The sequence below is a fragment of the Chamaea fasciata genome, unplaced genomic scaffold, assembly GCF_029207755.1.
Source record: "Chamaea fasciata isolate MVZ Bird 193981 ecotype frontalis unplaced genomic scaffold, bChaFas1.0.hap1 SCAF_3, whole genome shotgun sequence".
Taxonomy (NCBI): Eukaryota; Metazoa; Chordata; class Aves; order Passeriformes; family Sylviidae; genus Chamaea; species Chamaea fasciata.
Window position 1 is genome coordinate 57,385,472 of NW_027094088.1, and position 59,781 is coordinate 57,445,252.

The window sequence follows — 59,781 nt, forward strand, 5'->3', positions numbered from 1 at the left end:
CATGGATACCCACGGTCAAGGCTGTAGGTAACCAAAATCAAAGGATTGCAGGAGACATCTCTGATAGATACTGTCTCTCTTTGATAGATGCTCCTTCTCCCAAGAGAATACAGTTGCCATGGACCTTATGACCCTGAGGTTCAAGAAATCCCACTATTGAATCTCTGATTTGATTCATGGTGTTCTGCACAAAATATGCTCACATGCACACAAAATGCACCCTGGTCCTGGCTCCCTCTTCCCTTCCCCCTCTTCCTCAAACAGCTGAGTAGAAAAGTGACATAAGTTGTTTCCCATTCATTTTTGGGAAAGAAACACTGTCATTTCCCTTTAAAGTATTTGATTTTGTGGAACTAAATTTAACAAGGTCATATAAAAGCCTTGGTGAACAGGTAGATCAAACTTTCAGAAAAAACCCTTGGATTTTGGTCTGTTGCAGTTTGTGACCCTCACTTTATTTATGCTACAGAAGGAAAAGGCCCATGCGAATTAGGTATGCACAGATGCTGAAGTAGTGCTTTGGAGAAGTAATTAAACTTTGCCAGAGTATCAATTTCTATCTGTGGAAGGAAAGACTACAGGTCTTTTGAAACAACTTCCTTTCTGCCCCTGCCGTCCTGCAGAGAGCCTGCATCACCCACTGATGCTTTTTGCAGCAGCTCCTGTGTGCTTTCTCATTTAAGCCTGCTTTACCCTCGCACCTATTAATTTATGGCAGCCGCTGCGGGAGCTGGCCTTTGCGGCTCGCCCGTCCCGAAGGAGTTAACCCGGTTTATTACATAAGCAGTTTAACATTCGGGATGAATAGAAAACACACGCCCCTCCTCTCCTACAATGTGTTTGCTCACTTCAGCTCGCACTCCTCCCGGCCGTGTGCAAGCCCGGCGCCGCTTGCCCTGCCCTGAGCCTCCCGGTGTGTGCCCGGCTCTGTGCCGGGTGTGCTCCTGCATGTCCGCCCGCAGCCGTGCCCCGCTCCGGCTCCGCTCATGCCACCGGCGGCATCGCTCGCCTGTCCCCGAGTCCGTCTGTCTGTCTGTCTGCGTGTCTGTGTGTGCACATGAGGAGAGAGGAGCGAGCGGAGGCGAGACCGTCCTGTCTGTAGGAAGTGCGGGCAGCCGATGCGAAGAGTGAACGAAAACTCCGCCGTCTCTCGGGCTGCTGCAAGTGGACAGACCACCTCACATAATGCCATCTTTCGATGAGGTTTTGAAGGAGGCTGGGGAATTTGGAAGATTTCAAAAGAGGGTCTTTTTCCTCCTTAGCCAGACAGGCATAACTTTTTCTTCCCTGTTCGCCAGCGTAGTTTTCCTTGGGCGAGCACCAGACAACTTCTGGTGCAGGATCCCTGGGGCAGCTGAATTAAGTGACCGATGTGGCTGGACACTGGAAGAGGAACGAAACTTCACGGTAGTGCCCCTGCACCTGGGGAACGAGTCCGCCAGCGGGGAGTGCCAGAGGCTGGATGTCACCTGGGACACCTCTGCTGGCTGCACCAGCCCGCTCGTCCGCTACGGCAATCACAGCACGGGCAGCCTGCCGCTCGCCCCTTGCCACGATAGCTGGGTCTATGAACAGCCCCACTCATCCATTGTCAGCGAGGTAAGGAAAACACCCACCCTCCAATCAGCGGTGTCTGCCCTGGTGTGGGATTGCAGCAGTAAAATGGGATTGACAGTCCAAGGGTTGTTGCTTTGCTGGCTTGCTTTCCTTTCCAGATTTATTTAATTTTGAGTCACAGGCAAATCCAGACAATAAGCATGATCAAGTGCCGGCACCGAGCTTTTAGAGAAAGGTGAGCTGATATGAAAGGTGGCTGTTCAAAGCCAAGTGACCACACAAAGTTGGATACCCTGCAGAGTTATTGCTCTGTCTGCAGAGGAATGTTAGATTAAAACAAAGATTTAGTGTCTTTCCAGCTGAGGCTTCTGGTGCTCAGGTGTTGGCCAGCAACTTTGGTGGTGTAAATTCCAAGTGCATTCTATGACCAAGATCAATGTAGATTATCTCTTCTCTGTATTTCCAGTACTGAATATGTAAGTTTGCAGGTAATAAAAAACAACAGGTGGCAGACTGCCTATCTGAGATCTGACAGGAGTCAGCAGAAGTGATTGTGCTTACTAAAGGGGAAAAAAAAAAAAAGGCAAACATACATTTTTGTCCAAAGCTAACATTCAGCTTTTCCTAAATATCGGTGTCAGAGAACGGCAGGCTGTTATCACTAGTGGTAAGCACTGGCAAATGCAGTGATTTTTTAATGAGGCTGAAAAAGGCCAGTGAACATGCTTTCTTAGAAGGTCTGTTATGGTGCTGGGGGTGTGCTCTGGTCTGGCTCCAAAATACAGTTTGCACACTAGGAGTGTGAATTTTAGGGTCATTCTGACAACAATTGTCACTCATGGAGTGATGAAAAATACGAAGTGTGCTTAGAGGGATTGGCTCAGAAACAATCAAGGTGCACTGCAAAACGTGTCAGCACAGTCAAGGGCTCTGGTTCCTCTCTGTCTCATGAGCCTCCTGCTGTGCTTTTTAATTCGGTGCTAGCACTGGAACTGCGTCCTCCAAAACAGGGAGCAGGACACAGCAGTCAAAGCCCTGAGCAAACACTGACAAGGTATGCTTTTCCCATCCTTCCAATTCACCATCCTTCTCCCATCCAGCTGGGACTGCTGTATCCACTCGCAGGCCTCGGGCTGTCCAGAGCAGCAACTTTGTTCCCTGAGTACCACATGCAACCTGAGCAGCTTTAGCCAGGGTCTATGCTCAGGAGAAGGGAAATCAGAGCACATGACTGGCCCTCGAGCGAAGGTTCAGATCTGGCTTTCGTGTGTGATTGGTGAAATCAAGGCTGCTCAGAGGGCTGCGAACAACATGCAGAGAGTTTGTGTCAAACTTTGATCCCTAATAAGGGTGTACCTCTGCCCATGCTGGCAGTGGAAGGCAGGGCTAGGTGGGCAGGGTGGGAGGACAAATGGTGTCTGGGTGCTGCAGCCTGGCTCTGGAGCAATCCATAGGATATGAACATGGTGGGAAGTTTATACTGCTGTCTCCAAGGTACTTCTGCTGGGGGACTACGAGAGGTTAGACTTTAAAAATAAAAATACAGAGTTTCTTTTTCTGTTTTTGTCCCTTTTCTTCCCCCTTCAGCCTTGCTATAGGTGAAAGCATGTAGGCTGTGTCCATAAGATCGTGCTCAGAGTCTGTTTATGGCAGCCTTTTGTGTATCTAACAGCCACTGTGATTCTCCAGCAGCAACGGGTACAGCTATGGGAAAAGGAAACCAGTATTTGTCTTGCACCAATAAATGGGAGTGAAATGTTCTCAGGAAAATACCTTATCCATCTTCACTTTCTTGCTCTTCTCTGCTGGGGAGACTCTTTAGGGCCAGGGAAGGGAGGAGGGACGAAGGGATGATTGGGCAAGCACTCCCACCTGTGCTCCCAAAGGTGCTTATTGGGAAAACTATGGAGTAACAGTCTGCAAGGATGGGACTGTCTCTGCCCTGTGCCAGAGTAGCAGGTCACACCATTGGTGTCACTGTGACTGCTAGAGGCTCTCTTGTTGGCCAGGCCCACCTCGGATGGAGGCTGCTGGGCTGTGACCTGTGCCACTTGGAACCTTTTCCCAGTTTTGCAACATTTTCTGGATAAATCATATCCCACGAGGCTCAATTTCTTAATCTGAAGAGGAGGCTTGTGGCATGCATGTCCTGACTCAATTGCTCTGAGATCAGCAACTAAAAGGGGCTTGATATCTTATTAATGAGTTATATATCCAGCAAAGACAATTTATATCCCAGATTTAATTTAGTCTCTTTTCGCCCAACTGAGTCTCTAACAAACCATGACTCAATTTAGGCTCTGTTTAATTAGCTCACCAAAGACATTTTCTTACCCATCTACTTGCAACTGCTTCATTTTGTCCACATGTACAGAAATATTCCTTTCAGCTAAAGATTTCTGGCATGTCTTGTTGAATCAGCCGTGGAAGTGACCACAGAGACATAGTTGACAAATGGATGAGTTACTAAACAGTCTCAGGATGCCTGTTCAAGGAGAAAGAGACAGGAGCAGGGGAAAAAGTCAGTGTACTGAAGGAGTTCTTCCAGGCCTATGGCAAGCAAGGTCTAGTGTGGATTTGCAGCGTGACAGGGGATTCAGAGAGCAAAAGCAGGCATATAAAGCCTTTTCTGTGAATAGATGTCATATCACGCAGGAGGTCTGGCAGCCAAAGCACAGGCTATTGCAATAACTTCTGAGCACTCTTCAGAAGCTAAACCATGTGGCTGATTTGTAAGAAGTTGTGAAATGAATGGCATTGTGGTACCTGACTTCACTTCTCATGTTGCTCACTGGCCATTCTCTCATCTTAGACAGTTGTCTTATGCAAAAGTGTTCACAATAGCATGAGCATGAGTGGATTGATACAAAGCACACACTTCTTTTTAAGTACTGCTTGGGATGCCTGCTGCATCACCTGCTGCTGCAGGACTCCCAAGTCTCAGTGTTGGGGTCCAGTGAAGTTCTAGAAGAATGTACATGAGTTTCTTCCTTCAGAATTTGAGGAGAAGAGAAAATTGTATTAAGAAATCATCACAGGAGCAACACATGGCAAAGCCAGTTACCATGTTCTAGTGATGGGCAACATGGTATTGCTAAAGATTCCCTCTTAAGGTCTTTTGGTGTCCAATGAGCTCTGACAATAGGTCCTTACTTCTTCAGTGATGTGGCCACGAGTCCCTGTGCTCTATTGCTTTGGGTCAGGCTTTTCTGTGAGGGCAATCCAGATTTGAGATAGTTGCCACTGATGCTGCACACACAAACCTGCACTGTGCTAGAGTTGAGCAAACAAGACCTGGGTTGACATAAAGGTTTCAAGATACCATTTTGAGACATAGCTGTGTTGAGGTGGTGGAGCTGTGCAGGGGACCTTGGCCCAGTGCAATCAGCTCTTGTTTAATTGAACATGTCTTGCATATCTCCCTGTGAATCTGCGTCAGCAGCAGGATGGGAATGCAGTGGCTTCTCAGACTTTTCCTGGAGAGGGAAGCTGACAGGGAAATTATCAAGACAAATCAATTCCTGACCCATGACAGCTGGTGCCATCTGAAGTGATGCTGGTCCCAGCAGGTGGCTGGCACTGCTCAGGTGGGAGGGCTGGTGACAGCAGCAGTGTCTTCTGACGGACACGAAAAGAAGGACACTCACACCATTCAGTTGTGAAAACGAGAAAGAAGGAAGTTTATTTTTTGGGATCAGGGTTTAAATAGCTTTTGGGTTTTGATCAGGGATTGGGGGACGAGGTTAGCACCTCTCTGACCCCACTGGTCAAACCAGAAGTCCATCATTTTGCCTTTCCCCCTGGAAGGAATGCATGATTTATGAAACATCATTCTTTGTTTATGTTACAAACATTAAAACTCCAGTACAAAAATATAAAACATCAGAAGGCTGAAAAAAAATCAAAATGACACAGCAGCTCCTCAGAGGGAGGAGGGAAGGGAAGGACTGTGTTTCTGTGCAGCAGATGGAGATGGAGAAACAACAGTTTGTGATGGGAGGCTGCAGTAGACTGGGGGCCACAACCTCTTGCCTTGGCCCAGGGGTCTGCAGGGGAGCCCAAGTCACCCCTGAGATCTGTAGCACTTGAAACAGAAAGTGTTTTGCCTGCTAAGTCCTGCTAGGTGAGCTTTGTGAAGGACCCATGTATCCAGGACATACCAAAGTCAATAAACCTAACTTTTCCAGGAAACTGTGCTGAAGATGGGGTCACTGATCTTTAAGACTGCTGGGCTTTGGCACTATGTGCTATTATCCCTGAGAGACAAATCTGGCTCTTTGTGACCGGGCAGCTGGAAATAGTGTGCAAAGGGAGCAGCATTTTCTTCAGACATGTTTGTCATTGGTGACTCCTCAAGGCATGGGCATGAGTTACAACTGCAACTGCAGTGAAATGGCCTGAGGTGGTGGAGGAAAGGAAGAGGGAGGTCTATGTGGTCATCAGCAGCTACAGCACAGATGGGCATATTTTAGGCAGCATTTATTTCAGCCTTTGTCGGCAGGAGTTGAGCAGAAGGGACAGATTTCGGTATGCCCTCTCTGCAACAAATCTTCACCCTGTGTATGACACAATTGGGAGACCAAACGATACTTTGTTGCCGAAGTGTGAGATCTGAGGTGGACAAATGGTCGAAGGCTATTGCACCTGCTGGGAATCAATATTCTTACTTCTCTGCTCACCAGCCATCTCAGAAAATACCAGTCAACATTTGCAGAGAAACCTGGAAGGAAACAAATAATGTTTGTCTCGTGGTTTTTACAGTCCCTCAGAGAAGGAGATAACATGTCAGTCAAACTCAGGGTGGAAAAAGCACAGCTGGTCTTTCTGCTATCCTCCTCCAAAGGAATAAACAACTCAATTTACCCTCAAACTGTTGATCTAATGTGACTGTTGTTATTGGCATGGGAGTATATCCTGTCTTATTTTCACTGTCATGGTGGGGTTAATATTAATTAGGGGAGGAGAAAGGGCATACAGAGAGCAGAGGGAGGAGCAACTCCTGGATTTCTTATGAAACTCTGACTAAGATTTCTCTATATGAGGGGCTGGAGCTGTTGCTTGCAGGGGTTGTGCCAGTGTGGCTGTGCTTCTTCCACTGCCATGAATCCCACTGGTACTAGCGGAGGGTTCAATTTTTTTCTTACTATTTTGAAGACAGCTGCTGCCTTTCCCCTGTTAGGAGATGAAGAGTTGCTCTACCTCCCTCTTGCTTTAGCCCTGAAGAGACAGGGAAAAAGGATAAGTACAGAACAGGCCTTTTGTGCCAGGACACTCAACGAATGGGGTGATCCCAGTGGCAGGGACACAAAGTTCATGGATCTACAGTCATGCACACGAGGGAAACTTAGAAAGCTTTCAAAACTAACCTGTCCCTCAGGCTCTGAGCCCCAGTGCCCTGGCAGCAGGGTAGTGACTGACTTCTCTTGTCCTGGTAAGTGCCCAACTTGAAACAAGTCCCGGAGAAGGATAGCTGCTTCATCCCTTAGCCTTCTGCCAGAAGCTTTAACAGAAAGCAAAAAAGAATATAATTTCTCCCTTTCCACTGCATGCACTTGCAGAGGTATTTGTTGCAGTGAGGGTGTGGGAAAGATAGCAGTTTGAAAGGCCAGTGGACAAGAGGAGAACTGCTCAGCAACATATAAGGAACATGCAGCAACAGTCGCCATCTCCCCAGGTTTCCTTAAACTGTGAATATCTCACTGAACCATTTGTCACTGAGAGTGAAAGGGTAAACCAAACTCTTTTTGGTCACTTGTATGAATGCCATTTAAAATGTGTGTCTGAGCTCTGGACATGCTGCTGCAATTGGGCTGGGGAATCACTGTAAAATTCTTTATTGACCACAGAGTTTAATCCATTGTCTTGTAATTTAATTGGAACAGGCAGTAAAGTTCTTCAAAACTCCTCCCCAAGGCTGCTACATTTTGAGGAGTTTTAATGGTATGTTGTGATTTAAAACAATATATTTCTACAGGGATCTAGGTGTGCTGAAGTGAAAAAAGGTCTCTCAAGTACCAGAAATTACAAGTTTGTGGTTAGTCTGTAGGGTCAAACAGAAATGGAAAATGTCTGCCTTGTTCCAAAGTCATGAAGAAAAGAGAAGTTGCCACAGTCCCATATTTCCCAGTCATTAGTCATGTACAAGCTCATCCAGTTGCCACTCCTTACAGTGATTACACCACTAATGAGCTACAGGGAGCCAGTGCAAAGCCTCTTCCTTCTCCCAGAGAGATCTCACTTAGCTGGTTTGCTGCTCCTTTATGGCTCAGTGAAGCATCCAGTGCCGTTCCTTGCAGTCTCACCACTGCTCCTGTAAATCTGAACACCTCATTGGTGTCCAAGCCTCAGCACATATGCAGAAAATTGTGACAGGGATGTATTTTCAACCAGCAGTGGATGGCTGCACGGATTGGAAGGCTGGCAGGGAGGACAGAGCTGATTTTCCCATCAGTCAAGGACACCACAGAGGAATGTCCAGACGGAGCTGTTCCTGCTGCCTGTCTGTTATGGCAGCAGCTCATTTCTGCTTACAATGGCAGCTCATTGTCAAGGCTAAGAGAAAAGCGGTGAGGAAGTGGATTTTTTTTCCCAGTCTGGGCAGTTTTTTAGTCAGCTCCCTAAACAGGAAGGGTCTGTGTTCAGGTGTACAGTGGTTTGTGTCCTACAGTGGATAGAAATCCTGCAGTTGGGGGCAGGACTGAATGCAGAGGTGAGATGCAGGGCTGTGCTGGGTGCCTGCAATAGTACGGTGAAGGACTTGGCTGAGAGCACAGCAAAGCCGGGAAGAGGATGTGCCCTAACTGGAGCTGGCCAGCTGAGCTAGGTCACCTGTTTGGTGATTACAGTGAGGAGCCAGCTCGCTGTGTTCCAACAGGGTCTGTTAGGGTGTAGCCAGCGCTGTACAGAACAACAAATAGGCTTAAGATCAGGGGAAGAAAACCCAAAGACTTGACTTTACTTTTCCATATCCTTCCCCCCACCCTCTGGCACTGCAGTAAATGCTTTAGCGTTTTTAGGGGTGTAAACATCAGCCCGTGCATGGACAGGTGTATGAATGTTCAGAAACAGAGAGGGGGCACCATGCCACTGCCTTGTGTGGAGGCTGCTAGTGAGGAACGCGGCAGGTGTTTGGAAGAGGTGTCGTACAGGGGGCCTAAGGACTAACTGGAGGCAGTCTGAAAACGTGGGTAAACTGTTGCAGATGATTTTCATCCAAGGGATGCATATAGGGATAACTTCCATGCACAACCAAACCAGGTCACAGCTGAACAGTGAAGTGGGTCTGACAGGCGGCTTGGATAAAGAAAAGGTCTCTGCCAGAGTGTTCAAGCCTCTTTTAAAGGTTACATTCCCCTCTAAAGGTTATGTTTGCAAATGAAAAACAAGAAATTAGCAGCGTGATGACTTCAATGCTAGGTGCTACGTCAAACAAACAGAAGTGCTTATCTATATCAGAATTTATTTAAATACTTAGAAAATGACAAACAGCAGGACTAACGTAGGAGAACACTTAGTGCATTTTCACTAATCTTCAGGAAGAGCCCATAGCTCCTTAGAAGTTTCCTGTATGTTATTATTTCCCAGAATATGTACAATATTTGACTATATTGTTAGTGTAGAGATAGTTCCAGCTGCTGCATAAATCATAGGAAATTGCTGTACAGACGAAAGAATCCTCCCTGATAAAGACACTTTCCCCTTTCCTTCTGGCATGCATTTTTTCTCCTGCTTTCTCTCATGATAGTTTTTTCCTTGCTTGTTTACAGTAGAGAGAGATAAAATAATTTAAAAATAAATATAATTTTTGAAAAGGGGTCAAGGAGAGTCCCAACCTCTGGCATCAGCACAGCCAATTGCATTGTGATTTTAAAAATCTTCTTTTAATGGTCATTCTCATAAATCCCCACTGTTTTCCAAAGAAATATCTTTTGATACTATTTGCTAGCATTGTCATAGCTTCAAAAAGCAAGAGGTTAAGCAGCATTTGAAATCTGAAAGTGCTGCTCCATGTTCAATCTATTTTAGGAAAGCATAGCAATTGTCCTTGAGTATGACAGCTGAGAGCAGGTTTTATTCCTCTCAGAGGTCTCTGCAGCTCTTGCTCAAGATTTACAGAAGTAGAAGCTAGGTGCTCATAGCTTGACTTGGCTGAATGGTGGCCAGTGAGGCTCCCTGGAGTAATAGGGTCGACTGCAAAACCATGAATCTGTTTAAAGTCAGCAGAGGTGGGATATTTATCAGGTTGGAGACCTGTGAGGTGTCCCTTGTATGTCCTGTTTAGGTACCTTTGAGATCTCAGGCCCAGATAATACTCTGGGCATTAATTACAGCATGCAAATTGTCTGGGTTGCAGCTCGGGCACACGACACAAACTTTTAGGGTCTGGAGAACTGTGAATGGCCAAAGAGGCTGCTATCTCTCTAGCCCAGCCTGTGGCCACTCTGTTCAAGCAGTGCTTGAGCATTGGTGTTGCCATGTGCTGGTGTGCACAGATTGGTGTGCTTCAGCAACCAGCACCTTGTTGACAATTAAAAATTTCTTATAGTTCACATCTGAAAGCAAAAGGGTCTCTCTAGGTAAATGGTGGTAGCTGCTGTTGTCTGTAGCTTCCTTTGGTCCTGAGGTCTCAGTGTTGCAAAGATTACCCCAGGTATGGATTAAAACCTCCCAAATCCCATATGGTCTGCGGTGGTAAAATTTCTTTATTCTCCAGGAACCTCTAAAGTAATTTCACATGCCACACTGTCTATAGAATTACTTCAGTTTTAGTTTCATTCTAGTTTCAGTTCCTAGTCCCTTCCTCTCAACCACTTTTCCCTTCCCTTTGCCTCCTCTCATTCCCCCATCCCTGCTAGGGAGTTATGGATGCTGCAGTATAAGGAATAGAAAGGTCTGGGAAAGCTACACCAAGAGAATATATATTCAGTCTGAAATTGACCTGACATCTGTTTTCAATTTCCTCAGAGATGACATGTTTTTGCTTTTATCTAGAAGGCACTACGAAGCATAACTAAACCATTTCTATAAGATGCTGCTTTCACTGGCAATAGCTGTGGACCCTTATTCGGCACCAAACAAAGTCAGGACTTTGCCTTGGCACCATTTTTAACAGCATTGTTTGCAGAGGAGTGATTTACTTTCCAAATCTGGAAATAATAATAATTGATGTATGAAAGGCAGCATCCTCTTGGCAAGGAGGAGCTCTCCCTGTTCATGACCACTTTAAGAGTGCTTGCTATGGGCCCACTGGTGCTTGTTATTGAGCAAGCAAATTTGAGCTTCCCCTTCCCCTTCCCCTTCCCCTTCCCCTTCCCCTTCCCCTTCCCCTTCCCCTTCCCCTTCCCCTTCCCCTTCCCCTTCTGTGGACCTAAGCAGTTGTGTAATGTTTTGCCCTGGGGGTGTCAAATGACCCACCTGGGTGTTTGTGCCTCTCCCTTGTTCCCACAGTATGATCTTGTGTGTGGCAATGCCTGGATGCTGGATCTCACACAGGCCATCCTCAATCTGGGGTTCCTGGTTGGAGCATTCATCTTGGGCTATGCTGCTGACAGGTACAGTATAAGCTCTGCTGTCCTTTGGTTTGTTGGGAGATGAAACCACTCTCAGTATCACCTGCAATAGACATGCGTCAACCTTTTGCAGGTTTAATTCTTTTGGGATAAATATCCCCAAACTGAGTTTACAAAACCCAGCCAATGTAATCTTTGCTTTGATTTGGGCTGGAAACTTTATGCAATTGTACTTACTGGTCCTATTTGGACATTAAAATACTATGAAATGAGTTTTTCCAATGTTTTCTGTGCACATCTGGACCCAGGAAGGGCGGAAGGGCAGAAGGACACAGAAACAAAAAAGAAGCATTCAGAGGAGCTTTCTGACTGGTGTTTACTGAGGGATGTTTAATAGGCACCATTGACGAAGAAAGCTGCTACCTGAAGAAAGAAGGAAGGAGTTCAGTGTGGTAACTCTCTGCATTCACAGGCTGGACTCATGCTTACTTCTGAGGTCACAGCTCCTGCCAACCAGTCCTCAGCTCCATGAGAACTGGATGAAACCAAGGAAAAGTCCCTCTCAACCTTACCTATTCTGTGATTTTGTGAAAAGGTGATCAAGCGATATTCAGGCTTGAGTAGCTAACCTGCTCCAGAGTGGGGAGCTCCCACAAGCTCTACCTTGCTCTGAAAGTAAAGAAGGGAGCCTAGTTTGTGCTTGGTGCTGCTATTAAACAGTAGCCAATCTGTACATTGGCTGAGAGCACCACTGCTGGTTTCAATGACAGAGCATTTTTCTTCAGTTTGCAAATTATTTTCTTCCTGTTTTTTTTGTTTTGTTTTGTTTGTTGTTTTTTTTTTTGTTGTTTTTTTTTTTTTTGTTTTTTTTTTTTTTTTGGCACTGTAGCAATAATAAAAACCGAGAGTATGATTTCTTCATAGGCAAACTTACCTGTAATGGCATCTCAGATAGAAAATTTTGAATTAGCAAACAAAAGTAATTTCAAGGAAAACCTCATCTTTCCAAGGATTATAGTAATAAGGGAAAAAAGAGGCCATGGTACAGACTAACTTAAGATATCTCTTGTCAGTTTCTGGCTAGGCAATTGTGATACTAGCACCACAAAACTGTGAAAGAGCAGAGATATTACAGCCAATTATCAAAATAAAATAATATGTCTAGGAGTTCTTGTGTAGTAAGCCTTATGAAACTACTGTATATTGACAGAACTGGGGGAATGTGCTGCAGCCAGATAATTTCACTCCTTTTTCCTTGACAGCGCTCAAAATAATGGATCTGGTTGAAAATTGCCTGGGTTTTGTCCTACATTAATTGTTTTCATGAAACCCTTTGAACAAAATGAACAAATACTGTTGCAAATACTTTATGGTAATATAAAGAGCTACATCATTTTTCACGGTTTCTTCTTAAAACAACAACAATGGAGAAACAATCTAGTTGTGCTCTAAAGACACAATTCCATAAAACTACAGGAACTTTTTTTTTTTTTTTTAAATTATGGCTTACCTTGGGCACATAATTATGCTTCTTGCTACAGAGTGAAACTCCAGAATACATTAGGCACATTTTGAAAAGATGAGATTTAAACCTAAACTGAACCTAGAAAATCACATAGAGAAGTTAAAGCAGAAATGACTATCACAGAACTGGCTGTAATTATTATTAGAAGAATAATTTGTGAAAACCAAAATTCCCAGCAAAAATTGCCCTTGCCAAAAACCTGATCAGATCAAAGACCTGAACTGCAACATATGGGCCATAGTTTAGGTACAAAAAGACAGTTTTCTAAAACAAAATGGGGGCTGGTGAGGACATCTCAAGTTTTGAAATAAGTGATGTAAGGACAGTGATAACTACAACAGGGAAGAAAGTTCCATATCCCAAGGACCAATACTACAAAGTTTCAGAGAGCCACCTTTTGGAAAAAGTCTGGTCTCAAAAAGGCACTGTCAAATCTGGCATTAAAATGAAATGTTGGGAGAAAAAGAAAAATCTTTGTGTCTTTTCATGATTTCCACTTTCTTTTCCTTTTTCAACAGATATGGCAGAATCCTCATCTACCTGCTCTCCTGCCTTGGGGTTGGGATATGTGGTATCATAGTGGCATTTTCACCAAATTTTACTGTATTTTTGATCTTCCGTTTTCTCCAAGGCATGTTCGGCAAGGGAACCTGGATGACATGCTATGTGATTGGTGAGAGCTGTTACCTTCTTTTTTTCTTGGTTAGGGTAAGTTAGGGATTTTTGGAGGACAAAGACTCCATCTGCTGACTGACTGTATCTGCTTGTCCTAATACTTTTTTCTTGGGAACAAAGCACTGGCTCTGGAGTCAGCAGAGAAAGAGTAACTCATGTCCATCCTAGTTGATGCATTTGTCTCCCAATGATTAAGAGGTGAGGGAATGGATTATTCACATATAAAGGTTTTTTATTACATAGATTACCAGGATGATAAAAATCTACAGAGCAAGCCCCAAATAAACCGGATATACAACCAGGGAGATGGTTTATTTTGGCAGAGTTGGAATGTCTTCCACAGGTGCTCAGAAGAGTTAGCTGCCTCTCCTCACTGGGAGGACAGCTTGGCTGGCTGCTTTCATTCTTTAGCTGGAAGACTTTGCTTAGTGTCAGGCTGGACACCAAGGTCCACATTAGGATTATTGTTTTCCTGAAAAGGGAAAAGAAAGGGAAGCTTTGTTATAAATAGCATCAAAACAGCAGAGATACAGAATCTTTGGTAGATTACAATTTATCAGTCTTTAGGCTATAGCAGTGAGGCTCCTTGCATAGCAAGCTTCCTTTTGACAAGGAAAGAATATTGTTGTGGTGTCTTGAATGACTGCCAGGTTCAGTAAGGCAGTCATAAAGCATGAAAAATGAAAAATAATGAGGAAAGCATCCTGCAAGAGATGGGATGCCAGATATACTTAAAACCAGCTATTTGGTGATCAACTGTTATAGAACAAAACATAGTGATAATGTATTATAGGGCAAAAGCTTGTATCATTGCTGTTGTCTATGAGGCCTGTCACAAGTGTTTAAAATTCCTAGTGGAATTTAGATGAATGAGAGCAGAATTGCAACCAGACATAAACACAGTGAGACCTGGGAGCACTGTGGTGATGTATGTGCAAACATACCAGTCGAGCCCTTTTAGCATCTAAAGCCCAGAAGAACCTTGTTTTTCTGGGCCAAGTTACACTGCTGAGCAGCTCCTGTCCAAGATCCAGTAAAAGGACCAGAAGCTGCTTTTCCTCTTACTTCCATGCACATGGCTTAATTTTAAACTGAGATCTTATCTTGAAACTTTGGCAAGTGCTCTAATCAGCAATATGTTTTATGACAGATCCATGGCTTCCTTAAAATGGCCAAGCTTTAACAGAAAGGAATGTTTTACAATGCTCAGATCAGGCTGCCTGACTTTAGGGAGAGATTCAGAGATCCTGAGAACCTCAGGTACACTGTATTGCTGCAGACCTAAGCAAGGTGCCTAACTCTTGGATAGAGTGATTCCTTCCAAACCCCTTCAGTGATCAACTCATATCTCCTGGGATCACCCAGAGTATTTGCCAACCTAACATCTTTGAAGAAACAGGTACAGATCATAGGTTTGTTTGCACCAGGAGGGTGGTTGCTATTAACACATTCCCAGAGCTCTTGATGGGTACTTCAGGCTGCCCCAACAACCTCCCTTTGCTTTTACATACAATCCAGCTCCTTTGGGGGCAGTGCTAATCAGCTATCTTTAGGCAACTGAGTTGCCCCTGAGCTATGCAGGTGTGATGGATAGTCAATAAAAACGGTCATGCTGTCATATCTCTCTGTATTAACAGCCAAAAAACCCCATTGTTACTTGTAAATTTGTGCCTCCTTTAGCTAAATAAATAATAAATAAATTTAAAATGAAGTGCTTTCTGTGTGTTGCAAACTAAAGTAAAACCCTCTGCTTTTACTCTGAAGGTGTTTTAGTGGAGACAGTTTTAGAACAAACAGGAGATGCTTTTTCATGCATTGTTCACCTCAGTTAAGGAAGTCATGGCCATGGGATATTGCCTGAAAAATGAGCATAGATTTCAGAGCTATTAGACACATCCACAAAATAAAAAATCCACCAAATGATTAAAAAAAAAACAAACCCAAAGAACAAAAGCTAAAACTTTCCTAATAAATAAACAAACCGGACTGAATCATACCTTACCCTCAGAGCAACCAGCATGATATGGGTAAAGTCTCTTCCCCACAGACGCCTTGTTCATATTACCTGCTGGGAGCAGCCTCTGCCTGAAGGATCCCCTTGTCTGGGGCAAAACTGCATCAGGGAGAGTGCCAAGGATTTCCCACCAAGCATGGTCATGATGCAATCTCAAACCCCTGTTGTGGTGCTATGTGACCCAGTAGCAAACATGCAGTCAGAAACCCCTCTGGCTGAAGAAGGATGGCTGAGTTGATGAGGAGGTGTCACCCTTGTGTTTGCCCCAGACAGCCTCAGTGACAAGCCTACACTGCTGAACACAAGATTCTGGGTTAGACAGACTGTGGCCTGACATGGCATAGCCTTCCTTATATTTCACCTCTAATAATTTTTATTTTTTAATTTGGATTTGTTTCTGTGTTACTTATTTTGGCTTTGTCTCTGCTCAGTGACAGAGATCGTTGGTTCTGATCAGCGGATTGTTGGAATCGTGATTCAGATATTCTTTACCCTGGGAATAATAATTCTCCCTGGAATTGCATACTTGATTCCCACTTGGCAGGGGATCCAGCTGGCCATTTCACTGCCCAACTTCCTCTTCCTGCTCTACTATTGGTAATGTTGCAGTCATTACTCTTGTCATTATTGCTATTACTATTTAAGCACCTTGAGAGTCCTGCTGTGGCTCCAAGTCTCCAGAGTGGAAGATGTAGGTTAGGAAGAAGATCTTTGCATATTGTGGACCTTGTAATTTGTAATTCCTTTTTAGTGAATCACAGACATCCATTACTTCAGTTCTTCTGCCCATAGTTTGCCTCTCTGATCAGCCACAACTGGCCTTTCACAGAACCCTACTCTGTTTATAAGGTTAACTTGATCAAAGTTTGTTTTTCCCATCAGCCATGAGACCCCACTTCTGCCTCCCATTATCTACTTAGTTAAAGTCTGACCTTGCCCTCAGGTCCCCTGAGCTGGGCAGTACAGCTGATGAGAAAGCAGAGCTCTAAGCCATGGTAATCACCTGTCTCAGTGCAGCCATTCTGTGGGATGGATCCAAAGAGACTAACCCATAGAGCCTCCTCTTGAACATTGCTTCCTGAAATGCTGCCTGCTGTGAACTTTAACACAATGAATCATCTTAACCCTGGGCTAGCAGAAACTGAAACACCCAACAGTGGTATTGCTTTGTGTTCAGTTTATAAAAGAAGTATGTGCAGATGCAACAGTTAGATTTCTGATATTCAGCTTTGCAGAGTATTGACGTAGTTTATTTTCTTCTTTCTTGCCCACTAGTATCAAACGTTTTACAGAAAGCTGAGTGGAAAAGCAGTCCTTAAAAGAGTTTTTTTGACTGAAAAAGACTGAAAAAAAATCTGTGTTTTGTGTTAACACAGGGTAAAGGATAAAAGGCTTTGGTTTACTTACGATGTTACAGAGTAAAAGCCTTATTTATGACTTTTGTGTTCTTACAGGGTGGTTCCTGAATCTCCACGTTGGCTCCTGACACGCAAAAAGGGAGAGAAGGCATTAAAAATCATGCGCAACATTGCAAAACACAATGGCAAATTTCTCTCACCACATTACTCAGAGGTACAATCATATGTTTGAGCTAGAGGTTTTTTCTAAGCTTTCTTAAGAAAGCTTATAACCTTCCTTGGAAGGTTCAGTGGTGTTAAAATGTATTCTCTTTAAGGGATGGACAACACTCTTGCAGAGTCACACCAGAGCAGTTTGTTGTCAGTCACACAGATACTTCGTTAATTGCAAAATGGGAAAAGTGAACTGGCTGGAAATATACAGCTGAAAAAAAATAACTTTGTAAAGCAAGGAATCAGGTCTTTCTTTTGTAACACTCCTATTTTAAATAGGAGTGTTACAAAACACGAGCAACTAACCTGAGGGGCAATGTTATTTCATAGCAGCTACCATTTTATCTGACAGAGCAAGTGGAGATAGCAGGATCCACTTTCCTGGCCCCTTTTCTAGAAGTTCCTTTTACAACTCTAAGAGAAAAGGAAAATAGATTTTAAGGATGAATTTGCTTCCATCCCAACAGGGAGAAAATACACTGCAAAGTTCACAACCGAGGAAACTCTGTCTGAGATCACTGTTCACAAAGTAGGCTGATATATTAGAGTTACAGTCCTTTGGCCAGTGGTCATGACAGACCTTGATAGGACTGATGCATTTCAAATAATGCTGTTGTGACATTGCAGCATTTGGCTTGTTCTGTGTTGGTAGCAAGTGTCTGGCTCTCAGACGATGATTACTGCAGCATTGGACTTCCAGTTCAGTGAGAACAGATGTGGTTAACTGGAGTGGTCATTAAGGTCCTTTTCAACCCCAAACATTCTATGATTCCTGTGCTGGGGACCCCAGAGCTGGATGCAGCACTCCAGGCGTGGTCTCACAAGGGCGAAGCAGAGGTGCAGGATCCCCTCCCTTGCCCTGCTGGCCATGCTACTTTGGATGCAGCCCAGGATACAATTGGCTCTCTGGGATCCAGGTGCCCATTCCTGGGTCATGTCCAGCCTCTCATCCACCAGAGATCCAAGTCCCTTCTGGGCACATCTGCTCTCGGTCTGTTCATTCCCAGCCTGTGTTGATACCAGGGGTTGCCTGGGCCCAGGTGCAGAACCTCGTTAAACCTCTTGTTAAACCTCATGAGATTACAAAAGGACATAGACCTGTTGAAGTGAGTCCTGAGGAGGGCCATGAAATGACTACGGGGCTGGAGCACCTCTCCTGTGAGGAAAGGCTGAGAGAGCTGGGGTTGTTCAGCCCAGAGAAGTGAAGTTTCCAGGGAGACCTTAGAGCTGCCTTCCAGTACCTAAAGGGGACCTACAACAGAGCTGGAAAAGGACTTTTGTCAAGGGCATGACGGAACAGAACGAGGGGGAATGGCTTCAGTCTGAAAGAGGGCAGTTTTAGATTAGATATTAAGAAGAAAATCTTCACTGTGAGAGTGATGAGGCACTGGAACAGATTTCCCAGAGAAGCTGTAAATGCCCCAATACTGGACACTGTTCAAGACCAGGCTGGGTAAGGCTTTGAGCAACCTGGCCTAGTATACAGTGTCCCTGCTCATGCCAAGGGAACTGGAACTAGATGAAATTTAGTGCCCCTTCCAACCCAAACCATTCTATGGCTCTACGAATTACTGTCTTTTGCTGGGGCATGTACACCAGTGTGATTTCCACATCCAGGTCAAAATTATGCAGTGCCAACTGTTTCCCAAGTGATGTAGCAGGAAGTTTGTGCTGCTGCAGCTTCCTCTCCATGTTCAGCCTTGCATTCCTACTCCCACTTCCCCTCTAAACAACAGCGTATCAAAGCATCATGTCGGAAAGACATGTCTTTCCTTGCTTTTTGTTTAAAATTGTATTTTTTTTTTGTTTTCCCAAAGTATCCATGCTTATGACTTTAAGCCACTCACAGCTGCAACAGATTAACCTCCACACATCTAGATTTGTGCTGGATCTGTTCCTGGGACCTTTTTAATATAGAATCTCTGTCATCCTTTGTGCTGTGCCCAGAGGAAAGAGAGCATCTCCAGGAAGTGCATGGGTAATGGATCAAGGGTATTTCTCACATTAACTGATATCAGACTTCTCTTTCATGAAGCAGCTCCAGAATTTCAGGCTTAGTGCTGCAGGTGTGGAGACTCAGGGGCAAGTGAGAGGCATTATCCCTCAATGCACTTGGGCTCAGATTTTCCAGGATGTCTGTATCAATTTCATCAGCCAAGTCCCTTACACAGCTCCGGATGTTGCAGCTTTGGGTTTTTGTTGGCATGCAGAAACCACAGATGACCTTTACATGAAAAAGGATAAACATTTGCTGCTTTTGCTTTGTGAGTTATGACACTGGTATAGGTCAACACCAGCCAGAACTCATCAAATTAACTGTAAATTATGAACCCTTTTTTCCCAGTTGCTCATATTTATCCTACCATGGAGAGTTTTTTCAAACTAATTTTCTAATTTTTGGTCTCTGTCCAAAACCAGAATGAAATGCAACCCTCTGAGTAGGAGCTGCTTCTTAAGAGAATTTTGCATCAAAACTTGTCCCTTTATCTATAGATTTTTTCCTACCCTATAGAACATATCTAGACTTTCTTGCATACATTAATTTACATATGTAAATGTTATATATATCCATGTACATATAAACCTGCATGGCCTATGAAGAATTGAGCATGCATAGAAACTATACACATAAAAATAATTGTGGGAAAACTGATATGTAATTTTGCTGGAACATGAAAATATGAGGGAAATATGAGGGAAGTTATAAAACTTCATGCAGGGTTTTCAGGTTGGGGTATCTTTGGAGACATGGCCTCTGTCACTGAATTCCTGACTGTTTTGGTGTGAATAGCAAACCTCTCCTTGACTTCAAAGAACAAAAAGAGGATTTTTTTCCCCTGCAAAGCATTAACTCTCCATAATGCTTTTTTCCTTCACCTATAAAAAAAGCGCTCAGTCATGCTTGGGGTTATTTTGACTTTATTAAGACATAAAAATACAAGTGGCAGTTGTGCTGAATTTATCTTTAGTCCTCTGGAAATCTAAAACCATATTTGCACAAAGTCACAACTGATGGCTGGCAGCCTGTTCTTATAAACAAGAGACATGGCAGCTTTATAACCATATTATGAGAGAGTCCAAGAGCAGTGCAGAAACCCAGCAACCTCAGCCTGCCTCACTAAGGACTCTGGCATGCAGCACAAGTGGCAGTGCTTTGAAGAAAACTTTTGGCTCTGGTTACAGAAGAAAAGTGAGAGGGAGTAGAAAGGAAGTTCAAACAAATGTGGGGTTTCTCTGTCTTACTTACAAAGCTTTGTGTCAGTCAGTTATGAAGAGTCATGTGTAAATACATCCAGCTAAATCTCACCAAAAAGCAGCTGTGCTATCATATGATATAATAAAACAAATAAAGGGTGAAAGCTTTTGAGCTGATGAGACCCCTAGGGCAATGCCTTTGGCCTTACCTGTGTTCTCATCACGGATCTCCACGTTACCTCGAGCTTCTCTGACTTTTCACTCCTGTCTCCCCTCTGACCTGGCCTCCTGCGCCCATGTGAGCAGCAGGTGCTGTGGTAAAAGAGGCCTCTTAGGCCTCCTCTCAGGAAGGGTCAATAATGGAGAGTTAAAGCAGCAAGGCTGCCTAAAATCCTTCTAAAACTGGCACAGCTGGTTTAACCCCATGCTCCCCACAGCTGATTTGAGAGCTGATAGCAATTCCAGCTGTGGCTGCCAGTTCTTGGGCAGTATCATAGCTGGCCCCTGCCTAAAACTGCCTCTCCCTTATCTTCCTTGTGTCTTCCTCACCTGCCACATGACCTTATGAACAAAGGGTTGCCACCTGGCTTGGACAGCAGGGTTAAAAACCGCTGGCCAGAGTTAAAAACAACCTAGATCAATGTAACTAATCCCTTTTTGGCCCTGCTACTATTCTGGCCCTGTAGCATCTACAACAATGAGTTTTAATGGGTAAACACGGGACTGTGTGAAATCCTGCTCTTTTCTGTTAGGGCTAAACCTTCTAACCAGTAATTTCATTGAGTGTCTCATTGTGATTGTATTGGAGGCAGCTGAGAACAGATTTATTGTACTTTGTAGGCAGTATGAGGACCATCAATTCATACTTAGCAGGTCATTTTTTTCAGGGTAAAAGCCATGTTCGGCACAGTGCATGTGTATTTTAAAATCCTCTGAACTTCACTGGTAGAATATTTTGTAGCACCCAAGCACTTTCACAGATCTGCTCTTTCTCTCACTCCCCTTTTCTTCTTGCTGCCCACCTGTGCTGCCAGTGATGTTCCCAAGCCCACTTCTTGCTGTTTAGCCCCTCTCCCCCTTCTTCCCTCAGCCCATTGCTTTGCCCTGTCTCCTCCTCTCTGCCACTCCTGGCAGAAGGCAATTCCGTGCCCAGTGGCCCTGATGTGACAATGACTGCTTATGACCTTCCAAGAAAACCCAGGTCAACAAGGAGGAAATAATTTTTCCACTCTCAAGTTAAGATTGGAGATTTTTTAATCGATTTTTGCCCAGTCACCATTAAGGAAAGCTCACAGCCGTATCCAGTTATTAGCTGTTCCAACACCTGTGCACTGCTCTGGAGTGCTATGAGCAGCAAACTGGCTTGTCAGCCCTTTGCTTGCTGGACTGGAATATTGCCAATCACTGTATTTACACAGAGACTCTGTCCCAGTGCCTGCCTGACTCCTGACAGCTGACTACTGCTCGCTTGTCTCCTCAGATCACCATTAGCAATGAGGAGGTGAGCAACCCGTCCTTTCTCGACCTAGTGAGGACTCCCCAGATGAGAAGGAACACACTCATCCTGATGTACGCCTGGTGAGTGCCCATGTCAGTCCAACTTGTTACCTGGGTGGAGGGTTTTGAGGAAGGATTTCCTTGTTACTTTTAGGGTCTCTCCGGCTGCTTGCAATCATTCGTTTGCCTCTCAACACTTTTTTCCCCTTTGCTGTTTAGGTTCACAAGTGCCCTTATCTACCAAGGGCTTGTCATGCGCCTGGGAATTATAGGAGGAAACCTCTACCTGGACTTCTTCATCTCAGGAGCTGTGGAGCTGCCCGCCGCTATCCTGATTATAGTGACAATCGATCGCATTGGCCGGCGCCTCCCCTTCGCCATGAGCAACATAGTGGCCAGCGTCGCCTGTCTCATCACTGCCTTCCTGCCAGAAGGTAATTCCCTTCCCTGTGTCGGGCTCCTCAGGTCAATGGCTTCTCTCTGGCACCCCCTGAGTGAGGGCAGTGAGAAACACAAAACTGCAGCTAAAAGTAAAAGCATCTGGTGACACAAGCAGCGCACGTTATTTGCATATAGACGGCCCCGGGCGTGGAATAGCCGAATCTTTGATGGTTTATGAACAACAGCTGGGCGTAGTCTTAGAGAAAAGGTATGTAAAGGTCCTGTACTTTCTTTAAAGGCAAATGTAAGGGAAGAATATACAAACATAATGGGAAAATGCATTCCCTGACGTGGAACACACTTAGCGATGTAAGAAATCAGTGATTTTGGTGAGTCATCTTGGTAGTCTTTTTCTTTACAAAGAAAACAATGCGAACCACAACACAATGTAGGGGCTGTGGTAGGCATCACAGAGATTGTTGCCTTGCCCTCACTCTCCCAGGTGTTTGGACAATGCTAAGAGGCTGGGAGAAAGATATGTCTTTTGATTAAGCTATTCTTATCTGGTTTCAAGGACAGCTAAAAGGTCTGATATTGCGCAAGGGCTTCCCAGCACTTCTTTCTTTAAATTGTTTCCCTGCCATGGTTTGGTGTGGTTTGGTTTTTTTGGTGTTTTGTTGTTTTTTTTTTTTTTTTTGGGGGGGGGAGGGGGGTGTTTGGGATTTTTTCTATCCCTAGGGAGGCTTTGGAGGTGCTTTGAATTGTATATAACCATAGGATTATGCTCTGTTTTACTGTAGCTGGAGACCAGCAGCTCAATGGACTTGAGAAAGGCTTATTCCTCCCCAGAACTGTTCCTATCAAAGGGGGGGACAGTCCCGGCCATCCTAAGAGGTTTTAGTTTCTCAAGGTATATCGTAGGGCTGCCAACAGCCTCCTCTCAGTAGGAGAGGACAGCCTTGGGATTAAGATACTTGCAGATTGGACACTAAAGGTCCAAGTCCTGCTTTGAAGAAGTCTATTTATACAGATGGAAAAAACTGCAGCTTTCAGCTGTGAGCCCCATCACACTGTGTTGCTCACACAGTTCGAGTCCCCTGGCGGAGGGAGGATCCTCATGGACGTCACCATCACCTTGGGACTCTGATGGACTGAAGGGGTGCCATGGAGATGATGTGGATTTGTTTTATTCTTTCCAGCATTTGTTTTTCTTCTATGTTTTTGAAAACAGAATTCTTCAGGGCAAAAGCAGTGTCTTGCAACACGGGATGAAGTTTGATGGTGGTTTGTTTGGTTGTTTTGGAAGGGAAATAAACCCAAGTGTCTCATTTTTGGTTCAGAGAAAACTGAAATGTTTTCTTGTTCTTCCACTGAAGGTTTGAAAAAACACAATCATTGCCAGAGCCCTCTCCAGTGGCAGAGCTCCCCTTTGTGCCAAGTTCAGGCTTGTTGTTTCACTTGCCTCCCTGTCTGCCTAGACATGGTTAGACAATGCAGGAGACTGTCCTCTCCCAAGAGCGTGACCGTGCTTGTCACATTCCTTGTGATGCACTTGCAGAGGGCATCAGCTCTCCGGAGAGGGGCTGCTCACAAAGAGAGGGGCAGCTCTGTCCTGCCACGTGTGGGTGACCACCACATCCCTGCTGATGTACAAGGGCTTCCCACTGATGTATTCAGGGCAGTGGCTGCTCACCAGAGCTGGAGTGGGGCTGGGGGAGCTAGGCAGAGCCAACGGGGCAGTGTCAGGTAGAGCCTGTGCCAGGTATGATGGAAAGAGAAGGGAGGATGATGAGGAGCAGCCTAATTGGGAATGTGTCTAATGTTCAGCGGCTAGAAAAATTACAAAGGGTAGGTGGACTGCTCTAGGGAGAATTATTTTGCTGCAGCCTTCCTGGAGGTTTTTAAGAGATGTGTAGATGTGGCACTTAGGGACATGATTTAGTGGTGGAGTGGTAGGGTTGGGTTAACAGTAGGATTCAATGGTCTTAAAAGCCTTTTCCAACCTAAATGATTCTGTGATTCTATGCAGCATTAGAGATACCTTCCTTGTGGTCAGAAGGCTTTGGGAGGTGACTCAACAGTGTTTCTTACAGCATAACATGCCTATAAAGAAAAATACTCCTTTCTGGAGCACAATTTGGATGTGATCGTGGAAGCTTATGATGGTTATTCTCCCGCCCATGCTGTTATGCCCCACCAGCATTTTGAATCAACCAACTCTAGTGATTTTTAATTCTCCAAAGCAGCCTCACATAATATTTGAAATCAATAAATGCCAGTATAGATTGATAAGTACAGCAGTGGCCTTTCAGTCTGATATACAGTGTTCCTGTGGTAGAATTTCTGCTGACAGGGCCTGGGGCTCTCAGAAATGCTCTGCTGGTGTGGCAGAGCACATTTCACACAGAAGTGTTTCTTTTTGTATGGACAGATATCCCATGGCTCAAAACAACAGTTGCCACGCTGGGAAGACTGAGCATCACAATAGCTTTTGAAGTTGTCTATCTAGTGAACAGTGAATTGTACCCTACAACACTGAGGTATGTCAAAAGCTCCCAGGAATCTTTCAACTTTTTTCCTGGGCTTTTCTCCATTTCCTGTTTCACTGTCCTTTAGTTAAACTTGGTTTTCTCCAGAGTTTCCCAGCTGAATAGCCACTGCCTAATGTGGATGGCATATACTGAAGAGATAATTTTGGAGCTAAGTCTACATTCTGCTTCTTAAACTGCTGGTTATTCTGTTTGGTAGCACCTCTCTAATATCTGGTACTTTTTGTCTTTTGCAGAAACTTTGGTGTTTCCCTGTGTTCAAGTCTGTGTGATCTTGGTGGAATCATAGCCCCATTCCTGCTTTTCCGATTAGCAGCCATTTGGTTGGAGCTACCTCTAATTATTTTCAGTAAGATTTAATTTACACTATACTTTTGGTTTAAATATCCTTCTCCTAACAGAGCTTTTCTTTTGGGGTTAAAGTAGTATGTAGCCTCATCTCCTCCTCAGACCAGCATTTCTCCACCCTTATGCCTGGAAATGTGATTTCTCTGCACTATGTGGAAGAGCTCAGGTCTGTTTAGGTAGCTCTGCTGAAGTGCTGTAAGACTGAGAAACCTTAAGCTATGTTCTGTAGTTGCATGGGAGTCTGTGGCTAAACCAGACTTCTAGGAGGCAGAAGTGACTGTAAAAAATCAAAATTAAAAGGATAGAATAAGAAGGGAAATTTTCACCAATGACAACTTTAGCTGGGAACATAAACTTTTGTCTTTTCTTTGGAAAGACAAAAGACATTTTAAAAGATTATCATTATTTCAAGAAAAGACACAGAAGTACAGTGTTCACATTATCTAATTATTAAATTCTGCTGCTTTTGAGGAACATATGAATTCCTTCTCTTAAGTAAACAGCTACAAAATCAGAGAGGATCAGAGTGATCTGTCAGAGAACATTTGATTTTTTGCTGCTGCCCATCTATTTTTTACTTAACCCATTATGTAAATTATATCTATGCAGGAAATTATTCCAAAATATCTATTCTTAATTCATATTGTATCTGAATGCTGTTCCCCAAGGAGGAGTTTTTATTCTGAATCACATAATTTACTTTGGCCATGGATAAAGGAAGAGATTTTTTCAGGAAAATCTCAGTGATTTCAGGAAACACAGATACAACTACATGACAGATGAAGAATTTGAGAAAAGGCAGATTTGTTCTACGTGAGGAATACCACCCTGGTTCTCCTGCTGTTTTCATACACTTGGCCATGTGCACTTATCTCAGGTTTTTGACTTCTAAGATCTCCCTTTGGGGAGATCAGGCTGCAAATGAGCTCCTGGTCCTCAAGTGATTTTGTAATAGGCTAAATTAATGTAATACCTCTGTGTGATTGATTAGAGTAGGTTAATCTGAACTAACTGATGCACTTAAAATATCTCACTTCAAACTCAATCTGAATAAACTTTTCTCAGTGGGTAAAAGCTGAAAATAAAAAAAAAAGTAACAATGTTCCTATTGCTTTTATATTTCTTCAATGTCCATTGTAGGTATTCTTGCAGCTGTCTGTGGCCTTCTAGTGTTGCTTTTACCAGAGACAAAGGGAATCTCATTACCAGAGACACTGGAGGATGTGGAGCAGCTTCCAAGGTATGAGATGTATTTTCTTACTTATACTTGGGTGAGGTTTCCTGAGGATGTTCTCCTCTGATTTTACCAACTGTTATAAAGTATTGACGTTTTCCAGTGTCAAAGTACATTCCCTAGTTAGGTAGATGCTATGAGCAGGTGGTATTTTCCTCAATATAAACCTGAACTTTGCAGTATCACTAAGGAAGACTATTAAAAAAAATGTATGGTGATAAAATCTGTATTTTTCTCAGAGAGACACAAAGTTGTCCTATGCATCTCTGGAAGCAGAAAGCAATAGTGCACAAGAGAGGTGCTGCAAAGCATAACCTGCAACACTCTGCTCGAGAAAACCAGTCATTAACTCAGTCCAAGCATCCTGTGAAGAAGGGCCCCTTATCATGGATGCAATCTCCCAATTTGTGAAGTCATTTAAAAGTCACATTTGAGATGGATTTATTGCTGAGGAGTTGTAGGCATATCTCTCCCATCCCTGGCACACAGCAAGCCAGACTCTTCACTGCCCTGTAGACATGTGGGAAATATTTACACCTTGACTAAATCATTTGGGGATCTAGTGCTATACATTAATGTTTCAAGGAGAGGCTTTGGATATTACATTAACAACTTTTGCCTGATTCAATGCACAAACTAAAGAAAGAGGAAATTTTCTATGCCAAAAAATAATCTTTCAGTACTGCAGCTCGAACTACAACTTGAACTACACATTTTTCCGTTTTTTTTTCACACTTCTACTTCTCTCCCCTTCTGTTTCAGCAGTCATTTTGGAAAATGTGGCAAGAAACGGAAACACCGGGACACCAACTCTTATATTTGACTTTTGAAGGACAGCACTGAGCTAAGAACTTCGTTCCCATACTGGGAATTTGTTGTCCATCTGCCACCACTTCAAAATTTGCTGCAGAATATGGATTAAACTTAATATTCTCCTTCAAAGCACAAGGACATTTAATACAAGTAGTGTATTTTTCTATGAATATGGAATAAATACTTTTTTTTTCTGAGTATGCTGTTTGCAAGAAGGGACTGTGGTTCTTCACAGAGAGCAGCACAGCTTTAAAAATATGGAATGTCCAGCTCAGTGACCTTGTATTCATTTTTGTATCTATTTGAGACATTTGTTTACTGTTTTGTTAGGACTTACATTTGTGTGGGAAGGATTTAAATGGCAGTGCTTGTTTAAGATTGAGATGACCTTGAGGAGGAGAAGATGATTATTTTAACCTGTTCCCCTTTGCTCCTGAAGAATCTGGACCAATAGAAGTTATGATAGCTAAAGAAGGAGGGTGCTGATGAGGGTGACTCTTTCCCTGGTTGAGAGGGATGAAAATCAGCAGTGTGTGTCAGGAGAATGAACTTAACTCTGGTCTGATTGTCACCCATAGGGACCCTTTTCAACAAAAGCCTTGCTTCCCTCCCTGTTCAAGGGCTTTCTGAAATGTGGAAGCAGTCCTCCTCACCTTTCCAGGGCTTTATGTAGGTATCATACCCTGCACAGGGCATTAGCTCTGCAGGACAGATTGTCCTGCTGCCCATTAGCGCCTTTTCCCAGACACAGTTGGGGTTCATGTGACACCACTCATCTCTCCAAGGGAAGTGCTTCTGCCTGGTCTCCTCTGTTGAATGCTTTTTCAAATACCTCTTTCAAGAGCATGCTGACTTTTTTCTTTGCAAATCATGCTCTCTGCCCATCCCTACAAACCGAATTCCTTCAACCCTCACCACTGCCAAGATGACCTGCAATTTCTGTCTTCTGTTTATTATCACTATTTGACATCTTTCTGTCTTGGGGACAATTTTTTTTTGGGTTGTTGACAGAGATGTCAAGCTGTCTTGGGCAGGGATGAGCCAGGAGCTTTGGTTATGGAGGGAAGTAAGTGTTAATTGGTCCTTTGAAGCTGACATGTAACAGAATAACTCTCTGGCTCTGCAAGCAGATTTCCTTTCTCCTGTATGACCTTCATCAAGAATTGTGTCCTGGCCACTGTCCGATGAACAATACACTCCTTGCAGGGAAAGACTTGAAAAGACGTGGCATTCAAAAGGTATCCTGTTACCAACAGAGAAATAAATAAAAGAAAGTCAGTGAGATGTTGTAAAGGACCTTATAATCTCACAAAACCCCACGTTTGGCACAAGCAAATGAGTTTGGAAGGTTTATACCACAAATCAGTAGCACGACAGTACAGTCAGTGAAAATGAATGACTACTGCTCCAGTCTCACCATCCTAAAAGAACAGCAGGATTTCCTGTGGTGAGGAATATATTGTGCGTTTCAACAATTCCCAACTCTTCCTGCCTTTTCCCAGCAACTGCCCTTATCACCAACCCTTCTGGAGGAAAAGAGGACCTTCAATAATAATCCCAGCCTAATGTTTGCACACTTTAGGCAGTTAGTGATAAAGGCCTGTCTTTCAAGGCTCTTTCTAACTTACTCTGAGGTCAAAGGTATGCTTAGCAAAGTCAGTAATGACTTAGAGATACGAAACTAAATGAATATCTCACAATACATACAACTAATCTGGAAGACGCCACACAAAACTGGAGCTATTGCTACAAGGAGAAAATTTCTCCTAGACCAATACAATCTGTAGATAGCTGGAGATGATAGCCCAAGGCTGGCTGGCAGAGACCAGCCCTGAACTGGAAGTGATTCACAGTGTGAAGTGATCACAAGTGATGCTGGATGAGCTGACCCACCCTCTTCCATCTAGTGTTTCTTCTCTGTGATTCTCTTTTTAGTTGGTGTCTTAAACACTTTAGCAGCTAGAGAAAGACTGCAGAGATCTTCTTAAGTTATGACCTTCCAAATAAATGTGAATTCTATTTGACAGCTTCTTCAGTTTGTGGCAACTAAAATGTGTTGAGAAATGAGAGATGCAAAGACTTGTTTCCTCCTTTCAGATTATGCTTTATTTTGTATAGCATTATGTGTTGCTCAAAAGATAATGTAAGTGATAAATTTTGGTAGGTAAAATGGCTTGGGGCAGTGCCAGATGTTTGAATATATATATTTCTTAAAAGATTGTTTTGTAAAGGACTGCAGAAAAAAGCTTATGTGTATGCTTTGACTTCTAATCTAGTAATGCTTAGCAACTTCAGGTGGTTTGTATTTGGTAATTGCTCCTGTGCTAACTCTTATCCCTCACAGGGATTTTGTAAGTTGAAAAAATCCTTCCATCTCTGTGAGACTTTGTGTTGCCCCCTGAAGATGTAGTGCGTATGTAAGGTGGTGTATGACCAGTGGTTTGGTAATGCTGGCACTGCACTCCTGTGGGGGAGAGAGGACAGATGAGGTGGTGGTGGTACCAGATGAAGAGCTTCAGCAAAGGAGAACCCCAAGCAAAACCAGCTGCATGGAGGTGGATGCAGACCACAGGACAGGCTGTTTGTTTAAAAAAAAGTTATTCTAAACTCATATGTGCCTCAAACCGCTTAATACTTACAGAGAAGTCCTACAAGCTTCTCAGGAGGCACAGCAGTGTCCTCCTAAGATGCATGTGTGGACACTAAAATGGCTGTTGTGACCCAGCTCACTCAGTGAGAGGCACCTCTTTGACGAGGGCCTGAACTCTGTCATCTATAATTGTCCTGCATGTGTATCCTCCAGAGGCATAGTGAGAGATGTGAGGTTCACAAGAGACAAAGGGTCACCGTACCATCACCAAAGGCACACGAACAATGTTACCTCAGAAACTCTGTTGTGTTTTTCCTGTTGGCAAAGAGGTTTCTTGGACCAACAAACAGATGAAAGTGATATTTTGGGTCAAATGTGCCACTGCCATCACATGTGCCTGCGTTACTTTAAGCAGCCTGTGCAAATGGTTACCAAAAAAAGTGGCATTTTTTATTGCCACTGACAGTCTTGCAGAAGGAAAAGATCACAACGGGCACCGTTTGAAGGGTTATGATTTGGGACTTTTGTGGCCACTCAGGCGTATCCAGGCACTTCTAGCCAGTTTGGCAAGGAGAGCAGGGCCAATGGTTTCTCTGTCTACAAGCCAGGTATTAAACATGCCTTCAAGAGTTCACATCTGAAGAGCTTAACAAATCAAAGTCCAAGCTGCAACACAGAATTTCTGTTGTCAGGGAAGCATTGTACAAAACTCTTGGCTGGCTTAATGACCAAAGTGGATATATATTGAAAATATGCAGGAGGGTATTTGGGCTCAGTGACTCCCTCCGACCAGACAGGTGTGTGCTTTATCAGAGCTGCTCCTGCTCAGGAAGGCAACGCCCTGGTGATTTCATCTCCCAGAGCCAGACTCCAGATGTAGAAGCTTCAGAAATCAGCCTGCAACCTAACTATGCTCAATAGTTCTTATCTCCCTTTAAAGCAATGGGACAAAAAACCAAACCAAACCAAAATTCCTAGGATGTTTGGATAACACATCTCTTCTGCATACACAAGCCCGCAAAAAAAAAAAAAAAAAAAAAAAAAAAAAAAAAAAAAAAAAAAAAAAAAGAAGAAAATTTTAAAATTATGTGCAGCTTGGCTTGTCTGGGAGTGCAGAAAATGGACAAGACAAATCCCTCCCCAGGAAGCAGCTGTGTTACTTGGACTAGACTCAGCACACCCTGGGGATGCTGCAAGGACCCCTGCAGAGCTGGGGGTCTTCATATGCCTGTGGGGAGCTCCCTGGTTTATATGCCAGAGGGGTAGGAGTTCACAGCCAGCAATTGTTTCACTTTGGCAAGCATGAGTCAAGCTTTCCCTGGAAGCATTTTGAAAGAGTTAAACTTACACTCCGTATAAACACATGCGTACATAACTTCTTTTAGAGGAGAAAAATGTACATCTAACAATTACATAGTCAGATAATGTTATACAAAAAACATAAATGGGTACTATGGACAACATGATTTTATAATATGTAGATGCATTGTCAATATTTTAGGTAATTATTGATAGCTATTTTCTTTTCTTTACTAGGGACTAACTTCAGGGTGAAGCTGGTTTTTTTAATTCACTCTTTTGTATCTTTGATGCAACATTTATACTTTCGCTGACAGATGTATTTTCATGATTATAAAAAATACGAAAACACAAACCAAATTAGTTTCCTTCCTTTTTTTCTTTCCCCATCCCATGTATTTAATGCTATCAAATATATCTAATAAAACTTCACAGGCATATAAGACATACTGTGGGATTCTTCTGTGGTTTGCAGCATCAAATTGGTAATAGGTTCAGACAACTCACAGAAAATAAAAAGTATTCTCATTTCTTCATATCTTAGAAGCACAACATCTAGAAAATGATGACCTTAAAAGAAAATGTCATTGTAGAGCTAGTAAAAATTCAAAATGCAGGTGTCCTGTTACAGTTAAGGTTGAAATTTTCAACATATATTTCAGCGGTGGGTAAGTCTTCTGTCAGACATAGCAAACAATCCATAAAACATATAGAAAGAGGATACTGTCAGCAGGGCTTCTTGGCAATGACTATCAATATACAGCAATTTAAAATGGATGATCATATTTATTTTGCTTTCTTATGAATGATTGTATCTTTAATATTGCACTTGGAATCTCGTATTTCTGATGTGCATGCTGCTTTCCAGGAGAGGGCAGTCCATACCCAGGATCAGTTGCTTTCCATCACACTCTTAATCCAAGAAATATAGTTGGAGACTCGAACATAAACACCAGGTTTCATGGGTTGGGCACAGCCAAGGCCCCAAGAGGTGACTCCATGTTGGACAAATTTATCTTGGTCCAGACAGACTAGAGGTCCTCCACTGTCCCCCTAAACAGTGAAAGAACAGGATGATTCTTTCTTGGACAGACACATGTGGCCTTCCCACAGGAGGCACAGAAATAGAAGTACTTCCTACATGCATAGGACGCAATAGTTGCAAGAAAACACTGGAATTCAAGCAAGGCAAGAGTTCTCTATGCATATTGTTGAACAATTTGTAAAGTCCTCTTCATGTCACCAAGGCATTACATTTATTTTTGAAATAAGGGGATTTATTGAGCAAGAATCTGATTGCCCTTGTTAACTTAAACAGTGCTTCCTCCCTCAGTCTCTTTTCTGAGGTCTTCATGGGTTCCTGTTGATACTAGATGATCCAGTGGCACTGATACTTGGAAATTCATAGTTACTTTGGCCCTTGTTTTGCCTGGATGGCAGGCTCCACTGCAACCTTCCTTACTGCTAAGATGCTGTTAACTAAGCTAGCTTGGACATTGGAGGTAATCTGGTTGAGGCTAGCAAGGGGACCTGGGGAAAGAAAATCAGACCTTTTGTCATACTAAGTTGGCTTCCATACTCCTGACTTGTGGAGCTGCGTGTTACCATGTGCTCTGGAGTTCAGGCTTATCTGAAAACTTGCCCCACTTCCTAGCAGTAGTCAAGGGAACAAGGAAAGAGCAGAATATATGGGCGTTTTTCAGCTCAAATTCCATGTGGTCTGGTAACATCCTGAGAATAATTCTGGGCCTCTATAGCCCAAGAAGCAATGCCCTATTTCATTTGAATGTGCTTACAAGCGACTCTGATGCTCACAGACTTTCTTACCTGGCAGGTATCTGTGCCACCATGAATATTCCCAGCACAGAGCTCATGCTTTCTAACTCTACCGTTCAAAAATTCAGGGCGGTTGCATATTTTATTCTCGATTACAGGAAAGCCAGTTTCCTTTAAGTAGCCAGCACCAGTAGTACCTTTGCAAATAATAATGAAACCAAAAAAGAATGAATGAGAAAGGCAATTATCATACTCACAAAACACAAATATCAGGATGTGGATAAGCAGTAAAATCAGCATAGTGTGCACTGGGCATACTCTTCCCAGGCACAATATGAAGATACACCAAAACCAGTAAGCATTATCAGTATTATGGTACTTATTACCCTCTACCACCCACCACTGAACTTCCTGTTCTCACAGGACATCCATAAGAATCCAGTACCTACAGATACTTGTGGGAGTCATTCCCAAGCCATTTTATTTCTCTATATCTGAATTTTCTGTGGAAGAAATTAGATAGGAAGCAAACAGTTGAAAATGGCATGATGGGCAAGGAGGCAGAGAACCAATGCACTTCTCAACCAAGACAGAGTGGGAGGTTTTGAAAATGAGGGTTTTATTTGTGTGAGAGGTGAACCAGCCTGGTTGGGAGGAAGAATCACTCAAGAGAATGAGCAAATTCACATTTATGTGATTAGGAAATAACCTAAATCTAGAAAAACTTTCCATCCGATTGGGCAAAAGCCCACTTTGTGGAAAAGCATATGGACTGAGAGAGAAATGACTCCTTAGCTCTGCTTCTCTTGTAACATCTATTTAGAGGGTTTCGGTTTACATGGCATTGAGTGATTTAAGGGAATCAGTGTCAGAGAGAGACAGTGGAAAGTTTGGCAGGACCCGATGAGCTTTGATGAAAAAAGTTTTTCATCGATCGCTTGTGTGGGGCACAAGAGAGGGCACACTTTGGATACAAGTATATAGCAGTCTGCAAATATGGAGCTTTTAAATGTGTTAATGCTGTCTTACCTTTTGTATCCCCCCAGCCCGTCACATAGCACTCCTCTCTTCCTCCTAACACAGCATTTTCTTTTGGTAAACAAACTGGGATTACATGATTATTGATGACTGCTGGTCTGAAATGAACAAAGAGGAACAATCATTTGCACAATTATACTTAATACTACCTTCAGGTTTTTAAAAAGATTATATATATATATATATATATAGCCTTTTATAATTTAAATCCTTAGTTTCAGTTAAGGTATATTTCTGACATGCAAAATTGCTTTTTAGGCTCCAAGCCCACAGAAAGTTATACACAGAACAGAAAAGTCTGAAATGGTCAATGACATAAAATAAACCAACATTTATCCAGGAGAATGCTTTGACTTAGGCTAAGGCATAGCTAACAGAACCTAATTATTGAACTATTACAAAGGGTATGATTTAGTGGCATTTAACACCTACGTGTTGCCTTGCTCTTTCCACATCCAGTCTGATTTTAAATCACTTTCTGTCAGGACACTTAGCACACAGCAGAAACTAAGTCCCTCTGACTTGCCTTTGGCTACAGCTAAAGCTCATTTAGAAGACCACATTTTTAAGCTGACCCTGCATCTGTTGTGGCCATGCACTGCAGCCATAGCCATGAAAGCCCAAGCACCACACAATCACATCTGCTTGCAGCTTCATGGACAAATTCCTTTTGATTGCACAGTTCCACAGAGAGCATTTCCGATGAATGAAAACAGATGCAAGAAGGGCCATACTGGGCATTACATCAAACTCTTTGCCTGCCCCCTGGATAGCCCTGCTGGAAGAGGAAATCTCCCCACCACAGCATGGAAACAGCATACATCATCATGCTAATGTTGCAGGTTTCAATCATCATCACCTTATCAAGGCACAAGCACGTCGAAACACAGACTGAAAGCATCCTCTAGGCATTACTTCCTCCTATCTACTGCCACTGCCTCACCTTCCAGCAGCTGACACCCACTGCACTTCCAGCCTGGCTAACTGCCCCTAGCCCTCCTCCCCCTCAAAAAGCAGCCTTTCCTTTTCTGAAACCCCGGAGCTTCTGCAGAAAGGGAAGAAAGAGGGGGTCTCAAATCACTAATTGAACACAGAGTGTGCAGGAACACTCATTTCTACAATACCAGCAACCGCTTGTTAGTCATCTTGTCCCAACAGAACGAAGGAGGGCCTGAGGTAAAAGGGTACCTGCTCAGTTTGAGCAGAGCAATGTCTGCTCTGCGTGGCTCCTTGATCAACTTCTCTACATCACGTATTTGTACTGATGGCTCTGTTGCTAATTCTCTGTGTAATCCAAGGTATACTTTATATGCAGCTGGTCGTGAGGACCTATTGGAAATGATTGAACATGGTGAGCTGATGAATAAACAACCAGAAGAGAGACCACTTACAATGTTATTGAGCACCTTGTTCTCTCAAAGCCAGATAGCCAGCTGTGGAGTAAACTTAATCCCTTATAATGGCACATGAAATCAAATTGGCAGAAGTCATCACTGTCACTCTGTTTTACAGTCAAAATTCAGCTTTAATAAATGACAAATAGACTTGGCTCAATTCCCAACTGCTTGAAAGCTGTTTGCAACCAGCTTGGGTTGGTTATTTTGTCTCTTGTTTTTCGTGTTATTTTCTATCTTGTGTAAGAAGTTGCTGATGCAGACTCTAACAGATACTTACTTTTCTAAGCAGTGGGCAGCAGTAAGAACCCATTGAGGATCTATCAGAGTTCCCCCACAGAAATGCAGGCCATAACTGTAACAGGGCAAAAAGTCATGAGAAGGGCAGTGGTTTAAGATGGGGAAGTTAATCTTACTGTAATTTATCTGGCAATATTTCTAGCATGTATGCCTTTACAAACTAAAGACATTATTCCACAATTTCATTCAGAAATGTTTTGCTTTCCTTGAATAATGTTTCTTATAGCGACAGTAGGGTTCTGTGGACATTTTTAGGAGGCCTTGTATGAAAACACCTCAATCTTAATTCTTAGTCAACATTTCTGTTACTGGAAAACCCTGTGTGCAGTGAGGTTCACCATTTTATAGATTTTGACTTTTTCTAGCTCTAATCACAGTCATAAAGCTCTGCAACTGGCCTTGATTCCTAGTTTTATTAACAATTTTGCCAGTAGGATCAAATCCTTACATGGAAGGACTGATCAAGAGGTGTACTAGCCATACTGTTGCTTTTATTCATAGGAAACTGATTCTATTGTAGAATATAGTGACAGATTTGAAGTCATTCTGCCTTCTACCGAAAATGTTTTTGAAATTAACAATTTATCATCTCCCTATTTGTCACAAAGCAGAGCACTCTTGGTTGTCCAAATGACCTTCTTTAAGAATAGCACACACAATGTTTAGCCTTGAGCTATTTTTAAATTAAAATCAAGTTTAGGATGCTTAAACCACTTACTGTAACAATGTCTGAGAGGCAAGGTTTCTTTGCATGTAGAGTCTAATGTAATGGGGAATAACCATACCTGGTACGGAGGCTAATCTGCCAGGGCCAGGAGTGTGGATGTGAAACACACCCTGCGACAATCCTCTGAGCACACAATTTAGGTCTGAACTTGGCTTTTCCACATTCATACTGAGAAGGAGCTTCAGAATAAGAAAAAACCATCACTAGAAGGAACTTTAGCAATTTGCTATACATTCACTATGAATTGAGTAAACTAGAAGGTGAACCTGTTACATTTGTCACTTCAGCTTCTGATTCTCTTCTATGCCATACATCGCATATATTTTGTTAGGTTACCTTCGTCTGGAACACCTAAAAATGGCTAGTAATTTTTTTTTCACATACAGTTCTCAGTGGCCAGCAAATTACACACAAGGACCTCTACAGTCAGATAGAAAACAAAAAACAAACCCACAACTAAAACAGAAAGGGAAGGATAAGAAAAGAGAAAGAAGAAATAAATTCTCCCAACATTTTTAAATGGACTCTTAAGGATGTCAGCAGTGCAGAAGCTGCACTGGAAGATGTTTTAAACTAATCTTGGTGGTACACCATGTGAAATTCTAATGCTGTCTCTGAGGAACAAAATTTTGTCAACTCTTATCTTAGGACCATTTGGCACTTCAGATGTCTCTGAGTTATTAAAAAAAAAGTAGTTCCTATTTGGCCTTGGTGAACTCACTCTTGTCAACACAGAATTTAGAATTTTATCAGCAGAAAGAGCAAACTAATGGAATTAAAGGCAAAAGCCATGTTCCCTCTGTTCTTTAGATTACCTTCTCACCAAAAAACAGTATTAATTTTAAGAAGAAATGGATCATCAAAATAGAATACAATAGTCATGTGAAAATGTGATTTTTTTCCCTTAAGAGTCTCAGCTCAACACATTCACTGCAGTACTACCTTCACAGCTCCAGTTTGTATATAAGAACTTTCTTCTTCTTGTTTGCTCATTTTTGGGTTTTATCTGAGCATATTTTCTTCTGCTCACTGCTGAGAGGATAAAGCAGCAAGAAAGTCACCCTTCTTTTGACAGCTACCTCTCTTCCTAGCATAGTTTTTGTTGTTGATAGACCTGAAAGGACTGGAAACTATAATGTTTTGAAAGTTTATCATTGGACACTTTGTTGCACCACCTCATTCAGAGCTTGATGACTACTAACAAAGACAAAGGACATTTGGTTGAATACTTAGGGTGAGATGCATTTTGCAGACATCAGATATGGTACAATATCAGAGGAGGGACAATCCTGGTTCTCATCCTGAACAGAACCAGAGCCACATTAGCAGGGAATGCAAAAATTTTGCTGGTATAAGAGCATGCCTTGTTCAGCAAGGCCACATACAGAGTTATGCCGGGAGATTAGGCTGGGCCAGGGAAAATTTCTGCTAGAACTGCCCGTTTTGAAACACATGGCAAAACCCCATGAGCTTCACTGGCTTCCATATCTTGTGGTGCATTAAGGGCTTTCAACGAAGACCAATCTTAAGTCTTCAGACAGAGACCTTGAACATCACTTCCCAAGAGCCTTAATTTCTAATCTAAATCTATTGCACTTAGATCAGTCTTTGAGACTAATCACAGAGTATCCTCCAGATGTTATAAAAAGGTACAGGAAAGGGAGATATGTAATCCTTCAGGGAAAAGTAGACACTAGTCTTAAAAGGAATAATTACGGCACTTGGGAATGTCACAGTACTCCCAGGCTTTTCTCGGGTCTGTTGTGTAGCACCAAGGTCCATTCACATCTCCATCAGGATTCCTGCAATACTGTAACAAAGAATAAAGGCACCAGCTATTAACCAGGGAATAAAAAGGCCAATCAATTAAAGTTTCAAAATAAAATAAAAATAAATTTGGGAAATTTTATTTTCATCTCCATCCTTATAAGTGATTTCCAATTCCTTTTGTCAAAATTTATTTCATTTTTCCATTTGCTTTGTGAGTTTGGAAAAGGATAATCAGACTTGTTCAACTGTCTTCAGACAGTAAGCTTCACTAGATCCAAGGGCAACCTTGGATCTGTGAGATCTCAAAAATTAGGAGATCTTGACTTTGAATGAAGCTTTCTAAAGCACAGAAAATATCTACTACTGCTTTCCCTGCAGTTAATAGAGGTAGTAGGATCACTCCTGAGGTCTTTTCACATCCACTCTGGCTGCATGACTCAGGGACAAGTGAGTGTTGCGTAAGCTGTTCTTGCTCAACCTGATGATGCCTGTGGTGATGCAGGGCTGCAGTGTTCACCCTCATGTAGGTGCTGGTCAGCTGAATCACTCTCTAAGTTTTCCCTGGGCATACTGACTGACCTCTGCTCAGCACAGACACCTCACACAACTGCATGCTACCAGGTATCTTTTCTAGTTCCCTTCCCAATCCTGAAACATGTCCCATGTCTTAGAAAAAAGGAGAGGACAGGCAAAACTCAATGACAACAAGTATTAAATGAACAGTTGTTTACATTTTTTTCCAGGCCTGCTCTTGGATGAGTTTTGGGAGTGAAATAGTCATGGCTATGAGGTTTCTGAGAATTCCACTCTTGACAAGTTCTGCCCCTTGCAGTTTTTGCCACTGTGCCACGGTAGTCGACACCATTTTCAATAATGCAGTCTGTGAAAAATGAAGGAAAGGAAAGAGTTGTTAGCTGTGAGCTGTTGGGCCACATCCATACTTGATGGTGGTGAAGCAGAGATAAATTTGAGGAAATACTTCTGCAATTTACATGTTCTACATATTATGTAGATGAGGGAAGAAGGGCTACATAGTGTCAGGGAAGACTAACAACAATATTTTTAATTTCCTTGCATCTTAAAAGTTGTCTTCATGATCACAAAAGTCGTAAATCAAAGAAGCTTACATTCAGTCAGTCCTTCATGACTCCAGAAATCAGGACTACAAAGATCACGCACTCATAAAATATTATCCTTGCAGACACTGATATCTGTCCAATGTCACATTTTACAGTAGGTAAAAACCAGTAACACCTATTCAGCCAAAATTATTAACCTTCTAACCAGTGGAAGGTGTTATAGAAAAAAAAAAAAAGAAAAAAAAAGAAAAAAAAAAGAATTCGAAAAAGAAAGCTGCAGTAGTCTAACCATCTACTGCATAATAGAGTTGCATCTGAACTGAATCAAAAAAAGCCAGCTGTCCTCTGAGAGTAAATGAAACACTAGAAGTGTGAAAGCATGGCACAGGAAAAGATTTTTTGGAGCAGGTGCCAGAAAAGTGCCATCATTGCTTCACTTTCTGTCATTGTTTGTCGTAGTTGCCCTCCCATAGTAGTGTGGAGAGTAGCAGCCATCTGCTTCCTCATCTTTCCAATATTGCCAGATGTAGCAGGTAAAACATGCAATATTAGTCTAAAATCTAATGCAGAAGGCCTGCTAAAAAATTCTACAAAAATGTTCAGAAAACTGAGCGGATACAATACCATATTGAATATATTTATTTAGAGTTTCCTGTATTTCATCCTCATTAAATCCTTGAAGATTTTTCCATAAAAACCAGCTTCCTGGTTATGAGCATTTCTGGGGAAGCTGAGAGTATTCTCACCAGGATTTGTTTCCAATGTTGTCTGAGGAGGCTTAGGCACAGTCTGTGGCCCTTGGCTATCACACTTCTTCAGGTCACAGTACTCCCACCTCACACTGGGGTCGGTGGTGTAGCACCATGGACGGCTGTCAGCATCTGGGTTTCTGCAGTAATTTTGGCTCAGGCCCCTACAAATGCAAACATATTATATCATATTATTATATGCCACTGCCCTGGGGAGAGCTCAAAAGAACATTTTAGAAAGCAGATCTGCTACGGAGTTAGCAAATATAATTTATCATGTGCGTTCTGTCATGGCCAGTTGAAATTGTTTTTGCAGCAGAAAGAAATCAGGACAAATATATGGAATATTTAAATATGCCAAATACTTATTCATTGATTAACACTTATAGTAGAATGCAATTTAAAAATCCAGGTAAGTAAATTCATACATGTATAGCAAAGATGTAATTTATTTTATTTTTTCGAATAGGGTAATAGCTTTTAAAAAGGAATATTTTTTTGCCTTTTGGAAAAAATAAGTGATAAATTTCAGGATTAAGAAAACAATCTATCCCTTCCTCAAAGTTTTAATGACGTGCAGACTAGGAAGCAAAGACTTATACTCATGAATAAATTAATGCATAGAAACATTTCAGCATGAGGGAAAATTTATGATAACTATTAATTGCCTTAGAAGAAATTTAGAAACACAAGGTTAATTAGTCTAAAGTATAATAGTGGCAACTGTGGGTTTTTTCAAGATGAGGTTAATAAAAAATGTTTCCATAATAAAAAAGAAGAAAAGGAAGGAATTACTTTTATCTAGTTCACTCCCTTCCCAGCTTTATAATCCCTGTGCAATGACAATGCAAATCAAAACCAGTACATGAATGACCACTGTCCAATGAAACCTGGAAATGGGAAATACACGTACGCATTTGGGAAGTTCTCTGCTGTTTTGTTGTGCCGGTGAGGTGACATTGAGCTCCAGGCTTGGCATTTCTTTCCCGTGACAGTGAAAGAAGCCGTACCACGGTAAGTCACCCCATTGCCCTGATAGCACTCCTCAGTAATTTGAGCCTGCTCAGGCACATCAACATCTGCAGTGAATAACAGAAATCAATCTCTTGCATCTTAATACTTTGACATTTATACTTGAGCATAGAAAGACAACAGAAAACAACAAGCCAGAGTGTTGACCACCACAGCATGCTCTCTGTAACAGAATCCTTCTCAGACAGTAAGTCAAAAGGAAGATTTCAAAAGATGTTTGCAAAAATTTCATGATATGCTAGATTAAAAGCACTTGTACATCATTTTACTGTCACACATGGGGATTTATCTCAGATAACAAGCCAAATAATTAACATATGGATCAAATTTTTTTCAGGATGGGGGCTGTCTGTGTCATTGCCATAGACCTATGTGTGGAACAAGACTACTGTGTGTAAGGAGAGGTTTTTTTCTCATTGTTTTCTATGGAGTCTTGGTTCAGTGCTCCTAAATTATCTCAGGTTTTGCTACAGATTCAGTTTTCAAGGAACTGGCATGTAAAGCTAACTAACTTTTTCATGAAGCATTTAAAAATATGTCAGTGGAGGTAACCACCACTGGGCAAAACAAAAAGACTCCCGTTTCAGCAGTATTTCCTGATCTGAGTCAGTAGCTGACATAAAACCTTCTGTACTTAGCTTCCAGACTGAACACACCAGCCTGGGCTCCACATCAGACCCAGGAGTTCAACTGGACACACAATGCCAACAGTGACAGCAGCAATGCAACTGAGCAGAGCCACACAAGACTTTTCAAAATATACCATGGTGACCCTTCACTTCCACTTGTCTCCTGTTCTTACCAGGGGCCTCTGGCTTGGAACTATCACAGGAGGGGATGTTGCAATATTCCCACCGGGCAGTTGTGTTGGTGGTGTAACACCATGGCCTCTGCTCACCATCGGGATTTCTGCAGTAGTTTTCATCTAGGCTCCTAAAACAGAAAACTTGACTGATAAAAGCCTCTCACGGAAAATCTCTTAAAGGTTATGAACAACAGGAGAATCTTTTCTGCCTAGTTTACTGTTGTATTTACTGGTTGGTAATCACTGCTCTCATTTACTGATACCACCTGTTACATGAATAATTGCAATTCACTGGTGTTTTGGACGTGTTAAACCAGACACCTGCTCAACTGACGGATAAATTAAGAGATTGTAGTACTTTGAGGTCAAGAGTAGCACAGCAGAAAGAATCTAGGGTGAAAGAATCTAGCCCCAAGCAAATATCATAACTGTACCCTTCTTACTCCATGTGGTTTCATCTGAGCAACCATACAGTAAAAGCATGAAATGAGAAGGGAGAAAGTCAGTCTAGCAGAGCTTAAAAGTCAGAAGAGGACACCAATATTCAAGAAGAAAGAAGTCAATAAAAAGAAATGTATGAAAAAACTGAAAAGATAAGATCCAGCAGGTGATGAATGCTGGTGTCTAACTAAAGAACTTTGCAATATAGGTGAAGAAAACTCAAGTAATTTTGAGACTCGGTATTTCTCATGGGCATTGAATAACAGAGGGGTTTCACTTACTGGCAGGGATAGTTTTCAGGAGTGCGAGCATGTCTGTGGGGAGATTGAGAACTCCAGTGCTGACAGGTATTCCCTGATTCAGTAACAGATATTGTGCCTCGGTAGTCTTCTCCTCTTCCTGTGAGACACTGACGTCCTGGTGCAGGAGGTGGTGGGGGTGTTGCTGTTACAGGAAAAGGAACTGAAGTTCATCAGTGCCTTCTAGATACAGTAAAAAACTCTAACAAATCACTCTCAACTTTATAATTAGGTGGGCTTTTTAGATTTCTTTGCAAGTAAGTTCTAAATGTCAAAATATGTGAAAAATCTGAAAGGCAGAGAAAAGATCTAAAGATACCTTTCTCAATTTTTCTTTCTCCCATTTTGTGTTCTTCATGAGCAGTCAGGCTGCCAGAAGGGCATTTGCATCTGCCCCTTTGCAGCAGCCAGGATACAATACAGGATACAAAAGTCAGGATACAAAAATGCTATCAGCCTCATCAGAGCAGAGCCGGAAAGTGAACAAGTGGTAATACTGTGAAGAGAACTGGGGTGAAAGTGTCAGGCCCATCAGTGATACCGACAGGTGCACATGTAAAACTGACATACTCTGAGTGGTGAGAGACAGCAAGGATAAGGTCTAGTGAGAAGTCCCAAGGAAAAGTATAATGGCAAGGACAGGCCTTTACGGGAAAGGAAAACTCAAAAGGTGGAGAAATTATTTGGAAGTGAAAAAAAAAGCTGAAGTATTTTCAGGAAGAGCGAAACTTGGCATCAAAAGAAGAACATCAGAAGAAATACCAGAAATTGGTCATAGAAAAACACATCAAGGAAGGGAGATATGCTCCAGAAAAAAACATTAGAAATGCCTATGACAGAAATGTATAGCCTCAATAAAACTATCAGAGGTTCATTTGAAAGCGATTAATTTTTTTCTTTCAGATAAAATTCAGCTGTCTTTTATACTTTTCTTTATCTTTGGGACCTCTTCTGTTTGTTCTAGATCCTTGCACCACTGACTGGAAGAAGTTTAGAAGTCAGACTCACTGCAACGAGGAATGTCACAATAGTCCCAGCGTTTAGTCGGACTGGTAGTGAAACACCAGGGCCGAGGTTCCCCGTCAGGATTACGACAATAATTATTCTTCAGATCCTTCTCTGGAAAACTGAACCAGAAAAATAAGATTTTTAAGTTTTAAGATATGCTATTAATAGCTGCAACAATTATCCTGTCTGGTGCAGGGTGGTCTTCAGCCCACCATTGATCACAAAGAGACCATCACAGAACCTGACTCACTTTTCCGGGAGGTATCCATGGGAGTGAGGTTCCTGGGAGTCCCAGCGCTGGCACACGAGCCCAGATGCTGTTGTTGCAACTACTCCATGGTAGTTTTCTCCACTGCAGTGCATGCACTCTACTGTAGGAACAAGGCAGAATAAGTACAAGAGAGAGACAGAAAGCCCCTGATGAACTGGTCCAGAAACATTCCCGCTCATCTCACATGTAGCACAAGAGCCTGATCAAAGAACAGGGCTGAAGTACAGTCACTTTTTTTGAAAAGTAAAAGCTTATTTTCTTTGGTAAGATGACTTTAACTAGTTAATTACATTTGTAGTATTCTATTAAAAAACCCCCAGATACAGACTACAAATCAGTTACAGACTACAGGCTTTAAAAGAGCTAAATTAATCTATTAAAATATAATTTAAAATCCATGCTTTGCAACTGTCACATTTTATTGAGTTTAGCACTAGTTTTGCACAGTTTGCACTAGCAACTGTGATTGGTTCAATTCTAACTTCATGATAAAAGAAAACACCCATATGCCTTTCTTTATCTAGGGGGAAAAAAGACTATGTATAGCTGTCTTCAGGATCTTTTGATATCTTCCTTGTTGATGTTAAAAATGTTTTGGAAAGTTTCATGTTGAACTAAATTCAAGTTTGACACAAATGCTCAGTTGAAAATAGAAGTATCTGAATAACTTCACGTTCTTGAACACATCTTGCAAAAAATGGAAAGAAGTCAGTACATGTATCCTGACCTTCACACTCAGGGATGTTACAGTAGTCAAATCTGGTATCAGGATCTGTTGTGTAACACCAGGGTCCCTTTTCATCCATGTCAGGATTTCTGCAGTAGTTTTCCTCCAGTCCTGCACTGGGATATTTTTCGGGTGTGAAGCTGGAACAGAATTAAATGGGATTACAGAATAAGGAAAGTGTCCCAGTTATTCAGCTGAGGACTCTAAAAATAAAATCTTTATCTGAGGACAATTTTGTCGATGTTGGTCTCTAGAGGGCCCCTAATTGTTACTGTGTGCAATTGCTGAAGCGTTAGAAATGCTCCAATGATAGACTTCAGGAAATACAGTGCTTCTATGGCTCGTTATGCCTTTAACACTTGCATTTGCTTTAGCTATTGGTTTCCAGCAGTTATTGTTCAGTCAGGGCATGAAGTGAACTGTTTCCTCCGGGATATGTTCCCTGAGAGACGCAAGGAGAACATATTTCTGAAATGTGAGAGTCCTCTGTAACCTGAATGCTATAGCTTCTGAATAGAAGGGTACTAAATAAACCCAGTTAGGTATTGGTTACTAAATACAAGAAATACTGCCCTGTTCACTGTGGATTCACTGATAAAATGATGCACCTTTATCTCATCTGCCACATGTTATACCTTTGGCCAAGAGAAGTTCTTGCTCTGGTGAGATTATTGAAAAATTCTGATTTCAACAGAACCAGATGTTTCCATGTCTAGTGCTTTGCTCATGTAAAGACCATAAAACTTAAATGTGACTGCCAAGGCTGACAGTGTCTCTATTGATCATGTATCACCACTTAGAGGTCTCTGACTAACAACTCAGATTAGAGAATTAACTTATTTTAGATAAGTATAGAAAAATATTTTATAAGGATATTTCTAACACCAAAAAATTGCTTACATGACAAATTAGCATATACGTATGGCTTGACAAAATTTTAAAAAAACCATATAAACGGACAGGAAAAGACCTTACTTCGGTTTATGTGGGGAATTATCAGCCCACTTCTGGCAGCGCACACCTTTCTGAGTTTTGGCTTCTGTTCCTCTGTAATCCACTCCTATTCCCTTCTTGCATTCTAGAAGATAAACTGAAATAACATGTGCTTAATCAGTATCATGACATATCCATTGGATTCTAACATACAAAATCCATTTTCATGCTAATGCACTAAAATATGTTTGATGATATTTTGACTTTCTTATGTTCTCAAAACTAGACATTTCCATTGCAAAAACCTGCTAGTTAACTGATGTCTAAATTGACTTAATTGGGACTGAAAAATGTATGTGAAAGCAAAAAAAGTTCTACGCCAGAATTCCAGAGAAATAAGTGTAACACAACCCAATTATTTTGGAAACATGCCACAGTAGGTTTAAATAATAAAATATGCTTTAAACATTTAAATAGATACTATAATAAAATAGAAACACTTTATCTTTATTATGTCTTTATTACCGTCTATGAAATTATTATAGTTATGCACAGTAATTAAAATCAAATCTTTAAAGACAGTCACCTGAATTCAGCTGAAGACAAGACAGCTGCAGTTTAGGGACAGTCACTATCAGGCAACATGTGCTCTGGCTCAGAAAACTAAGTAGGAAGCTTATTTACCATTTCCCTAGGGAAGCAGTCTGTCTTTTAGGTTATGACCTATGTCTCAGTGTCTTTAAGTAGTGTCCAAACCAATTATTTGCAGAGACCCAGTTTTGCTGCAGTTTTTCTCAGCATCAGAGTGGTAACAAGGCTGACATACAAGCAGAAGACTAACAGAAGTCTGGAGAAATAATGCCATTTTACACAGACGTGTCTTGCCCAAAGTGAAAAGAACTAATATTTGAATGCAAAATATGATTCACATTTCTGAAGGCTGATAGTTTAGACCTGAATTTATAGATGCGCCTTTAGGCATGCTTTTATTTCAAGGTATATATAGAGGCAAGTTTACTCTAGAAATTTTAGCTGGAAGCCATTTGGATCCCTCAAACAATTTTGCAATAAAATAACATTAAACCCCTCAATTACCGAACATTGAATCAGTCAAGTGTTGACTCTTCTTGTTTTGTAAACTTTTGACCGTTTACATAACCTTTAGGGCTTTTCCTTTCTGATGAGAAATGACTAACTTTGATCCCCAAACTCAACCCGTGTCCCTTGGGTTAACTATTCACAAATAGATATGCAGGCAGCAATTCCCAAAATGCAGCTTTAATTCTTGCTACTTTTACTATAAGTCAGAGAAGATTAACTTTCTCTTTCATAGCACATACTAGAGAAAAAATAATTTCTGAAACTGTCAGTTTTATAGTAATTGTCATCCCTTTTTCTGAATGCAATAATAAATAGCAACCAGGCCTCATCAAGGCATTGCTTCGACTGAAAAAATTACTGCAAATAAAAAGATGAGCAACACAGACACCACCTGACACATACACAGTAGGTTGTGGTTTTGATGTTTATGATACCAAGGTCCATCTTTTGATTTCTGCAGGTCGAGGTGCAAGGTTTGGAAATTTTGTTTTTTTCAAACAACAGTTTTTCACACTTTTAGTGGTGTGTTTCTGTTATCTCAGGAAACTAAAACATATGTCTATGGCCTCAAAATATGTAGTAACAAATCCCTAATGAGTATTGCAGGACCAGGTTTTAACCTCGGTAAATCCAAGGGATATATCAAAAATAAACCAAAATTTCAAACTAGCTCCTGATCACAGTAAGTAAAATGAATATGATTATTTATTTATTATTGATTAATTTACTCATTCAGTCTTTTAGCTTTGTTACTTGTTAATTGATCCACTCAATTTTCTTTCTAAATAGGAACTGCAGAAGATTTTTTAGTGTTACTTAATTGTGATCTATGGAAATTCCCACCTGCTTCTGTGTCTAATGAAAGGGCTAATGTTCTAAACATTAAATTACCTACAGAAAAGATGCAGCTATCCAAAGGGTTCAGAAAATATTAGGTTGAAAAGGACCCTCAGTTGCATTTGGTCCATAGCCCCAGAAATAGCACATTCAGGTTCTAAGGTGGGTGAGACTGCTCAGAGCTGTGTCCAGTCAATATCTGCGAGGGTGAAGGCTCCACAGCCTCTCCGGGCAACGTGGCCCTGTACTTCACCTTTCTGTGAAAAATTACTTCCTTATATCCACAGTGCCTGAACAGAATCTCATTTGGATGTTTGGCTGCAATCCAGCTAAAGCTGTTGAATTACTATCTAAAATCTCCTTACAGCTGCTATACACACAGCATTGTCTTATTCCACAGGGAGAGATAAGGGCAGATCAACATAGAAGCAAAGTTGCAGTTCTCTGGAGCTCATGGGTGTTTACTGTCAAGTTATTGAGATTCTTGCCTTTTGTTTAGAAACTGGCCCAGAAAAAACACTTCATGATTTTCAGCAGCTGAGAACCTGGTTCATTTTAGTTTTTCATGCACCTTTCTTTATTGAAGGAGACCAAAACCTTGAGATAATATAGTTTCCAGTTTCTAAATATTTTGTAATTATTAATATTTTTTTTCAAAGTTACAAATTAGCAAATGGTCGAACACAATGTTCGTGAAGTCATTTAACACAGAACAGAAGTAATTCTATTCAGAGTTTACCACATTATCTTATATCTGAATGATCCCTGAGGAGATCTTTTCTCCCTTATGTATTATTCAAGTCAGGGAACAGCATAATGAAATTTATGTTACATTAAAAATAAACCACATTCCTTCTTTCCTGTACATAGCAAGAGCTCCATGCTCAATATTGCATTTCCAAAATAGCCTTTAAACCCAATTGTTTCCTTGCATCTGGAATGAGGTGATAATTTTTGAAACAGGATAAAAAACTGGATAGCTGCCATTTCTGAGACACACTTCCTATTTTCAGAAAGAATCAGAGACCATTTCTGTCAAATAATCCTCATCTATGAGGAAAATATTTATAAATAAAATATATACAAAAGAGGAAAACAAAAATTCACCATGTGAATTAATTACACCATAAAAATAAGAATAGGATAAAAATGTCACCAAATTAATTAACTGAAGAGTACAAACATCACACAACAATATACAAATACTATAAAAATTGATAATTTTTATCTGAACCACAGTCCAATAATATAAAAAAGATATAGACATACTTCTTTTTTCGTAAAGAACTGCATTTGCTCTTCTGAATATCATTGCTGTTTTGGTGTTCTCAGTCAATGTTAAACACTGTTGGTCTTTACTGGTAAACAAGAAAGCCCTGTTGAAATGAAGAGGAGAGAGCAATGTAAGAACCAATACTGAATATATGCTTATTTTCCTGAAAACATTTTTGAGTATTCAGTTGTCATTTTATAAAACACTACAGTTCAGTGATACTTAAGACTGAGAAATATTTTCAAATCACTGAGTATTGCAGCTCACATTTTTCAGTGGTGATTTTCACTTCTAAGTGTTCATATCAAACTCAGGTTGAAAGGGAGCTACAAGAACACATTATAACAAGGGATAAAAGGTTTATAACCTGCCAGAGGTTCAAGAGACCTCATGCTGAAGGGGATAAATACACAAAGCACCTTGACCTTATTTCAAATATATTAGTGGTCATTCAAGGAGTGAGACATTCCACAATATGCAGCAGTTACCAAGGAGCAGGTAAAATGCTGTCTGGGACCTTAAATTATCTTGTGGTAACTCTTCTGAGAGTTTGTAAGCACTTTATAAGTCATAGAGTATTGTCTTTTCAGCAAGTGCCTAGGCTGTAAACTGCAAAACTGAAGCAGATGATGTAGCCTTTAGAATAGCATCTAACAAAACCTTCTGACAGGCTAAGTAATTCCCATAGCTGGCTCTTTTGAACAAAAGAAAAACCAAAACAGTGTGGCATTCAGTGGGTAGATCCATACCAGGAAAGCTCTTACCCCCAGTTAAACCAATTAAGCTGTCAGGAGTGCTAAATTTGTACGTAGGGAAGTATCCAAGGAGCATGGCCCAATCCACCTCTAAGGTGGGATAACAGGTCTGAAGCAATGATCTGAACAGATTGGTCTGAAGCATTAATGTGAGGATGCTGCAGTGCTGGCCTGGCCTGAAACTCTTAACATTTATCTTTCTTCCCTCAAATCCTTCCTGCCAGATAGCAGCTGTTCTTGCTTGATTGTAATAGATCTCACATAGTTAATTAAGGAGGCATTAACCTGATGTCATTCCAGTGCCAAGTGGTGGCAGGCTTAGGCCACAAGGCAGAAGCTAAGGAATGATACTGTGTCTCAATATGCCTCAAAATGGAACATTAATTCCCTGCAAACTGCAGGGAAAATACATAACCTGAATATAAAGACTTGCCCTCTCTGCCTTCCTCCCTACTCTCCTGAAGCAGCTCTGCCGTCTTTGTGGTTTTGAGAGTGAAGCTGGATCAAAGGGAAGTAAAATTTCATACAGTCAGCAGACCCCTGTCATCCTCCCTGTCATATTCAGAGTTGCACCTTTTTACAGTAAGTCTCATTTTCTCTTTTGAGTTAAAACACTAAGTTACAAAACACATTTAAGAAGTCAGCACCAGTGTATCCCTGCCTTGTGTAAAAGCATTAAGTAGGACCAAGTGCTTGAAACAGCACTGTAGACAATCACTCTGCTGAGTTCAAAAGGTGTGCTGCAGAAGCGGTAGATTGGAAGGGAAGACCTCTCTACCCCATATGTGAGAACTGCCTCCCATGGCAGTAATGGACATCTCACTCTTTCCTGCTATACTGCTGGGGCTCAACGGGCTGCAAGGCTTTGGGACAGGAGATCCAGAAGCCTTTGGCTCGGAGCAATAGGCTCCAGTGGGGCAGAAGGCTCCAGTGGGGCAGAAGCTCGAGTAAAGACTAATGATACAGGCTCATCGACAACTTTCATGCTTTCTAGCCCCTTGAGCCCGATTAAGGCAAGTGCAAAGAGAGGACGTGGCTGAAAGAGGGGTTTAGAATCATTAAGGTTTAGGTGGTCATCTCTTTCTCAAAGTAAATAGAAGTTACCTATATCTGAATTCTAGTCAAATTCCAAATAATGGATTTATCTGCAAGATAGCCAATGCAACGAAAATAAGCAATGCCATTATTGCTGTCCTAAATTTCCAAGAAATTAATTATGACCCCCTTTTGCAGAGTGCAAGAGTCTTGATAAAACCATGTCAAGATGGTTTGTAGCACATCAAGCTGTGCATCAAGATATCATAATGTTTTTCCATAAAATTTCAACATAACTTTCTTAATTTCCTCATTTCTTCTGTCTTCATCTGTATGTCCCAGGCATTCTGTTTCTACACATTTTTTGTTTTTCCAGCAAACCTCAAACCCCCGTATAGTCATAAAGGAAACCCATGGAAGTTCAGACTGCTGATAAAAAAGGCTTACTGTTCCATCACCTGCAATGAAAGATATATGTGGGAACCAGTGGAAATTACCTGCAAGAAAACTTATCTTCATTTTCACATTTCTCTGCACATTCTTCTTCACTATTTGCTCTATAAACCTGCTTCATTGGGTTGAGCAACCAAGCTCCCTCTGTTCTCACATAGCCATCCAGGACACTTCCTTGCACTGAAAGGAAAAAAGAGAAAAAGGAGTGAAAATGAGAATGACGATTTGATTTATTGCGAACTCTCATGTTAAATTCTTTGTCCCCTAGTCATGTGACATCATCATTTAATTGCTGAAATAATTGGGATAATGGTGACAAAATATGGGTAAATCTAAAATGCCATCCTGGTATAGTAAAAGGTAGCACCACTGAAAACCCAGAGTAAGAGAAATTCTGGGCTACAGCTGTGTGTTAAATATATAGGATACTAAAAAGTACAGCTACGTTTAATGGTAAACTCAAAAAGTGTTCAAGAACAGTTCTCCTTGTAAAGGACTTGGGCATTTAGTATTTTCCTGTCACAGCTCTGCAGTCTCAGCATTAGTGCATAGCACAGTGACTTCCATGACTTCCAGCTTCACGGTCATGGAGTCGCATGAGTCCTATGATTTTTACAGTTTCTTTATCAGTGGAGCATGTGACTCTTCTGACGAACATTTGGCTCTGGGAGTTACCTGTTCTGTAGGGTTTCAACCCCAGACAGACACCCTGGCCCCTGGTCACTGCAGGACATCTCAGTCCTGCTCTGTGTTTTTGTGCCTGGCCTTACGCAATTGCTGAATAAAAGGCAGACGGGATGAACCAGACCATGACTGGAATCTCAGGAATAACAGCCATGCTGCAGAGAGGAACTTCTTCACTTTCTCTGATCCCTGTCTGTCTCAGCCATGGCCCAATGCCAGCAGGAGGGACAAAAAGCCTCCTTGTCCCACTCAGACACCCGGCCTGTGAGTGGGGGCTCCGTTGGGTTGTTAAGTGATGCCTTTGCAGCTGAGAAAGGTAACAGCTGCTCCCTCTCCTGGATAACACTCTTTAGTGTGAAGCAGGCTCCTACGTGTCCTCCCATTAAATTCCTTCACCTAAGAGATAGTTCAGCTAGCAATTGGGTATTTTCTTAAAGGTCATTTTGTATCTACAAGCTGAAGCTGGTGAAACAGGGAGAAGAGCCAAATTATGCTTCCTCTCATACAACTGCAAAAGCATAGAAGTTTCTGCAGGGGTTTTTCTGCATTTAGACAAGGGAAGAGCTCGTCCCTAAGGATTGACAGTTACTTTAACAGTATGCATGGAAGAAAAGGATAGCAGCTGGAAAACAAAAGAATAAGTGAATAATAGTCTAATGAAATTTCCACTAGTTATTTCAAAACAAAAACATTGAGAAGAAATGAGTTTTGAGACAAAACATTAAACTAGGTTAAGACAATATCACAGGGATGCTGCAATGCTCTCCACAAGGAAAAACAAGTAAAGAATTCCTATTATGGTACAGCTTCCATGCAAACTTAAGTCTGTTCTGTTTTGACATTTCGCACTGTCATTATTATTAAAACATTTGATTTTAGAAATATTGACAGGGTCATAATTGACTTGGGTCATAAAAATACTTTTCCCTTTTCTGTTATATTTACATGACAGTGTATAATACTTCAAGAAAAAAAAAGAAAATATGCATAAAACAGCAGTAAATTTTCATGCTACCATTTTCCCTATATCTGTGGTGTTTTACAGTCCCAGAAAGATGTATTACTATCTTATTCAAAAATGCAAATATTTACTACCTTTTGATAAAGGATTTGCAAGCAAAGTATGGTATTTCAGATAAAAGACCAAATTGTTTATTTTTCTCCCCCATATAAAATTCTTACTTAAATAACAATGGTATTTGATTTTACTGAGGCTATCCTTTTGCAAAAACAAAGCATAGAAACTAGAATTTAAACTAAGATAAAATTTTTTTAGCATTAAATAACAGGGTTTTTTTTAATGCTGGGGCATGTCCATAATATTTCCAGCTAAAATCTATCCATAAATTTTCCTAACTGTTACCTTTTCTTATGTTTTAAAACTGTGCATGTAAAATGTTCATTTTATTGCAGCTTTATATATGCATTAGCACACTCACAACTGTATTTTTTTACTGCAATCACAACATATTATGTGGTTATACAGATACCTGGAAGAAGATGTGTGATCTGAATCTCACAGTTCATTGGAGTCTAAGGATTTCAGGACAGAGGATATTCACATGTATGAAACCCATATAAATATATCTAAAGAGCCCAATTCAGTTCCTGTGTATTAAAATATTTTTGTATCATCTTCCACAAAAATATCATACCAAAAATATTACAGAAACTAGCCCTGATCAGATTTGGTCTCCCTATCACATGGACTGAAAAATTCACTGTTAAGAATATGGTTATGAAAAAGACTGAAACTGAAGTGCGTAGAACAAGCTTTCCTTTCCTTTGTGATTTTGTTTTGCACAAGCATTAACAAATTTTAAAGCAATCAGCATAAGGATCTCAGTAGCTGGCAATAACATAGGAAAAAAAAATTCCCCAAACCTAAGATAAAAGGCTGCTGAAACCAGACGGAGCCCTGCCTTTGTACAAGCCTTTGACAGGCTGTCTCTGTCTCTGGCCATGGGAAATGTTTGCTGGGAGCCATGAGTTCCCCATGCAGACACCAAGGCTGCTCCTTTTCTGGTGTCTCTAATGAACACAACCCTGGGGCAATGACAGCTCTTACTCTATTCAGCAGCAGCTCTTGCTGGCCAGCAAGGCCCAAATCCATTATCATCCAGGGAAGTAGTGACACAGGGATTTGGGTACCTACCTTCGTCACATGGAGCTTGCAAGCATCTGGCCCCAGTCTCACCTAGGCAAGCAGAAGGCAAAGGACTCTTACCTGAGCTGAGAAGGAGCAGAAGGAGGAAGGCAGCTTTGCTAAACCCCATTCTGGGCCAGCTTGGAGAGTGCTGGAAGTTGTGTGTGTCGGTGCTCAAAGTTTTATTGACTCCCACTGGAGTGAGGCAGCATCAAACAAACAAGGCAGGAGGATTAAGTTAATCATTCTCCCGTGCTGCTCCCCCCTTGCCGTGGTGTGGCCGTTCAAACAACCTTGAATTGGATGGATTACCAAATCAGATTCAATCATTTCTACTGGATGCTATTAAATGCAAAGGCACTTTCTGGTTTTGCAGGATATATTTTGTTCTCAAATGGTTAGGTCTTTCTCTGCTGGAGAAAGAGACAGGAATAATGTTGCCGGAAAGCATGGGAAATCATGTGCCCAGGCAGGATCTGAATTTTTCTTGACATTAGAGTCCCAATAGTAAATTCAGCCATGCACACCTGTATTGATTTATAAGGAGCAACTTCTATTTAATCTCATGGTAAGCATGATTATAAGATTCAGATAATATTAACTCTGTAAAATAGTTTAATTTTACTTCTTTATTAAAGAATTCATTTTTTGCTGTCTCCTTGACCTAGAGCTTTCTTTTTTTTTCTTCTATTTGGGAGTAGGACTTAACTCTAACTTCATTTAAACTTATGATTTAAGAGGATACTCTAAACCTTCAACATTAAGTTTAAAAATCGTAGGTAGCAATTTAGTGTTCTTCCTTACCAGACATTTAACCTCACACTGCATGCACAAACTCATCCAGCGAGGGTGTCAGACTTTGTTCATCTTTGTGTCATCCTGATTTCAACATCAGCTCACTCTGCATTTCCCAAGCAGCCTTTACCTTGGAAAAGTTGCACTGAAGCACCATTTCATGGCCTCTCTTGCATGTTAACTCTCTGGTGTTGCTTCCGAACAACTTATTGAATCACATGTGCTAGTGACTCACCAGAGGCAGGAGCAGGATGAATACTGGATGGAGAGAACAGACTTGAATGGACACTGCTGAATCATGCAATTAAATCTTCTGCAACTGACGACCAAAAGTTTACAGAACTATGACTTGCTTCTAAAAACTAATGAGACTATCCACTTCTATGTCATCCTGCCTGCTTCAGGTATAAGTTATACAGTACTGAGGGCTTGGGATAAAGCTGGGAGAGCAGGAGTAAATATGTGAGAGAGGCATTCTAGCACAAGAATGAGATTAGCTTATATTTTATTGATTATGTGATAAATTTAAAGCTGATCCTGCTTGTGGTCCTACGCTATTTTTCTCCTGTAGGGTAATATAATACCATGCTATTTGGTTGCTTTCTGTGCTTGAATCTGTTTTAATGCAAGTTGTGAACAACAACAAAGCAAGGGATATCTGTAGGGGTTTGGGATACCACTGATGTTAGTCCAGGGAAACAAAGCAGATGGGCCAAGGATTGGAGCTGATTGGAGCTGGACTTAGCTCAGGGAAACGTTTGAAGGATGCGAGGGAGAATGGGTTGGGCATAACGCAATTATATGTGGGATCAGGCTTATCAGGTTTTAGGAACAGTTACTCATCGGGAAAGAAGGGTAAAACAAAGGAGCAGAACACCAGATAGACTTAACTAGCAAGCAGGCTTTTGAGGGCTATTCAAGTCTGGTTTAGCTCCATGTTTTTAACAATCTTAACCTCATTTGCAATTCTAGCTCCAGATCCTGGTTTCTGTCTCTCCTGCTCCATACCCCCTGACTCCCTGGCTACAAACAGCATCAACTCATCAATCCCTGTGCCTCCTTCCTATCAGATACTATCAGATAGAGGGTCTTTTCCTTACTCCAATGCAAAATTTGTTTTCTACGCAGCCCTGCCCTCTCCAACATCTTTGGCACCTTCCCCATTTTTCTGTATCCCCTGTTTCCACTGAGATAGTCATTGGGTTAGTGTGTTAGGTGCACATCTGGTGGTAAAAGTTGAAGAAACAAAGATGCATAAGTGAGTGGGAGTGCAGCTGTTTCTGCTGCATGGAGAGGTTTGAAAGGCTGTGAGTCTTAACTGAATTTGTAGAACACATCAATAAACACTATGTATTAGAGATTTTAATCAGATTAGCTTTTCCTACTGGTTTTCAAAACCAAAGAAGCTAATTGTGGTAGCCAAAGGTTTGTTAACACATGTCCAGGATAGTTCGGGAAAATTTGCATGCATCAGGTAAGCAAACTCTTTTGCAAGCTTTCCTCATGTTAAAGATCTAGATATACTTCTTCACAATCTATACACCTTCCTTATAGCCTATAGTTGTTGCCACATTTAGGCTTGGCTCTAGTTCTTCTCTCAAACTCATTGTCTCAAATCTGGTTAAAATGCACCTACATTGGTGTGAACGCTCTGAAGAAGGCAAAGAACACTCATATTGCCATTTCATTCAAAGATGGCAATGCAGATTTGAAGAAATCTTATTAATCTCTGTCTAAATGGATCTGATCCTTCCTGGAAAACTGGACTTGAGAATATTGTCAGCAACTATTCCGGGTACAAAACCAGGCATTCTGTAAGCTTTTCACAAGAAAATGACAAAACAGAGGTGTCTTTTATCTGCCACACTGGCACTCCTCTCTGTTATCTTGTGACAAGGATGTGACCTGTCAAGGCATTATGTTGGAGAGGATCTCTTGTAAACTGTTGATTTATCTTTTTGTGCCTTTCCTCCTTTCCTCTTTTCCCTCATAGATGCACACAGTATCTAAATCTCTCCCCAGTTCTGGTCTTGTGGTGTTTGTTCTCATTTATTTGATCACTGTGAGGCCCACCCATAGGTGGAAGTTTATCAGATCTTATTTCAGAGTCAGGGTACATTAGTTAGCATAGTGGTTAAAATATAAACAACAGTAAGAGGCTTTTTAAATAGAAGATGACCCTTGAAATTTGGTGTACTGTAAGTTCAGCAAAATACCCCCCCCAAAAGAAATTGCAAACAATGTCAGAACACAGAGCACAAATTTTTGAATAAATTCCTTTAAACATAAATTCTCTAATTTTCAGAATCAGAAAATGTCAGAAAACTGAGATATCACTTACTTGCTAAGAGGAAAGAACCAAAGGAAAGATTTAGTTTTCTTTAAATATCTTCAAAGGAAGGGAAAATTTCAAAAGGCATCTCTAAGGCATTGCACATCTGCAAGACTGGAGCATGAAATGAAGAAGGTCATGTAATTGCTCCAAAGAGTAATGCCATGACATAGAACCATGAACAGCTGGAAAAAAAGGAAGGTATTTTTACTTTCTTTTCAAACACCACCAGAAAAAGTAACAAAAGTAAGACACATACAACCCTGATCCACAGAGCCAGAGGGAACTTCGGGCAGCAACCCCAGAGGGATAACATGGATGGCTTCTAACAGCAGATGCTGTGAATGTAAGCTAGGGAGGAGTTCGGGAGGAGGAAGGGTAGCCAAGTTAAAAATAAATTCTGTCCTTGCTCTGCACATGAAAGAACACAGAGGGCAGAAGACCAGGTAGATAACCTCATCTCTGTGATTTCTGGCCACAGATGCTAATGGATCCAAGTTAAAGAAAATGACAATAAGGAGATACAGAGAGGAGGTTTTCCAGTAGTGAAAGCTTCTGTCTCTAAAATGTTCATTTGTACTGGCTGCTGCCAAATCTAAGAAACCAGCAGAGTAAGAAACCAGCAAATCTAAGAAACCAGCCAGACAAATAAGAAGCTAGAAGTGAGAAAACTGAGTATCACCTCTGCAGCAGAAAGATCTAAAGAATTAATTAGTGAGGCTTCTGCATTGCTGAAAAAGTATCTGGAAATACAGGGGCTGTGCAATTGCCTTTAACAGAGGTGTGGAGAGCATTAAAGCCACAGAGAATCTGACAGCCAGCACTTAGAACAGTGTGCTACAGGTCTTTGCACATGGGAGACAATTGCATCATGTTGGTGCTAGACAAGAGGGTAAGACCATTCTTCATTTCCTAGACAGAGAACATCAGAGAAACCACAGCTAAGCTAAAGAAGTGTGGACAGCAGAGGGATTGAGCAGCTTTGAGTCCTGCTTGATTATCCCAGCATGTAATATCCAGCACCAGCACTGCTTTGGGAAGTGGTTCAGCAAAACTGCTGTGGTGATCTGTTGTAGCCTGCTCCATGTTGCTGTCAGGGGGAGCACATCCTGCACCCAAACTTGTCCTTCCTTGATTTTGTTATTCTCCTGCTGTACTCCTGTCACCACCCTGCCTAAAGAGTGCTACCCACTCTTTACATGTGGGGCTGCAAAACACAAACAGAGAAGCATGTAAAAAGGCCTGAAATGCAACCCATTTGTCTGATTTTCTTTTTATTTCTGTTCTTCTTGGAAAAGTCTGTAAAAAAGTGAGAATCTTTTTGTATTCAGGCTCCTCAAAGACTGGTTCATGCCAGATCATTGCTGCACTTCTTTGTGTTTAGGAGGCGAGCAGTTCCTGTCTCTGCTGTTCCAAGTCACAGGACTCAGCTGTGAGCTTCATTCTGGAGCCCATGCAGAGGGAGGGTTGTTGAACTCTTGTCAGTCCTTCCTCTGACACCTCCTGGTGCAAATTAACCCTTTGATCACCCTGTTCAAAATGTTTAGAGTTACTGGGGAGTCCTTGGATGAGGGTAAGGGCAATTTAGCAGCAGAATGTGGAAGAGAAAATGAAGAAAAGAGGCATAAGAATTATTCCACTTGTGGTTAGAAAAGCAGAGCAGAGACTGTGTGGAGAAATTTTGAATTTACTCAATGGTTGCCTAAGTGCTTCCAAAGACCCCTGCAAGTGCTTGCTATTTGTAAGGTGCTGTTCTGGTCTGTTTCTACACACTTAGGCAGTTTTACACAATGATCAGTGCTGCAGCATTTTGCTAACTGATGGTTCCAGCTAGTGATGAAATCAACTGTCTAGAAATGTCATTGAAATAAGATTAATGTTTATAGTTCCTTACTTCTATGATAGTTTCAGAAAAGAGGGACAAGCCACCTCCATTTTCCACACAAAGTGTATATTGAAATTTCCAAGTGCATTTTCTGCTTGTCACTTACATGTAGGTTTATTTCCATGCTTATTCTTGGCTCATTAACTTGCATAAAGGAGGGATGTTCTGACCAGTTTAATCTTATTGAAAGTCGGTATTAAAAGAGTAAGGCAGAAAATTTTGTTAATATTCCATTCAGGACTGTTTGGAATGGGATCAATTCAAGACACTTGAGTCAGAGAGATTTTCGACAATATGTCAGCAAGGTGAGAATATTACCTTCAGGTTTAGTTTAATATTTTGACAAATTGCATGTGTGTGTGTGCGCATGCAAATGTGTGAGTGTGTTTATGTGTGTGAATATAACTTACTATAACATCTTTGTTTACAAACAGTTAATAAAAGTGCTTATGACAGTTCCAGTTAATTAGATATTGTATAAAACTCCTCTATTCTTTAATCATTTTTATGTCCCTATGCAAAAAGACCTTGTCGCTATATTCCACACCTTGCATTTGCTGAAAACAACATTTGAAAAATTGCTAGGTTCTTTTTTTCCTGACTCTCAGGTAAACTCCCAAGTTGAGATTAGGAAATTTTGCATTAGAAATCATGCAAAATTTGCTGATCAGCTTTATCACTTTCTCCTATTGTTTTTTAATACAAAGTAAATTTCTGAAAGGTATGCCATTTACACACGCTGTGTGTCCCAAAGACGGTAGCACACTGTGTTCTATTTTTGGCATAGAAAGTGCAGAAATATGAGTCATCACAAACAGTGAGGTGGAAGGTGGATGAAAATGGGGTAAAAATTTAAACAGACGATGCCATCAGCAACTGGAATTATCTTAATAATGTTTTCCAAACTTGTTTTTCAAACTCTATAACACCTTCCCTAGTTACAAACTAGCCATTACTCTTCTGACATCTTGTGTAAGACACCTTCTTGGGGAAAAAAAAAAAAAAAAGAAGAAAAAAAAAGAGCTTTTCTAGCACTCAGAAAGCTTTGGAGTGTTGCAGTTGTCTACAGGGTTAAGACACAGGAAAACAAAAAAAAAAAATCCAGTGGTACTACATTTGAAAATGTGACAGAATATAAGTACATACAGATCACCAAAGCAGATGAAATGAGGATAGTACTTGTATGACAATGATGTAGAGTCCCATCCAGTGACAAAATCTTTGTGTTATCATCAGAATCAGAATCCAAGTTCCTACATTCTATGACAATATATTGACACAGTCCTAGTAGTAATGACACAGTCCTAGTATTGAACTGTAAATATGAAAAAAGATTTATTATTTAGCCACATCAAAGACTGGAAAATGCAGGAAATCTT

At 41.4% G+C, this 59,781-nt stretch overlaps 2 protein-coding genes and 1 long non-coding RNA gene across 7 annotated transcripts; 1 reads left to right on the forward strand and 2 right to left on the reverse strand.

Moving 5' to 3' along the window:
• Nucleotides 1-1,170: 1,170 nt before the first annotated feature.
• On the forward strand, nucleotides 1,171-30,534 carry SLC22A3 (solute carrier family 22 member 3). 2 transcript variants are annotated; one of them, XM_066179122.1, is made up of 11 exons: nucleotides 1,171-1,599; nucleotides 11,005-11,108; nucleotides 13,110-13,264; nucleotides 15,712-15,877; nucleotides 16,735-16,852; nucleotides 21,527-21,624; nucleotides 21,763-21,977; nucleotides 24,356-24,464; nucleotides 24,710-24,822; nucleotides 25,962-26,061; nucleotides 26,818-30,534. In XM_066179122.1, the coding sequence occupies exons 1-11, from the start codon at nucleotides 1,186-1,188 to the stop codon at nucleotides 26,876-26,878; spliced, it is 1,653 nt and encodes a 550-aa protein (XP_066035219.1). In that variant the 5' UTR covers nucleotides 1,171-1,185; the 3' UTR covers nucleotides 26,879-30,534. The 2 variants fall into 2 exon arrangements, with proteins under 2 accessions (XP_066035219.1, XP_066035220.1); XM_066179123.1 differs by having other exon boundaries at nucleotides 26,821-30,534.
• LOC136286957 (uncharacterized) lies at nucleotides 13,444-20,447 on the reverse strand. Of its 2 annotated transcripts, XR_010720037.1 has the most exons (4): nucleotides 20,256-20,447; nucleotides 16,688-16,762; nucleotides 15,090-15,123; nucleotides 13,444-13,738 (listed from the first exon to the last, which is right to left on the reverse strand). It is a non-coding gene; the product is annotated as an uncharacterized lncRNA (long non-coding RNA). The 2 variants fall into 2 exon arrangements; XR_010720036.1 differs by lacking the exon at nucleotides 15,090-15,123.
• A 475-nt stretch (nucleotides 30,535-31,009) lies between the features above and the next one.
• On the reverse strand, nucleotides 31,010-53,555 carry PLG (plasminogen). Of its 3 annotated transcripts, none has more exons than XM_066179121.1 (19): nucleotides 53,472-53,555; nucleotides 50,605-50,740; nucleotides 48,314-48,420; nucleotides 45,149-45,251; nucleotides 44,174-44,313; nucleotides 43,426-43,546; nucleotides 43,176-43,294; nucleotides 42,150-42,312; nucleotides 41,425-41,555; nucleotides 40,504-40,669; nucleotides 39,588-39,754; nucleotides 38,494-38,642; nucleotides 37,709-37,802; nucleotides 36,051-36,171; nucleotides 35,246-35,320; nucleotides 34,760-34,900; nucleotides 33,563-33,669; nucleotides 32,585-32,730; nucleotides 31,010-31,810 (listed from the first exon to the last, which is right to left on the reverse strand). In XM_066179121.1, exons 1-19 carry the CDS (start codon nucleotides 53,518-53,520, stop codon nucleotides 31,649-31,651), a joined length of 2,397 nt encoding a protein of 798 aa, XP_066035218.1. In that variant the 5' UTR covers nucleotides 53,521-53,555; the 3' UTR covers nucleotides 31,010-31,648. The 3 variants fall into 3 exon arrangements, with proteins under 3 accessions (XP_066035218.1, XP_066035217.1, XP_066035216.1); XM_066179120.1 differs by having other exon boundaries at nucleotides 43,426-43,543; nucleotides 45,149-45,263; XM_066179119.1 differs by having other exon boundaries at nucleotides 45,149-45,263.
• Between the last annotated feature and the right edge of the window lie 6,226 nt (nucleotides 53,556-59,781).

Coding starts and splice junctions, on each gene's coding strand:
- SLC22A3 (XM_066179122.1), top strand. CDS start 1,186: ATGCCATCTTTCGATGAGGTTTTGAAGGAGGCTGGGGAATTTGGAAGA. Junction 1,600..11,004: donor ACTCATCCATTGTCAGCGAG/GTAAGGAAAACA, acceptor TTGTTCCCACAG/TATGATCTTGTGTGTGGCAA. Junction 24,823..25,961: donor GCTACCTCTAATTATTTTCA/GTAAGATTTAAT, acceptor TGTCCATTGTAG/GTATTCTTGCAGCTGTCTGT.
- PLG (XM_066179119.1), bottom strand. CDS start 53,520: ATGGGGTTTAGCAAAGCTGCCTTCCTCCTTCTGCTCCTTCTCAGCTCA. Junction 38,643..39,587: donor AACATTGGAAACAAATCCTG/GTGAGAATACTC, acceptor CATTTTTCACAG/ACTGCATTATTGAAAATGGT. Junction 33,670..34,759: donor GCTCTGCTCAAACTGAGCAG/GTACCCTTTTAC, acceptor TGTTCATTTCAG/ACCAGCAGTCATCAATAATC.